The following is a 72,089-nucleotide window of genomic DNA, read 5'->3' as shown; positions in this document are numbered from 1 at the left end:
TACATGAACTGGGATGTAAATTTGAATCTTTAAAGGCTATATTACACTTTCCCATCCACCTCTTCCATGAAGACAGGCAATAGGGAGGTACTTAAATTTTTTCATGTCCTATGGGTGTCACTGAGCAATTTGTTTCTTAAGCATCTCCCATGAATATGGCTGAAATAACAAGTAAAACACACCCGGGTGCCCAACTGGAGGAATGTACTTCTAACGTCCAAAGTCCATGTGACAATGTTATCTGAAAAACATTTGACATGAACCCTATGCAATGATACTGCTGCTAAGTCACTTCAGTAGTGTCCGACTCTGTGCAACCCCATAGACGGCAGCCCACCAGGCTCCCCCGTCCCTGGGATTCTCCAGGCGAGAACACTGGAGTGGGTTGCCATTTCCTACTCCAATGCATGAAAGTGAAAAGTGAAAGTGAAGTCGCTCAGTCATGTCTGACTCTTAGTGACCCCATGGACTGCAGCCCACCAGGCTCCTCCGCCCATGGATTTTCCAGGCAAGAGTACTGGAGTGGCACTAAACTCACTCTAATGAGCGGTCCTGTAAAAGGCATCCATTTTGGAACCCAGGCCAGATATGAGTGAAACTCAGGAATAAGTATGACAATCTGACTTTACCACAAGGTCTTACGACAGAGTCCTGGTATGGTGTTAACCTCTGGATTACACAATCTTGGGAAGGAGCCAACTGGCCTATAGAACTCCTGAAAATGAAACACTACCCATCATAGGTGGGAAAGTACGTCTGCCTAAGTAACTCTGATAAGAGGCCCTCGAAAATGGAAAACCACAAAAATGCTAACAATACTATAGCTCTTGAGAAGTTCCTTGTCTAGTGGGAAAAGGAGATAAAATATAAAAAGCTTGGGACTTCCCTGGAGGCCCATTGATTAAGAATCTGCTTGCCAATGCAGGGGACATGGGTTCAGTCCATATTCTGGGAAGATTCCACATGTCTCAAGAGAACTAAGCTCATCTGTTACAACTACTGAAGCCTGTGTTTCTAGAGCCTGTGCTCCATAACAAGAGAGGCCACCACAAGGAGAAGCCCAGGAATCAGAAATAGAAAAAGCCTGTGTGTAGCAAGGCAGACCCAGTGCAGCCAAATAAATTAAAAAAAAATTTTTAATGTTGTTATTGTTGTTCAGAAGCATCTGACTCTGCAGCCTCATGGACTATAGTATGTAGGGCTTCCCTGTCCTTCACCAACTCCCAGCGCTTGCTCAAACTCATGTGCATTGAGTTGGTAATGCCATCCAACCATCTTGTCCTCTGACATTCCCTTCCCCTCCTGCCTTCAATCTTTCCCAGCATCAGGATCTTTTCCAATTAGTGGGCTTTTCGCATCAGGTGGCCAAAGTACTGGAGCTTCAGCTTCAGCATCAGTCCTTCCAGTGAATATTCAGGATTTCTCTCCTTTAGGTTTGACTGGTTTGATCTCCTTGCTGTCCAAGGGACTCCCAAGAGTTGTCTCCAATGCCACAGTTTGAAAGCATCAGTTCTTCAGTGCTCAGCTTTCTTTATGGTTCAACTCTCACATCCACACTTGGCTGCTGGAAAAACCACAGCTTTCACTATACAGACCTTTGTTGGCAAGGTGATGTCTGTTCTTTAATACACTCTCTAGGTTAGTCATAGCTTTTCTTCCAAGGAGCAAGCATCTTTTAATTTCATGGATGCAGTCACCATCTGTAGTGATTTTGGAGCCCAAGAGTATTAAGTGTGTCACTGTTTCCACTGGTTCTCCATCTATTTGCCATCAAATGATGGAACCAGATGCCATGATCTTTGTTTTTTGAATGTTGAGGTTTAAGCTAGCTTTTTCACTCACCTCATCAAGAGAGGAACTCTTTAGTTCCTCTTTACTTTCTGCCATAAAGTGAAGTGAAGTGGCTCAGTCGTATCTGACTCTTGGTGACCCCACAGACTGTAGCCTACCAGGCTCCTCAGTCCATGGGATTTTCCAGGCAAGAATACTGGACTGGGTTGCCATTTCCTTCTTCAAGGGAACTTCCTGACCCAGGGATCGAACCCTGGTCTCCCACATTGTAGGCAGACGCTTTACTGTCTGAGCTACCAGGGAAGCCCTGCTGCCATAAGGGTGGTGTCATCTACATATCTGAGGTTGTTGATATTTCTCCCTTGCAATCTTGAGTCCAGCTTGTGTTTCATTCAGCCCAGTATTTCACATGATGTACTCTGCATATAAATTAAGTAAGCAGGGTGACAGTATACAGCCTTGACATACTCCTTTTCCAGTCTGGAACCAGTCTATTGTTCCATGTCTGGTTCTAACTGTTGCTTCTTGACCTACATACAGATTTCTCAGGAGGCAGGTAAGGCAGTCTGGTATTCCCATCTCTTGAAGAATTTCTCACCATCTGTTGTGATTCACACAGTTAAAAGCTTTAGCATAGTCAATGAAGCAGAAGTAAATATTTTTCTGGAATTCTCTTGCTTTTTCTATGATCCAATGGATGTTCATAGTTTGATCTCTGGTTCCTTTCCCTTTTCTAAATGCAGCTTGAACATCTGGAAGGTCTCGGTTCACATACTGTTGAAGCCTACCTCGGAGGATTTTGAACATCACTTTGCTAGTGTGTGAGATGAGTGCAATTGTGCCATAGTTGGAACATTCTTTGGCATTCATTTTCTTTGATATTGGAATGAAAGCTGACTTTTCCAGTCCTGTGGCCACTGCTGAATTTTCCAAATTTGCTGGCCTATTGAGGGCAGCACTTTCACAGCATCATCTTTTAGGATTTGAAATAGCTCAACTGGAATTCCATCACCATCCACTAGTGATGCTTCCTAAGGCCCACTTGACCTCATACTCCAAGATGTCTGGCTCTAGGTGAGTGACCACACCATCATGGTTATCTGAGTCATTAAGATATTTTTTGTATAGTTCTCTGTGTATTCTTGCCACCTCTTCTTGGTAACTTCTGCTTCTGTTTGGTCCATACCTTTCTGTCCTTTGTTGTGCCCATCTTTGCATGAAGTGTTCCCTTGGTCTCTCTAATTTTCCTGAAGAGATCTCTAGTTTTTTCCATTCTTTTGTTTTCCTCTATTTCTTTCCATGGCATGGTACTCCAGTACTCCTGCCTAGAGAATCCCATGATAGAGGAGTCTGGCAGGCTACAGTCCATGGGGTGTCAAAGAGTTGGACATGACTAAAAGATAGCATGCATGCACAGAGAAACATTTACATTTCCTGTAAAGTTATCTGAGTTGGATGAGCTGAAAGTTGTAGAATGGGCTCTATCTGGCTGCTTGGAGAGATCAAGGCCGTAAAAGTGTGTGCTGTCATTTTCTTTTTTTTTTTTCCTGATATTTATTTATTCATTTGGCTTTGCTGAGTCTTAGCTGTGGCGAATGGGATCTTTCGGTCTTTAGTTGTCGCATGCGAACTGTTAGTTGTGGCACATGGGATCTGGTTCTCTAACCAGGGATTGAACCCAGGCCCCTGGCATTGGGAGCATGGGGTCTTAACCACTGGACCACCAGGGAAGTTCTTGAATGTCATCTTCTAACTGCCTGGTAAAACTGTTTACCTTTCATGGGTTAGTTAGTTTATATCCAGGACAGGGTCTGACTAGCCTAATCATGAAAAAACTCAGTTGTGTATTAGAAACTTCTTATCCTTCTTTCTTTTCTCACTGGAAATATTCATGGGTTCATTATTGCTCTGGACTCAAGAGGGAAAATAAGCTCAGAAAGACAAACTGCAGGGTGGGGTTATGCCAAGCGTATCCTCTGGATGTCTTATAGGGGGTTTCTTAAGAGAGGCATGATTTGTTGTTCAGTAAGGGCCACACTCTAGGATTTTACCCTGAGTTTGGACACAATGCAGGATCACTTCTATTATCTTGGAAATGAGAGTGGTGGTAGCCAGTGGAGAGACTCTTTTGGAGTAATATTATCTAAAGTCACTTCCAGTTTGTAGATAAATAAATATGCACCAACTGATAGGATCATGCAGATTTTCTCATCAGACCTGCTAATGTAGTAAATTAAACAGTTTTTAACAGCTCTGTTGAGATGTAATTCACATACTATACAATTCATCCAATTAAAGCATATGATTCAATAATTTTTAGCATAATCACATAATTGTGTGGTCATCACAATTTAATTTTAGAATATTTTCATCACACCAGAAAGAAACCCAGTATCTCTTAGCCATCACCATCCAATGTCCAGCCCTAAGAAACCTATTTCACGCCCAGCCCTAAGAAACCACTAATCTACTTTCTGTCTCGATTGACCTGCCTATTACAGACATTTCATATAAATAGAATTATATAATATTATGATATTTTGTGACTGGCTTCTTTAATTTATCACAGTGTTTTCAAGGTTCATCCTGTTGTGGCATATAACAAGGGCTCATTCTTTGTTATTGCCAAAAAAGTTCCCTTGTATAATACTCTTTGTTTTATTGAGTTACCATTGGTTGGACATTTAGATTATTTCCACTGTTTGGCTACTATGAATAATGTGGCTATGCAGCACTATAGCTAAGACATGGGGACAATGTAAGTATCTATCAACAGATAAAGAAGATGTGATATATATATATATACACACACACACACACACACACACACACACACATACAATGGAATATCATTCAACCTTAAAAAAGAGGAAATCCTACCAATAGTAACAACATAAATGGACTTTGAGAACATTATGCTAAGTGAAAGAAGGCAGACCAAGACAAATACCATATGATCTAACTTATATGTAGAAACTAAAAAACAAACAAACTCATAGAAAAAGAGGTCAGATTTGTGGTTTCCAGAGGTGGGGTTGGGGGAGATTGGATGAAGGTGGTCAAAAGGTACAAACTTCCAGTTATAAGATAAATAAATACTAGGGATGTAATTTAAAACATGATGATGATAGTTACATTGCTACATGATATGTATGAAAGCTAAGAGAATGACTCCTAATAGTTCTCATCATAAGGAAAAACTTTTTCTTCCTCTTTTTCTTGTCTTCGGTATCTGTATGAGATGATGCATGTTAACTACTGTGGTAATCACTTCACAATGCATGTAAGTCAAATCATTATGCTGTGTACCTTAAACTTATACAATGCAGTACGTTAATTATGGGCTTCCCAGGTGGTTCAGATGGTAAAGAATCTGCCTGCAATGCAGGAGACCTGGGTTCAATCCCTGGGTCAGGAATATCCCCTGAAGAAGGGAATGGCTACCCACTCCAGTATTCTTGCCTGGAGAATTCCATGGACAGAGGAGTCTTGTGGGCTACAGTCTACGGGGCACAAAGAGTTGGACATGACTGAGTGACTAACACACACACACACACACACACACACACGTTAATTACACCTCAATAAAAATGGAAAAAATTCAGCTCAGTTCAGTTCAGTTGCTCAGTTGGTCTGACTCTTTGCGACCCCGTGGACTGCAGCATGCCAGGCTTCCCTGTCAATCATCAACTCCCAGAGCTTGCTCAAACTCATGTCCATCGAGTTGGTGATGCCATCCAACCATCTCATCTTCTGTTGTCCCCTTCTCCTTCTGCATTCAAACCTTCCAGCATTAGGGTCTTTTCCAATGAGTCAGTTCTTTATATCAGGTGGCCGAAGTATTGGAGTTTCAGCTTCAGCGTCAGTCCTTCCAATGAATATTCAGGACTGATTTCCTTTAGGGTTGATTTGATGGATCTCCTTGCAGTCCAAGGGACTCTCAAGAGTCTTCTCTTGAGCATGAACATTCATACTCAAGTATTTGCATGGACGTATGTTTTCAACTCTCTTGGTTATACATCTACAAGTAGAATTGCTGGGTCTCTATTGTAATTCTATGTTTAACCTGTTAGGAATTGAGAAAACCAGAAAACACTGGGCTTTTTTTCCTAAGAAAATGTGAAGGACTGGCCATAAAAGGAGATCAAGGTTGACTCTGAAGAGGCTATCCTCAAGCCAGACTGCTCTAAGTCTGATATCATCTGGATATCAAGGGCAGTAACAAAAAATACTTCGTGGGCAACACAGAAAGCAAAACTGCAAGTAGAAGATTTTTTTTTTTTTTTTTTAGATTCAAACAGGAAGGTAGATAGATTTTCAATTCCTGTAAATTATTTCTACATGGCAAGTCTTAGAAGTACTTCAGGAGAAGCTGTATAGATCTAGAGTCATATCTGATTCCTATAAAGATATATGAGAAATATAATGGCCACTGGTTCTATGTGGCTTTGGCAATTAAGTTAATCAAAATAAAATAATATTTAACAGTCATGTCCTCAGTTGTAGTAGCCACTCTGCAAGTGCTCAATGCGCATATATGACTTGTGGCTACTATGCTGGGCATTTCCCTCATTGCATAAAGTTTCAGAAAGGGTTGTTGTGAATCAGAGGTCCTAAAATGGTGGTGATTTAATCCCCTCTCAAAGAAATTTGGCAATGTGTGAAGACATTTTGATTTTTTCAACTTGGGGAAGGAAGGGTGCTTCTGTATCTAGTGGGTAGAAGCCAGGGATGCTGCCAAACATTCTATAATGCACAGCGCAGCCTCCAGAACAACTAGTCATCCCCAAATGTCAATAGTTGCAGGACCGAGAAACTCTGTTCTGAAGCAAGGATGTCCAAACCTGGGTAGCTTTTCATCAAAATACCAAAAGAAGCACCTGGTCCTCTTTTTAACAATTCATATACCTGAGTCCCATCCCTAAGATTCTGATTAAGGAAGTCTGAAGATAATCCAGGAATCTGTGTTGTTCAAAAGCTTTCCAAGTGATTCTAATGACTGAGAAGATTCAAGAACTATTATGTGAAAGCAATTGACTCTCAGCTCTTAATTCAGAGGAATATCACCTGGTAAACATGAGCAGTACTCCCAGAATAGATTAATGGCTCCAAGGCCATTACCTCTTCTGTTTAATTTCTCCAATTACTTATTTCACAATTAATGGGGTCATTAAGCACTTAAGAATTGCATTAATGTCTCTCCTCTTTAAAAAAAATTCTTTTATTCTGCATAAATCCAGTTTGTAAATGATTACATCTCATTAATTATTGTACACTTTCTGTTTACAAACAGAACAAATGGCCTAGAAAAAGTCTGGCAGCTGTCTCTGTTCACTGGTGTTTGATGAGATATAGCTGAGCAAACAAGCATACCATTCCTGTAGGTAGTATGGCATGGCATATTAATATCCATTTCTTTGCTACCAACTAACTTAATACATAGAAGCAGAATTCATTTTAAGTGGTTTGAAGTTGCATAGTTTAAGGTCAATACAATTCTTCTAAACTTAGAAAAGTGTATAAATGAATTAATTTTAGCTTTAAGACATTTTTTCCTTTTCCATTTTCTATCACTCTGTAATAAATTACAAAAAGGGAATAGTTTTTGCTCTTAAAGCTCAACATTCAGAAAACGAAGATCATGGCATCCGGTCCCATCACTTCATGGGAAATAGATGGGGAAACAGTGGAAACAGTGTCAGACTTTATTTTTTTGGGGCTCCAAAATCACTGCAGATGGTGATTGCAGCCATGAAATTAAAAGACGCTTACTCCTTGGAAGGAAAGTTATGACCAACCTAGATAGCATATTAAAAAGCAGAGACATTACTTTGCCAACAAAGGTCTGTCTAGTCAAGGCTATGGTTTTTCCTGTGGTCATGTATGGATGTGAGAGTTGGACTGTGAAGAAGGCTGAACGCCGAGGAATTGATGCTTTTGAACTGTGGTGTTGGAGAAGACTCTTGAGAGTCCCTTGGACTGCAAGGAGATCCAACCAGTCCATTCTGAAGGAGATCAGCCCTGGGATTTCTTTGGAAGGAATGATGCTAAAGCTGAAACTCCAGTACTTTGGCCACCTCATGCGAAGAGTTGAGTTATTGGAAAAGACTCCGATGCTGGGAGGGATTGGGGGCAGGAGGAGAAGGGGACGACAGAAGATGAGATGGCTGGATGGCATCACTGACTCGATGGACATGAGTCTCAGTGAATTCGGGGAGTTGGTGATGGACAGGGAGGCCTGGCATGCTGCGATTCATGGGGTCACAAAGAGTCGGACATGACTGAGCGACTGATCTGATCTGATCTTGCTCTTAAAAAACTTAAAAGGTGGTAGTGGAAAATGAGACATAAACACAAGTGTCTGAAAGAAAAAAGATGTTAAATATTTTGAGAGGATATAAATTTGAGAGGAAGAAATCATTCTGACTGGAGAGATCTGGGAATATTTTCAAGCAAGTAGAAGCATTTTCATTCATTCAATAAGTGTTTGCTGGCCCTACTTCATGCTAGGACCACCATATCTGACATATGTAAACAGCAATTCAATATTGAAATAAAACCAAACAACCCAATCAAAAAATGAGCAGAAAAACTGAATAGACATTTTTTCCAAAGAGCGAATGCAGATGGCCAACAACACATGAAAAAATGTTCAACATCACTAACCATCAGGAAATGCAAATCAAAACCACAGGGAGATATCACCTCACACCTATCAGAATGGCTATCATAAAAACAAACAAACAACAAAAAAAGAAAAACATCCAGTAACGAATGTTTGTGATGAAATGGAGAAAAGGGAACCCTCTTACACTATTGGTGGGAATGTAAATTAGTGCAGCCACTGTAAAAAACAGAATGGAGAGGTTTCAAAAAACTAAAAGTAGAACTATCATAATCCCAGCGATTCCACTCCAAGTTATATATTTGGAAAAAACACAAACGCTGATTCAAAAGATACATGCACCCTGTATCACACCTGATGTTCATAGTTCAGTTCAGTTCAGTCACTCAGTTGTGTCTGACTTTTTGTGACCCCATGAATCGCAGCATGCCAGGCCTCCCTGTCCATCACCAACTCCTGGAGTTAACCCAAACTCACGTCCATTGAGTCGGTGACGCCATCAAGCCATCTCATTCTCTGTCATCCCCTTCTCCTCCTGACCCCAATGCCTCACAGCATCAGAGTCTTTTCCAATGAGTCAACTCTTCGCATGAGGTGGCCAAAGTACTGGAGTTTCAGCTTTAGCATCAGTCCTTACAAAGAACACCCAGGACTGATCTCCTTTAGGATGGACTGGTTGGATCTCCTTGCAGTCCAAGGGACTCTCAAGAGTCTTTTCCAACACCACAGTTCAAAACCATCAATTCTTCGGTGCTCAGCTTTCTTCACAGTCCAACTCTCACATCCACACATAACCACAGGAAAAACCATAGCCTTGACTAGACGGACCTTTGTTGACAAAGTAATGTCTCTGCTTTTTAATATGCTATCTAGGTTGGTCAAAACTTTCCTTCCAAGGAGTAAGTGTCTTTTAATTTCATGACTGCAGTCACCATCTGCAGTGATTTTGGAGCCCCAAAAAATAAAGTCTGACACTGTTTCCACTGTTTCCCCATCTATTTCCCATGAAGTGATGGGACCGGATGCCATGATCTTCATTTTCTGAATATTGAGCTTTAAGCCAACTTTTTCAGTCTCCACTTTCACTTTCATCAAGAGGCTTTTTAGTTCCTCTTCACTTTCTGCCATAAGGGTGGTGTCATCTGCATATCTGAGGTTATTGATATTTCTCCTGGCAATCTTGATTCCAGCTTGTACTTCTTCCAGCCCAGCGTTTCTCGTGCTGTACTCTGCATATACATTAAATAAGCAGCATGACAATATGCAGCCTTGATGTACTCCTTTTCCTATTTGGAACCAGTCTGTCGTTCCATGTCCAGTTGTAACTGTTGGTTCCTGACCTGCATATAGGTTTCTCAAGAGGCAGGTCAGGTGGTCTGGTATTCCCATCTCTTTCAGAATTTTCCAGTTTATTGTGATCCACACAGTCAAAGGCTTTGGCATAGTCAAAGCAGAAACAGATGTTTTTTTCTGGAACTCTCTTGCTTTTTTGATGATCCAGTGGATGTTGGCAATTTGATCTCTGGTTCCTCTGCCTTTTCTAAAACCAGCTTGAATATCTGGAAGTTCACGTTTCACGTATTGCTGAAGCCTGGCTTGGAGAATTTTGAGCATTAATTTACTAGCGTGTGAGATGAGTGCAATTGTGCAGTCATTTGAGTATTCTTTGGCATTGCCTTTCTTTGGGATTGGAATGAAAACTGACCTTTTCCAGTCCTATGGCCATGGCTGAGTTTTCTAAATTTGCTGACATATTGAGTGCATCACTTTCACAGCATCATCTTTCAGGATTTGAAATAGCTCAACTGGAATTCCATCACCTCTACTAGCTTTGTTTGTAGTGATGCTTTCTAAGGTCCACTTGACGTCACATTCCAGGATGTCTGCCTCTAGGTGAATGATCACACCATCGTGATTATCTGGGTCATGAAGATCTTTTTTGTATAGTTCTTTTGTGTATTCTTGCCACCTCTTCTTAATATCTTCTGCTTCTGTTAGGTCCATACTATTTCTGTCCTTTATCGAGCCCATCTTTGCATGAAATGTTCCTTTGGTATCTCTAATTTTCTTGAAGAGATCTCTATTCTTTCCCATTCTGTTGTTTTCCTGTATTTCCTTGCATTGATCGCTGAGGAAGGCTTTTTTTATCTCTCCTTGCTATTTTTGGAACTCTGCATTCAGATGCTTATATCTTTCCTTTTCTCCTTTGCTTTTTGCTTCTCCTCTTTTCACAGCTATTTGTAAGGACTCCTCAGACAGCCATTTTGCTTTTGCATTTCTTTTCCATGGGGATGGTCTTGATCCCTGTCTCCTGTACAATGTCATGAACCTCCATCCATAGTTCATCAGGCACTCTGTTTATCAGATCTAGTCCCTTAAATCTATTTCTCACTTCCACTGTATAATCATAAGGAATTTGATTTAGGTCATACCTGATGGTCTCGTGGTTTTCTCTACTTTCTTCAATTTAAGTCTGAATTTGGCAATAAGAAGTTCATGATCTGAGCCACAGTCAGCTCCTGGTCTTGTTTTTGCTGACTGTATAGAGCTTCTCCATCTTTGGCTACAAAGAATATAATCAATCTGATTTCGGTGTTGACCATCTGGTGATGTCCATGTGTAGAGTCTTCTCTTAACTATAGTAGTACTATTTTAAACTGCCAAGGTATGGAAGCAACCCAAGTGTCTACCAACAGATTAATGTATAAAGAAGATACATATTGTAAAATGGAATACAACTTGGTCATAAAAAAGAATAAAATTCTGCCATTTGCAGTAACATGGATGGACTCAGAGGTCATTATGCTAAATGAAATGTCAGACAAAAAGACAAATACTGAATGATATCACTTATATGTGGATTCTAAAAAATGCAACAAACTAGTGAATATTACAAAATAGGAGCAGACTTATAGATATACAGAACAAACTAGTGGTTATCAGTGTGGAGGGGGATTAGTACAGGAGTGAGAGAGTGGGAGGCGGAAACTATTGGGTGTAAGATAGGCTCAGTGATGTACAGCATGGGGAATATGTCTAATATTATGTAATATCAGTAAATGGGAAGTAATATTTAAAAATGGATAAAATATTTTAAAAATGGAAAAAGCAATAATTCTTTTAGTAGATATCAACTTTATTTTTACCTATGCCCCTCTTCTTTTAAGTCATGTTTACATCACTAACAGTTTTAATTCTATATAATCATTAAATTTGTTTTAATGGTTTCCACTTTTATTTTGAGGAATCTTCAATTACGTCACAGATGTAGCATCAGCAATTATTTAAATTTTTGCTAATTGCTTAATTAGAAGAGATTTCCTTTTCATTTTAACTCTTCTGATCACAAACTTTGTTGGCTAAAGCAAATCAAACCACAAGGCCAGCCCATCAAGGGAAGGGAAATAAACTCATCTATTCGTTTGTAAGATCTGGAGAGTCATTCTGCATTTTAACCTTTCTAGTACCTACCCACCCTCAGAAAAGACTACTATGAAATCAATGGTGTGCCTTAAAATTGATGGCTTCTTAGAAGGGGGTTTGCTACATATACAGTAATGCCAGTTTAGCTCACTCACACATTAATCCTTCATTAGAAACTACTGAGTATTTGTGTTCAATACACTGTACTAGGTGTGAGAGATATTAGCAGTGAGTAAGATAGATGTGATTCTGGTCCTTATCTAACTTACCTTAGGTCTAGAGTCCATAGTCACAAGGTCCTGTTAATTTGACATTCTAAGTAATCTTGAACATGATCCATCTTCTCTCTGTTTCCTACCTCTGCTCTGGCTCAAGTCCTTAACATGTCTCACATCTGTAACTGAAAAAACCCCTCTCCCCACAAATTCATTTTTCATAACACTCTGTGATTTGATTTCATCACATCTTAAAACTTCATTGGCTCATCCATCAATTCTAGGATGAGGTTCACTGTCTATAAAATATCATGCTCTGTCCTCTGTAGTCAGGTTTCTGCTACCCTTAGGCTATGTCTCTGAACAAGCTTCTTAATTTATCCCCGTGTATCACCGCCCTGAGTTTAGGCTCTGTGCATTTCATGCTATTTTTCTCCTCTCTGCGTTGGTCTATATTATCCTGACAAGCCACTGTCCTTGGTCTTTGGCTTGCCAAATCCTCCTCTTCCTTAAAGGCTTAATTGAGTGTCACCTCCTGGAATTTAGAAGAAGAAACAGAATTGGAGGTTTCAGGAAACACTATGAAAAGGGATATGAAAGCTATGAGGATGGAGCTGGAGGTCAGAATGAAGGAAAGCTGTGTTGACAAATGACAAAGGGGCTGGGTTGAAAGGAAAGGGTGCTGGAGCTGTGATGACAGGGTGAAGCCTGGGCACTGGAGAAGGAATAGGACAGGGAGCTCCTAAGGATGATGGGGAAAAGGAAGACTTATGTGGGAAGTCTTAGGGTGGTGTTTCTGGGACCTGGGAGCAGATTTAGGGAAATGGAAGCAAATGGTGCTTTTCTATGTAGTAATTAAAATTGTCTAGTGTAACAGAGCTTGTGATACATATACCATTTTGGGAAAACATTTCAACACTATTGTTTTTTAACAGCTGCAAATTCCTGAATCCTTACTTTGCTTCTAGTTCACATTATTATAAGCAAAGTCGTATGCATTGTCTCTGTAGCTGTATTTTTGTTCAGAGTCACAATAATTTCTTTAAGAGAAATGACTAGGGGTGGGAGAGTGGTTGTGGGAAGGAGAAGTGCCAGGGTAAATGGTATACACCCTTTGAAGGCTTTGGATGGATAGTTTTCAAATTGCTTCAATTAACACTTCTCCCACAAGTATATGATGGTACTTGTTACACCACATCCTCATTAACTCTGTAGATTTTGGGGGAAAAAGTGGTCAGTTTTAATTGCATCTTAAGTAGAAAAGACTTCTCAGCTTAAGGAAGTGACAGAATGCCTGCAGATGTATAGGCATCAAGGGTGAGATAGAGTGAGATCACAAACCAAGTTTGTGCTGCCTCCTGGTGGCACCTGAGAAACCAACATGACAGAAAATGCAGTTAACCAGAAAGGCGACTATCCCAAGTCATCAAGGGTAATTTATTTAATGCTAAAGTTCTGGACAAGGCAGTGGCAACCCACTCCAGTACTCTTGCCTGGAGAATCCCATGGACGGAGGAGCCTGGTAGGCTGCAATCCATGGGGTCGCTAGGAGTCGGACACGACTGAGTGACTTCAATTTCACTTTTCACTTTCATGCATTGGAGAAGGAAATGGCAGCCCATTCCAGTGTTCTTGCCTGGGGAATCCCAGGGATGGGGGAGCCTGGTGGGCTGCCATCTATGGGGTCACACAAAGTCGGACACAACTGAAGCGACTTAGCAGCAGCAGCAGCAAAGTTCTAGAAAACGGGCAGTAGAAGTCTAGAAAAAAAAATGGAGCTAACTTTAGGATATTGGAGGATATGGGAACTAGAGGAAAAATATTCTTACCCACAAATATCACACATGGCATGCTATACTCATAAATGATTAAACTGAATGATTAAAAAAAATAAATGGCATGTTCTGAGGACAGATCATGTACAGCTTCCATGAAAAGGGGTGATGGAAATGACTATATTTTATATGTTTTCCTACAAGATGGTAAAGGCCATGAGGCACAAAAATTTAAGAGACTTGCCCAGTTTATAGTCTTCTGGAGTTAAGTGTTTCACTGAAAAGAACACCCTGGCTTCCCAGGTGGCGCTAGTGGTAATGAACCTGCCTGCCAACGCAGGAGATGGAACAGACGTGGGTTTGATCCCTGGGTCAGGAAGATCCCCTGGAGGAGGGCATGGCAACCCATTCGAGTATTCTTGCCCAGAGAATCCCATGGACAAAGGAGTCAGACAGGCTGCAATTCATAGGGTTGGATAGAGTTGGACACAACTTAGCATGCAAGCATAATAGCAGCTGGGTATTTTGGATTTTAGACTGTTTTAGTGTAGCAGGGTTATTTTTACTCTTGTATGTTTCCTGTGTGCAAGACACTGTGCTCCTTACTCAGGACAAAAGAGGAAAGGAAAAGAGGTGCAAAAACAAATGACACAGTTGTGGTCCTAATCGGAATTGTTAATAAACTGTTCTTTTCAAGGGTTCCATCCTCTGCTTTGCTCACATGTTCCAGATAATCTCATCTAACTCCCAGACTGCAGATACCACCTAGACAGTAATGTATTTGTTCATTCAACTTTTCACTTAAAGATTCACTGAGGAAAAATAATATGCTCAGTATTATTTCTATGAGACTTGATGTTGCAGGAGAAACAGACACTAATAATCATATAATTATGCAGATGACACCACCCTTATGGCAGAAAGTGAAGAAGAACTAAACAGCTTCTTGATGAAAGTGAAAGAGGAGAGTGAAAAGGTTGGCTTAAAGCTCAGCATTCAGAAAACTAAGATCATGGCATCTGGTCCCATCACTTCATGGCAAATAGATGGGGAAACAGTGGCTGACTTTATATTTTGGGCTCCAAAATCACTGCAGATGGTGACTGCAGCCATGAAATTAAAAGACACTTGCTCCTTGGAAGGAAAGTTATGACCAACCTAGACAGCATATTAAAAAGCAGAGACATTACTTTGTCAACAAAGGTCCATCTAGTCAAGGCTATGGTTTCTCCAGTAGTCATGTATGGATGTGAGAGTTGGACTATAAGGAAAGCTAAGCACTGAAGAATTGATGCTTTTGAACTGTGGTGTTGGAGAAGACTCTTGCGAGTCCCTTGGACTGCAAGGAGATCCAACCAGTTCATCCTAAAGGAGATCAGGCCTGGGTGTTCCTTGGAAGGACTGATGCTGAAGCTGAAACTCCAATACTTTGGCCACCTGATGCGAAGAGCTGACTCATTGGAAAAGACCTTGATGCTGGGAGGGATTGGGGGCAGGAGGAGAAGGGGAGGACAACAGAGGATGAGATGGCTGGATGGCATCACTGACTCGATGGATATGGGTTTGGGTAGACTCCCGGAATTGGTGATGGACACAGAGGCCTGGTGTGCTGCGGTTCATGGTGTTGAAAAGAGTCGGACACAACTGAGTGACTGAACTGAACTGAACTATGTATTTACACACTGTAATTATTAAGGGGAAAAGTCCAGCTTGCTATGAGAAAATAAAATAGTTCAGTGGTTCCTAAACCTTTTTGCTATCATGCTGTTGATGCACCTGTATCTCTAATGACTGAATAATTGAGGAATTGACTAAATTCTTCAGTTTTCACTTTTTTTCTCTCTTTTTTTTTAGTGCTAAAATTAGAGACCACTTGACTTGAATCATCTTTCTTAGTGTCTGGGAAGTTTCATAAAAAGGCCTTATCAAAAATTGCCAAATTATATGTGTTATTCTTTTTCTTAGATGTGACTCACTTAACAGATAAACTCAAGACAAATATTGTTAATTCCTACATTCCTTTTTCAAAGTTTGTGTTTTTCTTTTTTTCATTGAGGTATAACGTAAAGCATACTCAAGTGTACAGGTCAATGGCTTTTTAACATAAAGACAGTGGTAGCAATGAGATCTTTAATAACATTTTAGAAATGACCACTATCTGTTGCAGGGATCCGATTCAAGTTTCTGCAACACAGAGAAACAGAAGAAAACACAATAACGTATAGAAATACCTGATTCATTGGGGCTCAATAAGTGACTGTTATTTTCACTGGTCTGTTAAGTCTACAGACTGGGGGCACCCGGGTTTGTTTCCTGGGCAGTCATAACGGGGATTGTCTGCGTGCTCTGCAGTCTTCACACAACCAGATACGAGGGGTGATTGCACCCCATGTACCACATCCACCAGGCAAGCAACATCCTTTACAGCATTCTAGCCCTGCCCCCTTCCCCAGAGGCCTCCCACAAGGCTCTAACCCAGGTGTTAGCCAGGCCCTCAAAGACCAGGCTGTGAGGGTGCCCACCTGGAGTAGGTAGCTCAAATTGAGCAGCAAGCTTCGCAGGACCGCGGTGGCTGGCGTTCTCAGGCTGGAGGAACAGCTTGCACCTGCAAGCGAGCCTCCCGTGGCGCCCCCGGCCTCCACGCCCTGAGCCTGCGCCCCGCGGCGCACAAGGGGCGAGAACCGGCTTCAAGTTTAGCGCCATCTTGGGCTGTGGCTAGAGAGTCGGGAGGAAACTGACCTGCGTCAGGAAGAAACGGACCCCCTCTGAGGGTCCGTAAGTCGCTATCTACAAAATGGTCAACTCGCGGTAGGCGGTATTGTTTTTGAAGGTGACGCTTCTGCAGCCCCCTTCCCCCTTTGTTCCTTGACTGTTGTGCTTTTGGCTTCAGACGAGCGGGGCGCCGGCCCACAGCCTTCGATCCGGGTCGGTATCCTCTCAGCTCTGTGACCTCCCGGCCTCCTAAAGGTGTTCGCTGCTCGGCCTCTGCGTGGGTGCCCGTGTCCTCGACCTGAAAAATGCTATTTTCAGAGAAGGTGTACCCTCCAGGCTTGGTTCAGGAATCGCTGATAGTATTGAGGAGGCCTTTTTTTTTCTGCGGAGGTCAAAAGATACCAAGTCGGAGTGTGACGTTGCTCTTTTGAAGAGATTGAGCTTTGCTGAGTCACCTCATTGTTGTAACAGTTTAATACACATTCAAAAATAACGTGTTACCTTTTGGAATTGAGAAAAAGAAGTGCAAGCCTTTTGCAGTAGAGCAGCTAAACAGACCCACCCCCACCCCATTTTGCCAGTTCCATCTTCTAATCTATCCTTCTTCTCTTTATCTGTTTGCAGACAGACACATTCCAGCACATATTTAGGATATTATTTTTGAGCCCCCCACCCCAACTTAACAGTATTCCTAAGACCTGTTCCAGTGAATAAAAATTGACTATAGTCCACGGGTCGCAGAGTCGGACACGACCCTTTCACTTTCACTTTCAATAAAAATAGATTGAACTTATTGCGTGGCTCAGACGGTAAAGCGTCTGTCTGCAGTGTGAGAGACCTGGCTTCGGTCCCTGGGTTGGGAAGATTCCCTGGAGAAGGAAATGGCAACCCACTCCAGTACTTCTTGCCTTGAAAATCCCATGGACGGAGGAGCTTGGTGCAGGGATCCATGGGGTCCCAAAGAGCTGGGCATGACCGAGCGACTTCACTTCACTTTTAAAATAATAGAGACGCCATAATTTTACTCTTTTCAGGTTGTGTGTTTGTAGGGTGTGTGTGTGTGTTTGACAGCTTTGCTGAAGTATAATTCAGGTACAACAAACTTGCATGCAAAGTGTGTAGTTTGACACTTGACAGAATGTGTGTGACCATGAAATGATTATAATCAAGATAATAAATACATCGGACACCCCCAGAAGTTTCTTCTGCCCCCCCTCAACACTGATCAACTTTCTGTCACTATAGTTTACATTTTCTAGAAATTTTATGTAAACAATGGAATACGGTATATATTGTCTCAGCTTTCTTTCACTCAGGGTAATTATCTTTGAGATCTATCTATGTTGTGTGTACCAATACTTCGCTCCTTTATATTGCTGTTTAGTTTTCATTGTGTGGCATACAGTCATTGTATGATTCCATTCTTACTTCAGAAACAAACTGTGATCATTCAGGTTTGGGTATTTTGCAGACATTTTCCTGAGAATGAGTAAAGTGAGCTTGACACTTTAAGGAAAACACCTGATGGTATTTGTCAATGATATAATTTAATCTTTAAAGCCAAAATTGAAAAGTTGGAAAATATGTGGACTGTCAATGCAAGCTTGATGCCTTCCCAGTATTTGGGTTTTCTAATAAAGTTGATGGTGATATTAATTTAACTTGATGTTGGTTAATGTGCTATGTATGAAAGTTTTGTATAACTGAATCAATATTTTCAAATCAGTGTATCTTTGAAATCATTCATGTTTGAAAATCTCATTCGAGGTGCATGATAGACCAAGGAAGTTTAAGGTCACAGAGTACAAAAATTTGTTAATATGATTTAATATTCCATTTTGTAAATAATTTCTAAGAAATGACTTCTCACAGAGCTTTTGTGAATATAAATAAATCCTCAGTTATGTGAAAAAGCTGTTAAAGTGCTCCTCCCTTCTCTAACTACATTATCTGTATGTGGGCAGTTTTTATTTCTAGACTTTACCCAGAACAACCTATTGCATACTGAATGCAGAAGTAGCTGTGAGAATACAGCTATTTTCATTAAGCAGACATTGAGGTTTTCAAAAACTGTAATTTTTTGGTTCTGAAAAATAATCTTCATGAAAGTACCAAAATTGAATGGGTTTATTGTTATTTGAAAGTGAATTACTAAATATTTTAAAATTTACTATTATTTATAATATGGTCTGAGAAGGCAATGGCACCCCACTCCAGTACTCTTGCCTGGAAAATCCCATGGATGGAGGAGCCTGGTAGGCTGATAGTCCATGAGGTCGCTAAGAGTCAAGACATGACTGAGCAACTTCACTTTCACTTTTCACTTTCATGCATTGGAGAAGGAAATGGCAACCCACTCCAGTATTCTTGCCTGGAGAATCCCAGGGACGGCGGAGCCTGGTGGGCTGCTGTCTATGGGGTCGCAGAGTCGGACACGACTGAAGTGACTTAGCAGCAGCATAATATGGTAAATGTTGACAGAGCCATGTATATGTTCTTTGGGGTCTGTCTTAGTTTGGACTGCTATAACAAAATACCTTAAACTGAATGCCCTATAAACAATAGAAATCTATTTCTCATAGTTTTGCAGGCTGAGAAGTCCAAGATCAAGGTTCTTACTGATTTAATATCTGGTGAGAGCCTGCTTCCTGGTTTACATTTTTTCATTGATGTTTGTGTTGTGCCTCTTTTGTCTCATGAAGAAAGCTTTAAGATTAGATTGTTTTCTACTAATTCTTTAGATGGTTTTAAAGAATTCTTTTATCTCCCTGGGATTTGTTTTTGCTCTCAGCAAAGCATTTTCTCAACCAGTATTTTGGTATGGATAATTGCTGTGTTTTCATTGTTTCACTAATCACATTCATGAGAACTCAGTTCTCAGGAGATAGTCTTATCCCATCATTGGGAGATACAGTTTCAATGTATGAATTTAGGGGGAGAGGACACACAGCCTCAGTCCTCATTAACTGGTAGGCGTATAAAAGGGTCCTGAGGCCAGATATTTGAGAACCGGTAACACACATTGTGTATTATATTTTAAAAAAGATCATTTGGTTACAGTGCGGAGAATCATCATGATTGAGAATAAGGTAGGGTTAAAGACAGATCAGGAAGATAAGTTAGGGACTTAGCATTACAGATGATAGGAGTTTGGGCCAACGTTGTAGCAGCAGAGATGGAAGAAATGTCAGTTTTTTTTGTACTCTGGAGATGAATCTAGTAAGATTCCTTGATGGATTGTGTGTGAACGTGAAAGTTGCAGTCGCTCAGTTGTGTCCGTCTCTTTGCAACCCCGTGGACTATACAGTCCATGGAATTCTCCAGGCCAGAATACTGGAGTGGGGAGCTTTTCCTTCTCCAGGGGATCTTCCCAACCCAGAAATTGAACCCAGGTCTTCTGCATTGCAGGCGGATTCTTTACCAGCTGAGCCATCAGGGAAACTGGATAGCTTCCACTTGGAAAAAAGTGGAGTCAAAGGTGACAATATATTTGGACTGAGGAAATCATTTTTTAAAATGTGGTAAATTATATTGACTTTTATATATTTTTAAATTGATTTCAATTTTGTTACAGCTTTATTTTTTGTAATATTTTAAATAAAAAAAAACTTGGTAGCCTCTTTTGTCTCATGAGGAAAACTTTAAGATTAGATTGTTTTTCTACTAATTCTTTAGATGATTTTAAAGAATTCTTTTATCTCCCTGGGGTTTGTTTTTACTTTCAGTAAAGCATTTTCTCAACTAGCATTTTGGTATGGATAATTGCTTTTTTTTGTGGGAGGTTATTCTGTCCATTATGGGATATTTAGCAGCATCTCTAGCATATATTGGGCTTCCCAGGTGCCTCAGGTAAAGAATCTGCCTGCCAATGCAAGAGACGCAGATCTGATGCTGGGAGGGATTGGGGGCAGGAGGAGAAGGGGACGACAGAGGATGAGATGGCTGGATGGCATCGCTGACTTGATGGACATGAGTCTCAGTGAACTCCGGGAGTTGGTGATGGACAGGGAGGCCTGGCGTGCTGTGATTCATGGGGTCGCAAAGAGTCGGACACGACTGAGTGACTGATCTGATCTGATGCTGTTTTATTTTTACTTTATCAGTATCCTTAAAGACCTAAACCTAGAAACCATTTTGAATATATGGAGAATATAGGAGGAGGAAAACCAAGGCACAGATGCCTAATTTGATCCAGTCTTTTGGAACATGGTAACCTTGCCAGAATGCTTGCTAGTCAGAGTTTGACCAGAATTACCTTAAATTTTGAAAAAGGAAGAACAAGCTGATTCTATCCCATAAGGGTGCTTTTCCTATTTTTTTTTTTTTTTTGTTTAGATTTTTGGTTTTTGATTTGTATCTTTCACTTTTTATTTCTTGTCCATGATTACATGGGTTAGTTGAAAGAGCAGTGTGAAACAGTGGGAGTAATGTGGGAGGAGAACTTGGAGAACTGGACTGAATCAGAAAATGTAAATTCAAGCTTGCTTCTGTATTTCCTTTATCTTAAGTTTTTTCATTTGAAAAAATGGAAGTCTTATTGCAAAGATCTGTTAAACTAATGTGCAGAAAACTTTTTTAAAAAATATAAAGTGTTATAAGAAGCTCTTAATATAAGGAAAGAAATTTAAATTTCTGTTAGAAAATTTACAAATCAAAAATTTAAATTACTTACATGACTCATTAAGAATGGCATCATCTCTAATATGTATTCTGTAGAATCAGGGAATTTTAGTGTAGGAAGGGGTTTCCATATCAATTTTAATAGTTTTATAGATTGTATTTTCACAAACCTTAGCAGAACAGTGATACTTGGAATTTTTGACTTAAATTTAATTCATGAGTTTGTGAACTTTGAATTTAATTTTTAAAAATAGTCTACTTTTTAAAGAAATAAAATATTTCAATATGATATGAGCACTGATTGGTGCCATACAATTAATTTATTTAAATTCAGGCTTTACTGCATCTTTTTTTTTAAGATTAAGAAAAAAGATTTATTGAGCTGATAAATTGAAAACAGCAAGAAATGGGGAGGTGACAACTAAATGCTTGGATAACTTCCTAACAGTCAATTTATAAACAAGTCTTAACATACATTAAGAGGCAGATAGCATGACTCAAAAAAACACAATTGGGTTAAGTGATCTTCATATTTAAATAATAACTAGTGTCATCCTTGAATCCAAAATAAGATGGATTTGTGTTTTTTAATTGAAGTATAATTGACTTACTGTGTTTCAGGTATACAGCAAAATGATTAAGTTATTTGTTTATATTCAGATTATTTTCCATTTTAGGTTATTATAAGATATCAAAGTTCCTTGCCCTACACAGCAAACATTTGTTGCTTGATCTATTTTAAGTATAGGAGTGTGTATCTGTTAATCTCATACTCCTAATTTATCCTACCCCTGCCTTCCCCTTTGGTAACTGTCTGCTCTATTTTTGTTTGAACTTACCTGTATCTGATCATGTACTATTGTGAAAGTGTTACAAATGTCTGAGCCTAATTTTTCCCCTAGTACTGTTACCAAATACAATATTAAGGCAAATTATATGATGGAGCTGCTAGAAGACTGTGTTCATCAGAATGATTTTATTATTTGCATTTGCTGGCTTTATAATTGTATAAATTTATGAAATTATTGGGGCTTCCCTGGTGGGTCAGAAGGTAAAGAATCCGCCTGCAATTCAGGAAACCTGGGTTTGATTCCTAGGTTGGGAAAATCCACTGGAGGAGGGCATGGCAACCCACTCCAGTATTTTTGCCTGGAGAATTCCCATGGAAGAGGAGCCTGGTGGGTTACAGTCCATGGGGAGGCAGAGTTGGACATGACTGAGCAACTTAGCACAGCACATGAAATTATTAGCATACCATTTATGAATCTAATTGATAGATATTTGAAGTTTTGTATTTACTTTTTGTACCTTAGATTAAGAAGGATTTCTACTATTGCAAAAAAAAAAAAAAATGTTTGAAAAACCCAAATTTAACTCAGCCCTCTCATTTTACAGATTTGGAATCTGATTCTAAGAAAACAAGTCCCCAAACTTCATACCGTTAATTGAGTCTCAAGTAAAACTCAAGCTTCCTGATATCCTAATCTTGTGTACAAAGTGTAAGTACTTTCTGTCAGTGTAATAATAATCTAAGGAATATAATACTGAATAGAGTTTGGATCTAGAACATCTTTAAGTTATATCCTTAAATAATTGTCCCTTGTATAAAATAATTGGTTTAGTTTTAAATTTCCTGTTGATGTTTTTTCCCTAATTTTCTCTGAATTGTTACAGTTGGATGATCTTCAGATACACAAGGGTAGGAGCTTTATCCATGACCCAGTGAACCTTCTTCATGATCCTATTGAGCAAGCATTGGAGAGACAGGTACAGGAGGCTGATTGATAGTCATTGAATAAGTTCTATCTACCTGATTAAGAATCTTTTCCATAGTGAGCCCTTCAATGCACATCACATGCAACCTACACATTTTCTTCATGTGCCAAGTCTGAGAGGCTCATCCATATGCCTCTTCTTCAGATTTATTTTGTAACAAATCCTCCAGTCTTGTTCCTTCAGAATTGCTAATCATCCTGCAGAAACTATTAGCTGTGGCCTACTAATATGCATAGGTTGTTAACTGAAACAGTTTCTTCTTCAGGCAAAGTAGATGTACTGGTAGTCCTATCAACTTCAATATCTCCTTTTATTTCTTTGGCAAGGACTCTCCTGGGTTGGGATACAGTGCTTTTGCGGTCCATTTCTGGAAGTTACTGGCATTAGGTGAGAGAGCATGTGCAGATCAAGCTCAGATTTTTTCCCCCCCTTTCTCTGTGAAATTCTCCATGAGGCCACTTATTTTGTTTGAAGGAGGGACAGCAGTGTGGAGGAGCAGGCTTCTGATAGTTGGGGTAACCTCATCACATAACTTCCTTTGGGCTTTTCTTTGGTCTATTTTGTATATACCACATTCGCTTCATCAAGGAATCCTGGCTGCATCTGCTTTTTATATCTAAAGTGTATGTGATTCCTGGAAGACTTAACTATTTTTATCCTTTTCCTATCTACTCAGGTGACCCTTTGGGTGAATACCAAGAAGAATGTTCTTGGTATAATCAAACACAGGATGCTTTCTTAATAATACTTGGTCTTCTCTTCATGTAAGGTATTATAGATTTATAAACTATCTAAAGTCTGGTAATTGAGTAGAGGCCTGTGACTTTAATTAAAGGTGGCTTAGTCTGATGAGAGTCTTTAATGTATTGCTCATTGATTTTTATTCTTAAGGACATCAGGGTCAAATGAGCATTGCCTGGAATCTCTGTAGATCAAGCCATGCTGATTATCACACCAAGTTAATTATCTGGGAGGAAATAAGAACCGTACTCAGTACCCAGATGAACCTACATCATTCCTCTTTCTCAGGCTTTCCAGTGGCCTGTTTCACTGTGTGGACTTGGGTCTTAAGTCTAAGAAAGGGCTTCTCTTCTCTTATCTCTGAGATAACAACATTTATACTTTGGTAAGATTTTATATTCCTGTCCTTCATGCTTGTTTTTCATCTTTTTATCCTTCTGAGTATTTTGGGTATTTCACAAAATTTTCTTGTCTTCCATTCATTTTATTTTGCATTGACTTTCATCATTGCAGTAGGGACATTCCCATTGACTCTTACGTGTGGGTAGTTATTCCTGATTTCAATTGTTGCATCTTAATGACTACTTAGTCATATAAAGATGCATCATCCTCTTTTGGGCTTTTTAAAAATAGGAATCGAACTATTGAAAAACAATGTTTTGCTGTTGCCTTCAATACAATGTTTATTCCTGAGGTGAGGGTTTCCTTGGTTTCTTTTAAGTGGTTCCCTCATTTTTTTTAGCTCCAGTGTTTCTCTCTGTCTGTCTGTCTCGCTCTCATTCTCATAGAAAAAAAAATAGCCAACTATTAGAGTCAAGCTGGAGTTATGCTGTATCCTACCACAATAGATGTTGGTTCTTACCTGAATTTGGGGGCTATTTTATACTTCTTGAATATTTGACTTACAGTTTTTAGAATTCTAACAATCCAGAGAAACTTAGCTGGAGCCGTAGTTGTAGTAGAGAGCTTTGCCTCTGTGCTAAAGATTTATTTTCCTCTCCCCCTCCCTCCACACTTTTTGTGGGTGCCACCTGTGCCAGTGACAGAGGCTTCCCAGGTGGCGCTAGTGGTAAAGAACCACCTGCCAATGTAGGAAACATGAGAGATGCAGGTTCAATCCCTGGGTTGTCAAGATCCCCTGATGGAGGGTGTGGTGACCCACTTCAGTATTCAGAGTCAGACATGACTGAGCGATTTGACACTTACACATGCTAGTGACAAGCCTGGATGTACTTAACCTGTCTCAGGGTCTTTCCATGTCTGGCTTTCATTACTGGTGTCCCAACCTATTGTCTCAACTTGTTGCCCTCAGAGGAGGAACCTGGAGTTGTATAATGATGCTGATAGGTCCACATACTGCCAGTTGACACAAGGTGGGGAGTATAAATGGTGTGTCCCCTGTTGGGTAACCATCCACCCTTGCTTCTAGCACTAACCCCTTGGAATTATGGGTACTGGAAGACGTCTGCATGAAGGAGTGTAGTTCTCTAGTAGGCTTTATTTGGCTTTCTTCCATTACACAGTATCAGTCCAATATCTAGTAGAGATTTGTTAGTCTCTTGAAAAATACTGCCTTTTTTTTTTTCTGTTTTCCAGTGATTATATTCATCTCCGTATTTTTAAACATTCTCTTGGTTATCTCAGTAGAATTTTTTGAAAGTGTGAAAGGCAGTGAGTGGTCAGATGCATTTTATTTATTTCGTCATCTTGTCCAATATATATAATTTTTACCAACATGTTCAATTTGATAAATACAGACATGGAACTATTTTGATATTTAATATATGTTTACATACATGTAAGACTAATTTGGTTTATGTTTACATACATATAAGAGTAATTTCATTTACTTTTGACAACTGTCAGTCCAGAAGCTAATAGGTTCTTATTATTTGCTTTTTAGAAAATGGATCCTACATCTTTGTTACCAACCCTTTTAAATGTGGATCTGACAATATCATACATAGAATGTCTTCCCAAGGACATTCTGGTGAAATTTCAAGGCAGAAATAATATTGAATGTGAGTTTGACTACCACATATTGCAGAGGGAAATACAGCATATTCAAAAAGGAAACAATAATGTAGACATTGATGACTTTTGTTTGGTAGAAGAAAGAGTATCAGGAGAATGGCAGAGAGGAAGAGTTGTGGAAAAGAAAAATGAACTCTATACTGTGCTCCTCATAGACCGCGGAGAGGAACTGAGAGTTGACAGTACACAGGTTGCTTCAGCCTGTGGCAACTTATTTGAGCTACCACCACGGGTAACATTTGGCATTTTGGCCAACATACTACCAGCTGGGGAAAAATGGTCTCCCAAGGCTTTGAATTATTTCAAGTCATTAGTAGGACTACAAGTGAAAGGTTGTGTACAAGCTGTTTTGCCTCTTCAGATGATTCTTCTTGAAGTGCCAAGCATAATATCCCAGGTTCTTGAATTACAATTAGGGAGACTCGTTGATGGAGATTCATTTCGTCTTATTGTGGAAATGGTAAAAGAATTCCCCAAACAAATGCCAGATTCATTACACCATAAAAGACCTGAATCATCATTAAGTAATAACAATACTTTACTTGATATTCAGCATGTTCTGGATAATTTGCAACCATCTTTGTCAGTGGGCAGTACTGAAAGTGTAAAAGTATCATCTGCTTTGAGCCCAAGTAAATTTTATTGCCAATTAATTAAATGGATTCCAGAGTTAGAAAACTTTACAACATGTATGACATTGCATTATGACGTTATCAGCCAAGGAAGTAGTCCCACCTGTGATAATTTTGGACTACTTTGTGTTGCCAGAAGGAGAAATGGACAGTGGCATAGAGGAATTCTTCAGCAGCTTTTGCCCAATAATCAAGTGAGAATTTGGTTTATGGATTATGGCAGTACTGAGACTGTACCTTCAGTTCTTGTAAAGAAACTTAAACAAGATTTTATCTTAGTACCATTGTTTTCATTTCCATGTTCTCTAACATGTTTACACAGTCCAGACAGAGACACAAGAAAATTTCAACTGAGTATATTTAAACAAGCCTTGTTAGGACAGGTAGTATATGCACACCTTGATGGGTTCAATAAGGATGAGCATTTGTATTATGTAACCTTAGAAACTCAAGAGTCTACAATTAGTCCTAAGTGTCTGCTGAAGACTGTAGGCACACAAGTACTTTGTCCAGTGTCTGATTCAAAAATTTATAATAGGCTGAGGGTGACTAGTGCTTCTGAGGTAAACAGTTTTGCAGTTGAGAGTTTTATTGCAAACACCGAGCAGTCGATAGACTCTCTAAGTAAAAAAGATACTTTAAAAATAGATTTTCCTGTTAAAACTGTAGAAATGAAGATAGAAGCTGCCTACATAGCTTTTGTAGTGTATGTATTAAACCCATCACATTTCTGGGTACGTACTAATGAACATCAGAATGAATTTCAAGATATAATGAAAAATATAAACAAATATTATGATTTGTGTGAAAATGATGAACTGATTCTAAGAAATCCAGAACCTGGATTATTTTGTTGTGCTAGATATAGCAAGGATAGACATTTTTATAGAGCTGTCATCACTGAAATTAATGGTTATAAAATTAATGTTTATTTTTTAGATTATGGAAATACTGATTCCATACCATTTTTTGATGTAAAAATTTTGCTTCCAGAGTTCTGTGAGTTGCCTGCTTTAGCCATGTGCTGTTCACTTGCACATATATTTCCTGTTGAAGATTTATGGTTGAAGGCTGCTGTTGATTATTTTAAAAAAATTGTCCGGAACAAAGCAGTTTTGCTTCAGGTTATAGCAAAAAAAGATGACAAATATACTGTAAATATTCAGAGTATTGAAGCCTCAGAAAGTAGTGATATTGTCTCTCTTATGTTACAAGCTGGATATGCAGAATATTGGGAAGTAGAACCAGAATGTTGTCCAAAATTTGAATATTCAGGGTTAAATTTAAAATCTAAAAACAAAGTTAACATTAAGAAAGTCATATCTGCCCTCGAAGGACCTCAGTCTAAAAGGTACTATTCAAATAAGCTAAAAGAAAGTAACTTATCTTTGTTAAAGTCCCCACCTGTTAATTTCTCTGATTTTAAAAACCCTTTCACCTTGTCTGTGGGACCTGAGTCACCATGGCGTTATAAAGAATATGTGTTTAAACCAGGAACAGTCCTTGAAGTTAAGTGTTCTTATTCTTGTGGCCCAGGTGACTTCTTATGCCAGCTGCAATGTAAGTTAGAAGACTTAAAATTACTAATGGAACAACTTCAGCATTATTATAGTGTTCATTCTGATCCTTATCAGGTTGGGCAGATGGCTTGTGTTGCTAAATCCTCTAAAGATGGGAAATGGTATAGAGCTGCTATTTTGACTCAAATATCAAAAAAAGAATTTGATGTAGTACTGGTTGATTATGGTTACCAGGAAAGAGTTTTAATTAGAGACCTTTGTGCTATTAAGCCACATTTTCTTTCTTTAGAAGCCCAGGCCTTCAGATGTAGTCTTAACCATTTAGTTGAACCCATTAGTTGTAAAGTATTCGGTTGGTCGAGAGAAGCATGCAGAGACTTTGAGAATTTTATTTCTTCATCTAGAGGGTTATTGACTTGTGTCATCTGTGCCATAGTTCTTATATATCCAAACTGTTTAAGTAATTTAGTGGATTTACAGTCTCCATTTACTAGTGCAAGAGAATTTCTTATTCGTCATGGCTCTGTACAATATTGTACAGTAGCAAAGCCATTTCCATCTTCAGTTAGTCTTTACAGTTACTGTTATTCTTCCTTCAATATAAAAGTTGGAAGTGAGGAAGAAATATATATATCTCACATATATAGTCCTCAAAAGTTTTATTGCCAACTTGGTAGAAATAATAAAGACCTAGAGATGATAGAAACAAAAATCAGGGAAATTAGTTACCTCAGTGATTGCCCCAAATATAATTTTAGTAAAATGAGATTATGTATAGCTAAGTATGTAGAGGATGGTCTCTCTTACAGAGCTTTATCAATGCCGACAGATTCATTATCTGACATCCTGGTGTATTTTGTGGACTTTGGAAATAAGCAGTTAGTATCAGAAAGTATGTTGAGGGCTGTTTCAGATGAATTTCCAGAGTTGCTGTTTACACCTATGCAAGCTATTAAATGTTTTTTGTCAGATCTTAGCGATGTAGATATTCCAGCAGAAATCAATAACTGGTTTGCAGATAAATATTTTGGAAAACCATTAAGGGCAAAAATACTGTCCAGGGAGCCAGATGGCCAGTTTGGTGTGGACTTATATGATGGATATCAACATATAAATCAGAAAATTAAAATGTTGCTTCATGCTTATGGAAAAAAACATTGTGACCAAGCACAGTGTGTGAAAAAGGATCATAAAAGAAATGAGAATAAAAAGGAGGCTGTTTCCTTGAAAGGCAAAATAGAAAACAACTATCACCATAACATAAGTAAAACTAGTCTGATAACATATTCTGAAAGCAAAACAGACCAGCTAATGAACCCCAGAAGTATATATGCTAGGCCTTTGAAGCCATCAGTTTGCTGTAAAGTGGAACCTGTGTCAAAAAACAAGGTGAAGTCTTTGCAAGATGAACTTAAAGATGTTAAAATTGTCCCTGGACTTGCACATATTCTTGATGAACATGATGTGGGCCAACAATCAGTAAAGGTTGTATCACAGTCTTTTATCAGAGAATTAAATCAAGCGGCCTCAAAAAACATACATAGTCATGCCAGACCACAAATTAAAGACCTTCCTCAACCCAAGATTTACTTGAATGCCAACGTTAAAGGATATGTTTCTAATATAAGTAATCCAGCGAGTTTCCATATTCAGCTTGCTGAGAATGAGAATGTAATCATCAGACTAGCGGCTGCTCTAAATGCAAGAAGAGCCAGTATGGTGAGAGAGAGAATATCAGTTAAACCCATGGTGGGAGACCTTGTAGTTGCAGAATACTCGGGTGACAATGCCATTTACAGAGCAGTTATTAAGAACATTTTGTCAAGAAATTCTTATGAAGTGGAATTTATTGACTATGGTAACACGGCAGTAGTAAGCACATCTAAAATTTATGAAATTAAGAAGGAATTCTTAACCATTCCTCAGCTAGGAGTTCATTCTTTTCTTAGTGGAGTCAAGTGGAATGAACCTAATGAAATATGGGACAGAAAAACTGTGGATTATTTTGCTTCAAGAGTAAGTAACAAAACAGTCTCCTGTGAGTTTTTGAAAAGGCATGAACAGAAATGGGAAGTAAATGTAATTTGTGATGAAAAATGTGTCGTCAATGAACTAGTGAAATGGATAGCATGCTCGAAACTACAGAGAACAGTATTACAAATGCCTCAGGTTGTCTCTCAAAAGGTGGGCCCTGTTGATAATGAAATGAAGAAAGGAGGAGCAAATGGATATGAAGGTTCTGTGATCCTTCAGCCATCCTACCAACAACTGGTTAGTATTCCTTTTGAAGAGTTAAAACCTGGACAACTTGAAAAGGCTGAAATACTTCATGTTGCAAAAAGTGGAACGTTTTATGTGAAGTTATCTAAAAATAAAAAGATTTTATCAGATTTAACAGTATTAATTACTAAAGAAGTAAGAAACCCTGCTTTTTTATCGGTGGAAAATATTGAGAAAGGCTTGGAATGCTTGGCAAAATCTAAGAACACTTTTCAGTGGTATCGATCAAAAGTAGATAAGTATGTTGATGAGAAAGTGCTTGTTTTTTTAGTAGATCGTGGTAGGTATGAAATAGTGCCTTTATGTAATACTAAGGTGCTTGGTAATGAAATCAGAAATATTCCAAGACAAGCTGTGCCTTGTAAATGGATTTGGTTTGAAAATTTTAGGAAGATGCCATTTGAGTCCATTGTGGGTTTGTTTGCTCATTTGGAAATAAAGATCCTTTTCCTGAAATATTTAGACTCTGCTTGGAAAGTAGACATTTTGATAGATGGTCTGTTACTTTTGGAATATTTAAATTTAAATACAGTTCATGTTGAAGAAAACAAATTTAGATCTTCAGGAATTATTTGTAGTGTTGAATCTAAGACTCCTGTATCACCGTGTACCATAAGATCATTTACTTGGACACAGCTTCAAAATGGTAGGCAATATTTTGGTATTGCCACTGCTGTTTCAGATCCATCAGACTTCTGTGTTCAGTTGGAAGATTTCTTTGACACAATGAAATCTCTCTTTATGTTGCTTTCTGATCTACCAGAAGACTTACAAACAGTGCCTCAAGAGCATATAATTCCCGGTTCTAGTTGTTTGTTCAAATATGAATCGGAAGATCAGTGGAATAGAGTAGAAATTTCCGAAGTCTCTGATCAGAATTTACTTCTTATATTGATTGACTATGGATTTTCTGTTTACATACATTATTCAGATATAAAAAATCTTAAAGTTGTTCCTGAAGAACTTCTGAATTTGCCGAGGCTAAGTTACCCTTGCATCTTACATGGTATCTTACCTGCTGAAGGGAGACATTGGAATGAAGAAGCCAAAAGATTTTTTCAAGATTTCCTGAGTAAACCAGGCTTAGTGTTTCAGTTTAGGGAATACAGTTTTGAAACAAAACTGAAGGTAGACATCATTCATGAGAAAAACAATTTGGCAGACGTGTTAGTTGCCTCTGGTCTTGCAATTTATTCTAAAGATTCAGCTCATCTCGACACAGTTACTACGACTGGATCTATTGAAGTCCAATATAAGTCAGAGAGTAAGCCTATATGCCAATTGTTAGATCAAAATAATTACAAAATAGAAAATATAAATTGTACACGCACTGAGAAGCAAGTGCTAAAAAATCAGAAAACTATAAAAAGGAAAGACGTCTATAAACACCTCTTAAGGAAAAGCCATATTAGAAGATTACAGTCTGGAAACTCAGTACTGAGGAGGAAGAAGGTTGATACTGGAAAACATAATCCCCGAAATACCATTACATTTGATACATGTGCAACAGCTTCATTTTGGGAGCTACCTAATGGTTTGAAGAATAACACCAATTGCACTGAAACCATTTTTGCAAAGCTAAGTGAAGGATTGCAGGAAAATAATACAGTGGACTTAAGAACAACAGGAAAAGCACTGCATGTTAATGAAGTAATGGTATCAAAACATTTGAAAGGTAAGTGGACATTTTTAAAGAAATAATTCTTTTTTGTAGATTTTGTAGATTCTATTTTTGATTATTTAAAGGTTTGTTATTTACTAAAATTATTCAAGTTGAAAATGCCCTGCAAGATTTTACTAAAAATTTGAATAAATGGATAACTAGAAGAGATCACTTGAACTATAAAATGATGCTTTGCTATTTTTACCTTTTATGAATGCTTTGTGAATGTAATGAAGGTAGAGGATTTGAACCACATATGCATGAACACGTGCATGACATTTTGCAAACTTCAGGGGTTTCTCAAAACTCCTGAAGGTCCACAGATCTCAGATTGATCTTACTACTATTAGAGAGCTTCCTGGGTGCATTTTGAAGAATCAGTTTTCTATTATACTTTGATTCTTATCAGATTAACTATATCTTGAGGTTTTTTGAATGTGATTTTTAGCATATTGACAATGTAATTAAACTTGTAGAATAAACTGACTCTAGCATATTCTTCTGAAAACTTTTAGACATTCAAGCTGTTTATAAACATTAAATTTTTAATAGCTTATGTGCTAGAGTTAAAATTTTAATATTCTTTGTGTGGAATATTATCTTTTTTTGCTTATGAATGTTATATTTCATTTTATATATGAATTAGTGAGGATTTATAGGTTATAAAGAAGATTCCATGCTTAATGAATGCTACAACTTGTATATTATTCCACATTATAACTAGTATAACAGTTACATTGTTTCAATGAATGGAGGTATCTTGTTTTTAATATATTTTAGAAAGAATATTTCATTTGAATTCATATTAGATGTTTTATAGTGAATTGATAAATGCTTTAATATGGGCCCTTTTTTTCTAATTTTTGAATCACTCTTTTATCATAGTAGCAGTAATGGTAGAATGCTTATTATGTTCCCAGGTACTAGGTGGAGTTATACATATTAGCTTATTTAAAGCTTTCCACCACTCTTTTAAACTCCACTAAAATGTAAACTAATAACTAGTATCCTACTTCGTTGCCTGAATTCAAAACCACCTTACAGAGACAAGCAGAAAGACAATTGAGCAACATACTACATTTATTAAAAACAAAACAATATTTGATGAATGTGGCTTATATACATGGGTATATGGGTTTCCCAATACTGAATCTATAATGTAGGCTTAACCCATGTAGGCACAGAGGAGAGTTTCTCCATGGGGGCTTACCCATGTAAAATTTACAGCTTGAGGTAGCCGTATCTATAAAGGGAGAGAGGAAGGAGGAAGAGGCTAATAAAACATAGATCTTTCTCACTGTAAATGAAACAGATTGCCTCGAATTCTCGAGTATGAGTAAGGGCGGAATGAGACCAGAGGGTTGTTAATCTAGGAGTGTGCCTCAATCATGAATACTTCACATGGAAGAAGATCAAGAATGAGAAGTGTCCTTCTCCCCCAAAATTATTATGAATATTTTACACTAAGGCTCAGGGAAATTAAGTAAATTGCCCATGGACATAGAGCTGGTAAGTAAGAAACTGAAATTTTAAATTCAGATTTCTCCAACTACAGAGTCTACTTTTGGCCATTATTTATACTTTAAAAAATTATTTATTTATTTATTTTTTTTCTTACTTTTTTAAAAAATTTTATTTTTAAACTTTACATAACTGTATTAGTTTTGTCAAATATCAAAATGAATCCGCCACAGGTATACAAATTATTTATTTTAGAAAGAGTTTTTCTATAAAACTCCTGACCATCAGTGCATCCATTTTGGCACTTACATATCTTTTATTGTTCCTTTACCTGTGAACGTTTTTGCTTTCTTTGTTTTGCTCATCAAATCCTTTAAGATCCCACTTTTGGTTACCATATCTATCCTACCTCCTGCATCCTTAGCACACAGTGAGTCAAAAACTTAAAGTGTTGAAAGTAACAGTTATAAAAGGAGTTAGAGAATCAAATGTTAAATTATACTTCTAAAAAATTTGAAGTCCCTTTTAAGGAAAGATCATAACTTCAGTGATACAAAAATATATGGTTTTATCGACAAAGAATAGGGCCATAGATTTGCTATCATCATAGTTTTAAAACAAAACAAAATGAGAAAACAACATAAACTGATTTCATTGCCTGGAGTGCAATCTGGGTTCTTCCACCTGTATTACTTATCCAAGGGCGATAGTAACAACTGCTGTTTGCTACTATTATTGGCTGTAGCTTGTCTGAGTCTAGAGCAAAATAGTTTTAGTAGTTCTTATTTGAAGATAATCAATACTTGAGAAACTTTCTTGACTATTAAAAATGTTAGCAGAGGGACTCTAACAGCTATGCTCTTCAAGCTAGGCTTTGCATTGGCATTAAGAAAGGATGTTTTCTTTTTTTAAAATTCTGATGCCTGTGTGTCAGTTTTACAGATTGTAGATTGTTTTAATTGGTCAAACTGTGGCCTTGCCATTAGGATTTTAAAGCTCCCCAAGTGATTCTGATATATAGCTAAGGTACAGAATTGCTATTCTAGAAATTACTATAGATAGCTTCTTGAATTGTGGGAGAAAATAGTAATTTTGTATTTTTATGTGGAGAAAATGTTTAGAATTGTTTCTGTATTTGGAGTCCAGACTATACATAATAAGTCATAGTAATCCTCTGCTAAACCTAATTTAAGGTAATGGACATTGTATTAGAAATGGCCTAGAAGTATATAATACATTTATTTCATCTTGTTCAGGTATTGTTTTAGTTATAGAAGTTTGTTGTTGTTCAGTTGCTAAGTCATGTTTGACTCTTTGTGATCCCATGAACTGCAGCACACCAGGCTTCCCTGTTCTTCACCATCTCCTGGATTTGCTCAAACTCATGTTCATTGAGTTGGTGATACCATCCAACCATCTCATCCTTTGTCAGCCCCTTCTCCTCCTTCCCTCAATCTTTCTCAGCATCAAAGTCTTTTCCAGTGAGTCAGCTCTTTGCATCAGGTGGCCAAAATATTGGAGCATCAGCTTCAGCATTAGTTCTTCCAATGAATATTCGGGGTTGCTTTCCTTTAGGATTGATTGGTGTGATCTTGCAGTCCAGGGGACGCTCAAGAGTCTTCTCCAACACCACAGTTCAAAAGCATCAATTCTTCAGCACTCAGCCTTCTTTATAGTCCAACTCTCACATCCATACATGAGTACTAGAAAAACCATAGCTTTGACAATATGGACCTTTGTTGGCAAAGTGATGTCTCTGCTTTTTAATACACTATTTAGGTTTGTCATAGCTTTTCTTTCAAGGAGCAAACATCTTTTAATTTCATGGCTACAGTCACCATCTTCAGTGATTTTGGAGCCCAAGAAAATGAAATCTTACTTTTTCCACTTTTTCCCCATCTATTTGCTATGAAGTGATGGGACCAGATGCCATGCTCTTAGTTTTTTGAATGTTGAGCTTTTTCACTCTCCTCTTCATCAAGAGGCTCTTTAGTTCCTCTTTGCTTTCCGCCATTAGCTTATAGAAGTTTCTGCCTCTTATATTTAGACAAATGTCTAGATTTAGCCTTATAGTAGGCTAAATGGCACCCCATTCCAGTACTCCTGCCTGGAAAATCCCATGGACGGAGGAGCCTGGTGGGCTGCAGTCCATAGGGTCGCTGAGGGTCGGATGCGACTGAGCAACTTCACTTGCACTTTTTGCTTTCATGCATTGGAGAAGGAAATGGCAACCCACTCCACTGTTCTTACCTGGAGAATCCTAGGGATGGGGGAGCCTGGTGGGCTGCCGTCTATGGGGTCGCACAGAATTGGACACGACTGAAGTGACTTAGCAGCAGCAGCCTGCTATAACACATGAATATTTAAATATTCAAGGCAATTGTTTTTATTTAAAGACTGTTTTCTCCAAAATAAAAATTACTAGTCCTTCTCCAGGATGTTTTTACAGGGTTCTTTTGTTTTTGTTTTATTGGTGTGGTTGGTTGGTTGGTTACTTACTTTTTTTATTTTGCTCTGAAAGTCCTGTAACAATTATTTCAAAAAGAATCTTCATGTGAACTGTGCTTGCGTGCATGCTAAATTGCTTCAGTCTTGTCCAACTCTTTGTGACCCTATAGAATGTAGCCCACCAGGCTCCTCTGTCCATGGGATTCTTCAGGCAGGAATACTGGAGTGGGTTGCCTTGCCCTCCTCCAGGGGAATCTCCTGATCCTGGGATCGAATCCACATCTCCTGTGGCTCCTGCATTGTAGGCAGATTCTTTACTGCTGAGCGAGATTCTTTTCTCATTTGGGTTATTACAGAATATTGAGTAGAGTCCTTTATGCTATACAGTAGATTCTGAAGTGAAAAGTGCTCAATCTTGTCTAACTTATGAGATAGCTCCCTACCCCCACCACCATGGACTGTAACCCACCAGAATCCTCTTGCCTGTTGAATTTTCTAGAAAAGAATACTGTAGTGGGTTGCCATTTCCTTCTCCAGGGGACCTTCCAGACCCAGGGATTGAATCCGCATCTCTGGTGTCTCCTGCTTTGGCAGGAAGATTCTTTACCACTAATGCCACCTGGGGTCCTGCGTGTAAGCTTTATCTCTGACTTACATCACTTATGATAAACTTCAGTTCATTCATGTTGCTATAAATGGCATTTTTTCATTCTTTTTAATGGCTGAGTAATAGCCCATTGTATATATTACTACATCTTTATCCATTCATCTGTAACTGTATCAATTTGCATTCTTACCAACAGTGTAGGAAGGTTCTCTTTTCTCCATACCCTTTCTAGCATTTACTGTTGTAGGTTTTTTTTTTATTTTATTTTTTTATGATGGCCATTATAACAAGTGTGAGGTGATATCTCATGGTAATTTTGGTTTGCATTTCTCTAATAATTAGTGATGTTGAGGATCTTTTCATATGTGTGGTTTCCTTTGTGGTGCAAAAGCTTTTGAGTTTAAATTGGTCCCATTAGTTTGTTTGTTTTTATTTTCATTTCTCTAGCAGATGGCCTGAAGAAGATATTGCTGTGATTTCTGTCAGGGAGCGTTCTGCCTATGTTTTACTCTAAGAAAAACAGTGATATTTGTTACAGTGTTATTTTCAGGTTTGTGCCAGTACCTGTTGTTTTTATGATTGTAGCTTTGTGGTGTAGTCTTAAGTCAGGGCACCTGGTTCCTTCAGCTCAGTTTCTCTCAAAATTGCTTTGGTTATTAGATGTCTTTTGTGTGTCCATACAGATTTTAAGGTTTTCTTGTTATAATTCTGTGAAAAATGCCATTGGTTACTTGATAGGGATTGCATTGAATCTGTAGTTTGCTTTGGTAGTATAGTCATTTTGAAAATACTGATTCTTCCCGTCCAAGAACATAGTGTATATTTCCATCTGTTTATGTGATCTTCAATTTCTTTCATCAGCATCTTGTAGTTTTCAGAGTATATGTCTTTTGTTTTCTTAGGGTAGGTTTATTCCTAGGTAATTTATTATTATTTTTTTAATTTTATTTTATTTTTAAACTTTACATAACTGTATTAGTTTTAACAATAACCCTGTGTACGAGACAGCAAAAGAGACACTGATGTATAGAATTTATTCTTTTTGATGTGATGGTAAATGGGATTGTTTCTTTAATTTTTTTTAATCTTTTGTTGTTAGTATATAGAAATACAACAGATTTCTGTATGTTAATTTTGTATCCTGCAACTTTACTGAATTCATTGATGAACTCTGATAGCTTTCTGGTACCATCTTTCAGTTCAGTTCAGTTGCTCAGTCATGTCCAACTCTTTGCGACCCCATGAACTGCAGCACGCCAGGAGGCCTCCCTGTCCATCACCAACTCCCAGAGTTCACCCAAACTCATGTCTGTCGAGTCGGTGATGCCATCCAGCCATCTCATCCTCTGTCGTCCCCTTCTCCTCCTGCCTCCAGTCCCTCCCAGCATCACATTTTTTTACAATGAGTAAACTCTTTGCATGAGGTGGCCAAAATATTGGAGTTTCAGCTTTAGCATCAGTCCTTCCAAAGAACACCCAGGACTTGACCTCCTTTAGGATGGACTGGTTGGATCTCCTTGCAGTCCAAGGGACTCTCAAGAGTCTTCTCCAACACCACAGTTCAAAAGCATCAATTCTTTGGCACTCAGCTTTCTTCACAGTCCAACTTTCACATCCATACATGACCACTGGAAAAACCATAGCCTTGACTAGACGGACCTTTGTTGGCAAAGTAATGTCTCTGCTTTTGAATACGCTATCTAGGTTGGTCTTAACTTTCCTTCCAAGGAGTGAGCGTCTTTTAATTTCATGGTTGCAATCACCATCTGCAGTGATTTTGGAGCCCAAAAAAATAAAGTCTGACACTGTTTCCATTGTTTCCCCATCTATTTCCCATGAAGTGATGGAACCAGATGCCATGATTTTAGTTTTCTGAATGTTGAGCTTTAAGCCAACCTTTTCACTCTCCTCTTTCACTTTCATCAAGAGGCTTTTTAGTTCCTCTTCACTTTCTGCCATAAGGGTGGTGTCATCTGCACATCTGAGGTTATTGATATTTCTCCTGGTACCATCTTTAGGATTTTCTATATATTGTATCATGTCATCTGCAAGCAGTGACAGTTTTGCTTCTTCTTTTCCAATTTGAATTTCTTTTACTTAACTTTTTCTTCTCTGATTGCCATGGCTAGGATTTCTAAAACTGTGTTGAATAAAAGTTTCAAGAGTGAACATTCATTTCTTGCTTCTGATCTTATAGGAAATGCTGTCAGCTATTTGCCAATGAGTATGTCTTACACAGTTTGTTTATTTACCTGGAAGACATCTTTGAAAGAAATCTGGAATGGCAACCCAGTTTTAGAGAAGAATATTGTCTGACATTTTAAATTTGAGATATCTGGACATCCAAAGGGGAGTGGCTGAGAAGCATGCAAAATGTCAGATAGAATTTTGAAAATACAACACTAAGTGATATATATTCATAAATCACCTGTATTAAATCTAGCATGGTAGTGAAAAGTATGGGCATTGAGGCCAAATTCCCTGAATTTGAATTCCTTTTTTCATCCTTTATTAATTGAGTAGGTAAGCTTTTTAACTGATCTGTTCCTCAGTTTCTTCATTGTAAAGTGGAGATCATCATAATTACTCCATTGTCTGGTGGAGGATTAAATAAAACACAAAGTGTTTTCACTAGTACCTCAGTTCAGTTGCTCAGTCATGTCCAACTCTCTGCGACCCCATGGACTGCAGCATGCCATCCCTCCCTGTCCATCACCAAATCCCAGAGTTGACCCAAACTCATGTCCATTGAGTTGGTGATGCTATCCACCCATCTCATCCTCTGTCGTCCCCTTCTCCTGCCCTCAGTCTTTCCCAGCATTAGGGTCTTTTCAAATGAGTCAGCTCTTCGCATCAGGTAGCTAAAGTACTGGAGTTTCAATTTCAGCATCAGTCCTTCCAATGAATATTCAGGACTGATTTCCTTTAGGATGGACTGGTTGGATCTCCTTGCAGTCCAAGGGACTCTCAAGAGTCTTCTCCAACACCACAGTTCAAAAGCATCAATTCTTTGGTGCTCAGCTTTCTTTATACTCCAACTCTCACATCCATACATGACTACTGGAAAAACCATAGCCTTGACTAGATGGACCTTTGTTGGCAAAGTAATGTCTCTGCTTTTTATTATGCTGTTTAGGTTGGTCATAACTTTCCTTCCAAGGAGTAAGCGTCTTTTAATTTCATGGCTGCAGTCACCATCTGCAGTGATTTTGGAGCCTCCCAAAAATAAAGTCAGCCACTGTTTCCCCATCTATTTCCCATGAAGTGATGGGACCAGATGCCATGATCTTAGTCTTCTGAATGTTGAGCTTTAAGCCAACTTTTTCACTCTCTCACTTTCATCAAGAGGCTCTTTAGTTCTTCTTCACTTTCTGCCATAAGGGTGGTGTCATCTGTGTATTAGGTTATTAATATTTCTCCCAGCAATCTTGATTCCAGCTTGTGCTTCATCCATCCCAGTGTTTTCTCATGATGTACTCTGCATATAAGTTAAATAAGCAGGGTGACAATATACAGCCTTGACGTACTCCTTTTCCTATTTGGAACCAGTCTGTTGATCCATGTCCAGTTCTAATGGTTGCTTCCTGACCTGCATACAGATTTCTCAAGAGGCAGGTTAGGGGGTCTGGTATTCCCATCTCTTGAAGAATTATCCAGTTTATGTGATCCACACAGTCAAAGGCTTTGGCATAGTCAATAAAGCAGAAGTAAATGTTTTTTCTGGAACTGTCTTGCTTTTTTCGATGATCCAGTGGATGTTGGAACTTTGATCTCTGGTTCCTCTGCCTTTTCTAAACCCTGCTTGAACATCTGGAGGTTCACAGTTCATGTATTGTTGAAGCCTGGCTTGGAGAATTTTGAGCATTGCTTTACTAGCATGTGAGATGAGTGCAATTGTGCAGTCGTTTGAGTATTCTTTGGCATTGCCTTTATTTGGGATTGGAATGAAAACTGACTTTTTCCAGTCCTGTGACCACTGCTGAGTTTTCCAAATTTGCTGACATATTGAGTACATCATTTTCACAGCATCATTTTTTAGGATTTTAAATAGCTCAACTGAAATTCCATCGCCTCCACTAGCTTTGTTTGTAGTGATGCTTCCTAAGGCCCACTTGACTTCACATTCTAGCATGTCTGGCTCTAGGTGAGTGGTCACACCATCGTGATTATCTGGGTCATGAAGATCTTTTTTATACAGTTCTTCTGTGTATTCTTGCCACCTCTTCTTAACATCTTCTGTTTCTGTTAGGTCCATACCATTTCTGTCCTTTATCAAGCCCATCTTTGCATGAAACGTTCCCTTGGTATATCTGATTTTCTTGAAGAGATGTCTATTCTTTCCCATTTTATTGTTTTCCTCTATTTCTTTGCACTGATCACTGAGGATATCTCTCCTTGCTATTCTTTGGAACTCTGCATTCAAATAGGTATATCTTTCCTTTTCTCCTTTGCTTTTCACTTCTCTTCTTTTCACAGCTATTTGTAAAGCCTCCTTAGACAGGCATTTTGCTTTTTTGCATTTCCTTTTCTTGGGGATGGTCTTGATCCCTATCTCCTGTACAATGTCACGAACCTCGGTCCATAGTTCATTAGGCACTCTATCTATCAGATCTAGTCCCTTAAATCTATTTCTCACTTCCACTGTATAATCATAAGGGGTTTGATTTAGGTCATACCTGAATGGTCTAGTGGTTTTCCCCACTTTCTTCAATATAGGTCTGAATTTGGCAATAAGGAGTTCATAATCTGATCCACATTCAGCTCCCGGTCTTATTTTTGCTGACTGTGTAGAGCTTCTTCATCTTTGGCTGGAAAGAATATAATCAATCTGATTTCGGTGTTGGCCATCTGGTGATGTCCATGTGTAGAATCTTTTCTTATGTTATTGGAAGAGGGTGTTTGCTATGACCAGTGTGTTCTCTTGGCAAAACTCTATTAGCCTTTGTCCTGCTTCATTCCGTATTCTAAGGCCAAATTTGCCTGTTATTCCAAGTGTTTATTGACTTTCTACTTTTGCTTTCCAGTCCCCTACAATGAAAAGAACGCCTTTTTTGGTGTTAGTTCTAAAAGGTCTTGTAGGTCTTCACAGAACTGTTCAGCTTCAGCTTCTTCAGTGTCACTATTACCTGGTTCATAGTAAATGCTTATTGTTAGCCAGTAATAATTATAATAAAGCAACTGTATTTACTTTGAAAATATTTTGGGAAATGGTAACATGAAAAAATTCTGATGCTACTCTGTAAGAAGTGTTTAGGACAATGTATGCATGTGCACACATCCTACTTAACAGTGTGCAATTAATGGTTAAATTTCTATTTTGAAGTTAGGACTTATGATTAAGATATAATTATTGTTTTAAATAAGCATTGGAATAGGCTTTATGTGTTTCACAGAGGTTATAATTGTCTAAGAAAGCTATTTTTAGTTTCTCTATATATGGTTATTTGTTTACATTTTAGTGTATGCATAATTTGTTTATGCTGTATTTCATATCTTTACTTTTTATATTGGGACTTGTAGGAATTATGCAGAAATTCTATTTATGTCAAATCTTGAGTAACTATTAATTGAACCCTTAATGCTTTGAAAATTGTATTCATCATGTTCATTTTTGTTTGCTTTTTCAGTAGAGGGAGAAGAAAGTTCAGATGGTTTATGCATCAACAGATGGTACATAGGATACACAGTAATTGCTATAATTAGATGTTCCAGATATATTTTAAAAGTTGTAAGTGTAGAGCAACTTCTAATATATTAAAACTGTTAAAATAATCTAGATTGTTCAGATTATTTTCTCAGGAGACAGTAACTAGAATGTTAGAGAAATTTTTGACACCAAGAATTGTTATTTGATGTAAAAAGTGTTACTTAGGAAATGTGGTTCACCTCTAAAGTATCTTGAAAAAATTTTATTCAAGAAATAATTTTTACACATGCTTTTACAGTCACTAGATAATATCATTTCAATATTTTCAGCTGCCTTCACTGACTAATGTCTGTGTTTCAGTTGCTGCTTTGTAGGGTCCTAATTTCAATCCTGAGTTATATGCAGAGTTAACCCTGTGTAACTGTATTCCCTCGGAAGTAGAGGTGCCTATAGGACTGACATTTATCAGAAGGTCACGTTTAATCCTATTTTCCCATTTTTTTAGCTCTTCAGTTCAGTTCAGTTCAGTCGCTCAGTCGTGTCCGACTCTTTGTGACCCCATGAATCGCAGCCCGCCAGGCCTCCCTGTCCATCAGCATCTCCTGGAGTTCACTCAAACTCATGTCCTTCAAGTCGGTGATGCCATCCAGACGTCTCATCCTCTGTCATCCCCTTTTCCTCCTGCCCCCAATCCCTCCCAGCATCAGAGTCTTTTCCAATGAGTCAACTCTTCGCATCAGGTGGCCAAAGTACTGGAGTTTCAGCTTCAGCATCATTCCTTCCAAAGAACACCCAGGGCTGATCTCCTTCAGAATGGACTGGTTGGATCTCCTTGCAGTCCAAGGGACTCTCAAGAGTCTTCTCCAACACCACAGTTCAAAAGCATCAATTCTTAGGCGCTCAGCTTTCTTCACAGTCCAACTCTCACATCCATACATGACCACAGGAAAAACCATAGCCTTGACTAGACGGACCTTTGTTGACAAAGTAATGTCTCTGCTTTTCAATATGCTATCTAGGTTGGTCTTAACTTTTCTTCCAAGGAGTAAGCGTCTTTTAATTTCATGGCTGCAGTCACCATCTGCAATGATTTTGGAGCCCCAGAAGATAAAGTCTGACACTGTTTCCACTGTTTCCCCATCTATTTCCCATGAAGTGATGGGACCAGATGCTTTTTAGCTCTTACTATGGTGTTTTTCTTCCTTTCATTTTATCATTATATCTACTTTTAATTTGGGTTTGGATTTATTGCTTGTGGATATTTGTGATATGTGGGTATTTGTGACATTAAAGAACATCCTTCTCTAGTGGTAGGAGTATAGATATTGTCAGAGCATTTACCTGTGAATTGGAATTTATTTTGCAAGTAAATATTGTCACTCAGTTGGTAAAGAATCTGCCTGCACTGCAGGAGACCTGGGTTCAATCCCTGGGTTGGGAAGATGCCCTGGAGAAGGAAATGGCAACCCACTCCAGTATTCTTGCCTGGAGAATTCCATGGACAGAGGAGTGTGGCGGGCTACATTCCATGGGATTACAGAGTCGGATACAGCTGTGTGACTATGTTTAGTTCAAATATTTATTGGGCAAATCCAGTGTTTTGGTGCAAAGATAGAACCTTAAAATTATACAAGTGTGCTTAAGAGTCAGTGTAAATCAAATAGTTTTGAAAAACTAGAGATCTAGGGATACAAAGAATTTTGTGAAAAACTTAAATTTTCAAAACTGGCTAAGGGCAATAAGCTTTGTCATTTGTACATATATATTGAGTGTTGAATATGTGTTGATATTATTTTTTGAGCCTAGGCAATAATTTCCAAAAATACTATATATGAAAATATTGATATTTAAATTTTGTATCCTGAAAGTTAATTTATTCAAGGCAGGTAGACATTATTTATATATTTTTACATTATGAGCTAATATCTAGTTGTGATTATTTTAGAAAGAGTTTTAACATTTACTCATTCTTACCTAATTTTTTTGAATAATTTTGTGTTACTTGCCCTCAAACCTCACCAGATCTTAAAGTTATTTACTACAGTTTAGAAGAGTGATTCTATTGGAAAATAATTCACTCCACATAACTTCTATGACTATTGTATCTCTGGATGGCTTTTGTTCTTGTGTGGGTGTTTTGTTTTTTTTTTTAAATGATTTGATTAGTTTTAAAGAATTTGAATGCTAAAGTAAGATAAAGTAGTAATAATGAATTTTTGGGCACTAATTTAATCATGAAGGGCTGCATACTTCTTTAGATTTTTAGAATTCTTTTAACTTCATTTATGTCTTACTGTATAATATTTTATGTTTGGAAATGATCAGAAATGAACAGACTTATTCACAGAATTTGAATTAATAAATCCTGTAGAAAATATTTTTCCAAGTCTGCGTTTCAGATTTTAATAAGAATATTGAGCTCTAATATTTTAAATGATAAAACTTTCTTACATTATTATTATTTGTGTACGCCCAAAGAAAATTATTTTTGTTTTGTGTATTGAATGTTTTGAGTTAAGTTTTTTCACTGTAAAATAATTGTGATACTTCCTAAACAGTATATGTGTGTGTATATGTTTTAACAAAATCATGCCATATGCATATTGTGATGAAAAATTTAATTCATTTAATTTTATTTACAAAGATAGTTCTTACTCAAACACATTATAGTTTCATGTGTTTAAAAATAGTTTTGTCTTCTCAGAAAACAGACTTTTAAAAATATTCTTCATCCTTTTCACTTTTAAGGGGAATGCTGGCTTTTTAAAAATTGAAGTTCTCTTTTAAAACATTTTTGTGGTTTCTACTCTGAATTCTTATCCATTTTCAGAAGTCTCCAGCATTGTATTTTTATCTCTATTTGACTTTTAGAATAATTTTTCTTGGTATGGATATCATAATATAACCTAGATATGTTTAAGATTTATTCTAATAGTTATTCCCCTTTGGCTATGATGCATTAACATCTTCGTGTGAACCCTAAGTAATAGTTTTAATATATTTCCTTAGTTTTGTCATAATTTTTTAGTAATCATAAAGTGATCAGTTGCTGACTAAAGCTACTTTTGTTATAATGCTTTTGTGTAGCACAGTGTATTTATTTCTGTCTTTATGTCCTTGAACATAATGATCTTTGAATATCTTCTCATTACTAAATCATCATCCTTTTTAAACTCATTATATTCTTCTTATGGTACCTTCATTCATCAAAAGTTTTGAAAGTCACTGTATTAGATATAGGAGATAGAAAAACAAGTCAAATTCTGCTTCTTAAAGATATGTCATTTACAGTGGTGGAAACGAATTTGTAAACATTTATTACAAAGGTTGATATGTAGAAAGTGGGGAGTGAAAAAGTTGGCTTAAATCTCAACATTCAGAAAACGAAGATCATGGCATCTGGTCCCATCACTTCATGGGAAATAGATGGGGAAACAGTGGAAACAGTGTCAGACTTGATTTTTTTGGGCTCCAAAATCACTGCAGATGGTGACTGCAGCCATGAAATTAAAACGCTTACTCCTTGGAAGGAAAGTTATGACCAACCTAGACAGCATATTCAAAAGCAGAGACATTACTTTGCCAGCAAAGGTTCGTCTAGTCAAGGCTATGGTTTTTCCTATGGTCATGTATGGATGTGAGAGTTGAACTGTGAGGATGGCTGAGCACTGAAGAATTGATGCTTTTGAAGTGTGGTGTTGGAGAAGACTCTTGAGAGTCCCTTGGCCTGCAAGGAGATCCAACCAGTCCATTCTGAAGGAGATCAGCCCTGGGTGTTCTTTGAAAGGAATGATGCTAAAGCTGAAACTCCAGTACTTTGGCCATCTGATGCGAAGAGTTGACTCATTGGAAAAGACTCTGATGCTGGGAGGAATTGGGGGCAGGAGGAGAAGGGGACGACAGAGGATGAGATGGCTGGATGGCATCACTGACTCCATGGACGTGAGTCTGGGTGAACTCCGGGTGTTGGTGATGGACAGGGAGGCCTGGCGTGCTGCGATTCATGGGGTCGCAAAGAGTTGGACACGACTGAGTGACTGATCTAATCTGATGTAGAATGCAATAAAGGTGTATAAGAGGTGTTTTACATCCACAGAGGATGGTGTATCTAACTGCCTAGGAACCAGTTAAAAGACTTACAGAAGTATAATGTGTGCGCCTGATTCTTAAAAGGTGTGGTATAGTTTGGTAGGGAACTTAGGAGTACCGGAAAGAAAATTATAGACAGCATAGTACAGCCAAGTAACACTGACTCACTACAAACATATTACTTTTGTTTTGATTCCCAAGGCCTGAGGGGAGGTATGTGGTGGGTATGGGGTTTCTCTTTGGAGTGATGAAAAATGTTCTGAAGTTTATTGGTGATAGCAGTTGCACAACTCTGAATATACTGAAACTCATTGAGTTACACTTTAAAAAAGATAAATTTTATGACAAGTGAAATCTTAGTTAAACTTCTTAAATTACATGTATGATACATATGTATAGCTTATGAATTAAGTAAGCTATCCTTTGAAACTGTTGAAGAAAGAAATGTAATGAATAGTTCTGATATCTGTTGCAAGGGTTTCAAAATTAAATGAAATATCAAACCTCAAGGTTTTTCTCTTTTTTAAGACCCAGGAAAGGGAGCACAGCATCCTGAACCAAGAACATTCTTTGCATGTCATCATTAGTTATTGGCATATAATGCATTTTAAACTTTTGTTATTTTAAAATGTAGCATAAAGAAAACTGCACCAAACAGAATTATGCAGTTGGAGGGATTACCTCTGATTGAACACTGATGGTAACCACTACACATTTAAGAATAGAACATTGCCAAAACTTCAGAAGTTCTTTCCCTCTCCTTTTTGATATTTATGCCTTTTCCAACTGAACTGCTATCTTGACTATTGCATATTTCCCTTCTTATTTTTACATTTTAAAAAGTTTTACCACCTAATATTGCCAACAGTAAAGAAGTAATTTTGCTTTCTTTTCTTTTAATGGTTGTCAGTGGAAATCATGGTCTGTTTTTGTATCTGTAATTTGCTTTTGCAGTTTTTTAGATGTTAAGATTCATCCATTTCATGTATAGCTATGGTTCATTCATTTTCTTTTTCAAATTTGTTTTCAAAACAATTTTTATTGTTAATTTATAATAGTAAGTTTCAGGTGTGCAACATAGTGATCCAGTATTTTTTATAGATTATATTTAAAGTTATTACAGAATAATGGCTATATTTGAATACTTTCACTTTATACATTGTAATTTGTACCTCTTAATCTCCAACCCCTGTGGTTCCCGGCCCCTCCCCGCATTGGTAATCAATCACTAGTTCTCTGTATCTGTGAGTCTGTTTCTGTTTTGTCATCACATTCATTTGTGTTAATTTTTAGATTCCATATAGAATTAATAGAGTATTTGTCTTTCTGTGACTTACTTCACTAAGCATAATATTCTAGATTCATCCATGTTTTTGCAAATGACAGAATTTAATTCCTTTTAATGAATGAGTAATATTCCATATTGTGTTTTTGTGTGTGTGTGTGTGTGTGTGTGTGTGTGTGTACATACCACTATTTCTTTATTTGTTATTCTGTTGGTGGACACTTGGGTTGCTTCCTTATCTTGGATATTGTAAATAATGCTGTTGTGGACATTGGAGTACATATATCTTTTTGAACTACTATATTTATTTTTTTCAGATATATACCTAGCAGTGGAATTCCTGGATCGTTTGGTAGTTCTATTTTTAGTTTTTTGAGGAACCTCCATAGAAATCGTGCCAGTTTACCTTCCCAGCAGCAGTGCACAAGGGTTCCTTTTTCTCTACGTCCTCACCAGTGTTTGTTGTTTGTATTTGTGATGATAGCCATTTTGACAGTTGTGATGTGATTTCATTGTTTTAGTTTGAATTTCTCTGATTATCAGTGTTGAGCATTTTTTTCATGTACTTGTTGGACATCTGTATATTTTTGGAAAAAGTGGCTATTCAGGTCATCTGCACATTTTTAATCATGTTTGTGTTCTCATGTTGAGTTGAATGGGCTGTTTATTTTGGATATTAACCCTTTATCAGTCATATCATTTGCAAATATTTCTTCTATTCCAAAGGTTGTCTTTTTGCTAATGGCTTCCTTTATGTGAAGAAGCTTTTACATTTAGTCAGGTCCCATTTGTTTATTTTCGCTTTTGTTTTCTTTGTTTTGCTGTGCTGTGCTTTGTTGCTCAGTCATGTCCAACTCTTTGCCACCCCGTGGACTATAAGCTGCCAGGCTCCTCTGTCCATGGGGATTCTCCAGGCAAGAATACTGGAGTGGGTTGCCATGCCCTCCTCCGGGGGATCTTCACAACCCAGGGATCGAACCCAGGTCTCCCACATTGGAGGCGGGTTCTTTGCCAGTTGAGCCATCAGGAAAACTCAAGAATACTGGAGTGGGTAGCCTGTCCCTTCTCCAGGGGATCTTCCTGACCTGGGAATTGAACTGAGGTCTCCTTCTTTACTAGCTGAGCTACCAGGGAAGCCCATGTACCATGGTTTTTGTACCATGCTGTTTTTGATTAATGTTGTTAATAGGGAGTTTTGGTCTGTAGGCTTTTTTTCTTTTCCTTCCTTGTGATGTCTAGTTTGGATATAGCATCAGGATAAAAGAATGACTTGGGAAGTATTTACTTCTCTATTGTGTGAAGAATTTTATGTAGGATTGGTATTATTTCTTCCTTTAAAATTTGACAGAATTTACCAGTAAAGCTCTTTGAGCCTGGGCTTTTCTTTATAAGAAGTGCTAATTCCTACTTCAGTTTCTTTGCTTGTTATAGATATGTTCAAATTTTCTTTTTTTCCTGAGTCAGTTTTGGTTATTTGTGTCATTCTAGGAATTTGTTCGTTTGACCCACATTATCTAGTTTGTTTACATAAATTTGCTCTAGGAATTATTGTAGGGCTGCCTTCCAGGGCCTGTGGAGAATGGGTAGAACTTCTGTGCTAAGAGCTGAAATTGCTGTTAACTGTAGTTTACCCCCTATTCATACTTTTTGCTTGGCAGTTGTAAGCAACTTAAAGAAGTGAAGTCGCTCAGTCATGTCTGACTCTCTGCGACCCCATGGACTGTAGCCTACCAGGCTCCTCCATCCATGGGCTTTTCCAGGCAAGAGTACTGGAGTGGATTGCCATTTCCTTCTCCAGGGGATCTTCCTGACCCAGGGATTGAACCCAGGTCTCCCGCATTGTAGGCAGACGCTTTACCATCTGAGCCACTTCAATTATTTTAAATCTTTGTGTAATAGAAGTATTTAATACTGTAGACTTGTTTCAAGTATTCTTTAGCTGCATCTTGTAAATTTTGAAGTGTTTGTTTTCATTTTTGAAGTTATTTTCTGATATATTTTAATTTATATTAATTTGGCTCTTAATAACAATGAATTTTTTCAGTTTTTGTCTGTGACTTTTAATTTTGCTACTTTAAAAACTAATTAGAGGCATGTTTTCATATCATATACCCTTTTCAAGTGTAGAATTCAATGTCTGGTGGTCTTAGAGAGTCAAACAGGACCGAGAAACTTTCACTTTCTTTTAGTATGGTACTGGCACAAAAAGACACACAGATCAATGGAACAGAAAAGAGTTCAGAAATAAACCAAAGCACTAATGGTCAATTCATCTATGACAAAGAAGGCAAGAACAGACAATGAAGACAGCCTCTCTTGAACAAGCAGGAAAACTGGGCAGCTACATGTAAAGAAGGAAATCTGAACATTTTATCACACCATATACAAAAATAAACCCAAACTGATTAAAGACCCAAATATAATAAGACACCATGACATAAATTGTCAATTTTTTTTGTAATTAAAAAAATTGTGAACTGTCATCAGAAGTAATTTTTATAACATTTTTATCATCCACTATCATTTCTGCTAAACGTTAATCCCTGCATTTCATTGTGTGAATACACTGTTTTAGCTGTTCCTAAGTTTCCACTATTATGATTAGTGCTGCTAAAAAGATATTTTATAAGCATTTATGTGAATACATGTGTTCCTTTCTCTTGGCTATATATCTGAGTAGAATTACCGGATCATAGAGGAAAACAACAGATTGGGAAAGACTAGAGATCTCTTCAAGAAAATTAGAGATACCAAGGGAACATTTCATGCAAAGATGGGCTCAATAAAGGACAGAAATGGTATGGACCTAACAGAAGCAAAAGATATTAAGAAGAGATGGCAAGAATACACAGAAGAACTGTACAAAAAAGATCTTCATGACCCAGATAATCACGATGGTGTGATCACTGACCTAGAGTCAGACATCCTGGAATGTGAAGTCAAGTGGGCCTTAGGAAGCATCACTATGAACAAAGCTAGTGGAGGTGATGGAATTCCAGTTGAGCTATTCCAAATCCTGAAAGATGATGCTGTGAAAGTGTTGCACTCAATATGCCAGCAAATTTGGAAAACTCAGCAGTGGTCACAGGACTGGAAAAGGTCAGTTTTCATTCCAATCCCAAAGAAAGGCAATGCCAAAGAATGCTCAAACTACTGCACAATTGCACTCATCTCACACGCTAGTAAAGTAATGCTCAAAATTCTCCAAGCCTGGCTTCAGCAATTTGTGAACCGTGAACTTCCTGATGTTCAAGCTGGTTTTAGAAAAGGCAGAGGAACCAGAGATCAAATTGCCAACATCCGCTGGATCATGGAAAAAGCAAGAGAGTTCCAGAAAAACATCTATTTCTGCTTTATTGACTATGCCAAAGCCTTTGACTGTGTGGATCACAATAAACTGTGGAAAATTCTGAAAGAGATGGGAGTACCAGACCACCTGACCTGCCTCTTGAGAAATCTGTATGCAGGTCAGGAAGCAACAGTTAGAACTGGATATGGAACAACAGACTGGTTCCAAATAGGAAAAGGAGTTCGTCAAGGCTGTATATTGTCACCCTGCTTATTTAACGTATATGCAGAGTACATCATGAGAAATGCTGGACTGGAAGAAGCACAAGCTGGAATCAAGATTGCCAGGAGAAATATCAATAACCTCAGATATGCAGATGACACCACCATTATGGCAGAAAGTGAAGAGGAACTAAAAGCCTCTTGATGAAAGTGAAAGAGGAGAGTGAAAAAGTTGGCTTAAAGCTCAACATTCAGAAAACGAAGATCATGGCATCCGGTCCCATCACTTCATGGGAAATAGATGGGGAAACAGTGGAAACAGTGTCAGACTTTATTTTTTTGGGCTCCAAAATCACTGCAGATGGTGACTGCAGCCATGAAATTAAAAGATGCTTCCTCCTTGGAAGGAAAGTTATGACCAACCTAGATAGCATATTCAAAAGCAGAGACATTTCTTTGCCAACAAAGGTTCGTGTAGTCAAGGCTATGGTTTTTCCTGTGGTCATGTATGGATGTGAGAGTTGGACTGTGAAGAAGGCTGAGCGCCGAAGAATTGATGCTTTTGAACTGTGGTGTTGGAGAAGACTCTTGAGAGTCCCTTGGACTGCAAGGAGGTCCAATCAGTCCATTCTGAAGGAGATTAGGCCTGCGATTTCTTTGGAAGGAATGATGCTAAAGCTGAAACTCCAGTACTTTGGCCACTTCATGCGAAGAGTTGACTCATTGGAGAAGGCTCTGATGCTGGGAGGGATTGGGGGCAGGAGGAGAAGGGGACGACAGAGGATGAGATGGCTGGATGGCATCACTGACTTGATGGACTTGAGTCTGGGTGAACTCCGGGTGTTGGTGATGGACAGGGAGGCCTGGTGTGCTGCAATTCATGGGGTCGCAAAGAGTCTGACACGACTGAGTGACTGAACTGATGGTAAATTTATGTTTAACATTTAAAGAATCAGTGAACTGTTTTCCTAAGTGGCTGTGCCGTTCTTCCATTTCTACTAGTCATATATATGCACCTGATTCTCTGTATCTTTGTTAATATCTGTTACCTGCCATTTTTATTCTTGCCACATTAGTGTATGTGAAATGCTGTTTTCTGGTTTTAATTTGCGTTTCACTAATGACTAATGATATTGGGCATTTTTTCATATGGTTATTATTCATTTGTATATCTTTTTTGTGTAAATATGTCCAAACTTTTTCACCGCAAAAATGTTTGTCTTTTTATTGTTAAATAATAAAAGTTCTTTATATATTCTGGATACAAGCCCCTTATCCTGTGTATGGTTTACAAATATTTTCCCCCATTCTGTAGGTTATCTTCTTGATTGATGCTCTTTTGAAGCATAAGAGTTTAATTTTGGAGTTCAATGTACCTGTTTTTTTCTGTTGTCACTTTTGCTTTCAGTGTCATATATAACAAATCATTGTATAATCCAGGATCATGAAGATTTACACGTTTTTCCTAAGAGTTAGAATTTTAGCTCTTATGTTTAGATCTTTGATCTATTTTAAGTTAATTTTATTTATGGTATAAAGTTGGGTCTGCATAATGGATTTCCAGTTTTTATAGCACCACTTTTTTTTAAAAAGACTATTCTTTGCTCATTGAGTTGTTGTGGAAACTTTGTCAGAATTAATTGACCAAAAATGTAAGGATTTACTTGGGGACTCTTAATTCTAGTCCATTGATCTATATAACTAGTCTCATGCTGCTACCTAATTACTTTGATTATTACAGCTTTGGAGTATTTTTGATGTTAGAAAGGTAAGTCTCCGTAGTTTTTTTGTTTTTCCAATTTTGGGGCTCCATTGGCTATATTACATTTTTATTTGAATTTGAGAATCATCTTGTAAATTTTCATGAAAAGCCAGCCTGAATTTTTATAAGCATTTTGTTTCTAAATATTTCATTCTTTTGATACTAAATTTTTAAGTTTATTTTTTCAGTTATTCATTGTTGATCTATAGGAATACAGTTGATTTTGAATTTTGATCTTCTGTCTGGTGACCTTTCTGTCTTTTTCTTTGGTTCTATTTTGTACATGTGCGTGTATGTATGTGCGTGTGTGTGCCTTTGGATTTTCTGCATAGAAGATAGTGTCATTTACAACTAGATAATCTTCCCTTTCGAGTTTAGATGCCTTTCTTATCAGATTACATTAGGTAGAACTTTCAATATAATGTTGAAAAGTTGTGAGAGCACGCATCTGGGCTTTGTAGTCTGTCATGGAGGAAAGACTTTCTGTCTTTTCACCATTAGATATGATATTTGTGGTAGGTATCTTAACTTCTAATCATGTTGTGCAGGTCCTTTCTATTCTGAGTTTATTGAGAATTTCATCATGAATAGATGCCTGATTTAACTGATTATTTTCTCTTGGTTATTGATCAGTCTTTCCTGCCTTTTTAAAAAATTATATGATGGATGGTGTGAATTTATATTATAGTAGCTTTGGGGTTCAGAGAAGGCGATGGCACCCCACTCCAGTACTCTTGCCTGGAAAATCCCATGGACGGAGGGGCCCAGTAGGCTGCAGTCCATGGGGTCGCTAGGAGTTGGACGCGACTGAGCGACTTCACTTTCACTTTTCACTTTCATGCATTGAAGAAGGAAATGGCAACCCCCTCCAGTGTTCTTGCCTGGAGAATCCCAGGGACGGTGGAGCCTGGTGGGCTGCTGTCTGTGGGGTCACACAGAGTTGGATAAAACTGAAGTGACTTAGCAGCAGCAGCAGCTTTGGGGTTATGTTTTCTTCTTCTTAAGTCTTTTAAACTTTTGTTCTGATAGATAGATAAACTGCAAATGCATCACCTGAATCATACCAAGATTTAGTTTAAGGAAAGATCTATTTCAGTTTTATTTTAAGGAAAGATCTGTTTGTTTCTCCACTTTGTTCATGGTCCCCACTTCTATGGCATAAGTTTTCTTGGGTCTGAACTGAATGCCAGGGTTGTTTTATGGGGTGCTTATGCTCTAGTTTGGCCCCAAATGCGAAATCTTGCAGGTACTCTTGTTACCTCTAGAATTTCTTTTCAATTTCAACTTCTTAACACAACCAATTAGAGTCTTGCCCTGTAAATTTGCAGTTTTGAATTTGGCTAAGGACTAAGGGCTTACCATGCAAGCCTGAGGGATTCACTCTTTCTGGCCCCCCTCAGTATGGCATCGCAAATTCTACCTACCACAAGGTGTACTGAACTTTGATTTCTGCATCCTTAATTTAGCAAAACTACTGTCCTATGCTTGCATTTTCTGAACTGTGGCCTGTGTAATTTTCTGAGGGAGAGAACTTGGATGACTACGGGGATTCTCTTGTGTCTTCTTTCTTACAGCCCTTCATAGGTGCTTGAAGATTTTATATATTCATTCTTGGTTTTGTCTCCAGTTGTATTTAATAGGAGAAGTCTAATACCAGGTACTCATAGCCAAGACCAGAATTTTCTAGTTTGTCATCAACTTTTACCATTGGACAGCTCAATGTTCTGTTTATATGCTTGGTATTTTGATTACGTTTCTTTTTTTTTTTTTTTTAAATTTTATTTTATTTTTAAACTTTACATAACTGTATTAGATTTGCCAAATATCAAAATGAATCCGCCACAGGTATACATGTGTTCCCCATCCTGAACCCTCCTCCCTCCTCCCTCCCCATTCCATCCCTCTGGGTCGTCCCAGTGCACCAGCCCCAAGCATGCAGTATCGTGCATCGAACCTGGACTGGCAACTCATTTCATACATGATATTTTACATGTTTCAATGCCATTCTCCCAAATCTTGATCTTGAAGTAGTAGTCTTAGGTAACAAATGTCCTGTAGAGCCCAGAGGCATGCTCCCCTCTGGTTAGCAGAGCCATATGCTCTAAGAGTGCCCCCTATATGTGCTGCGTGGTCCCTTCTGTTGTGGCAAGGGCTGCTGTGGGTACAGTGGTAGGTGGTATTGGTCCCTGGCACAGTTGACTACAGTCTGCATCAAGTGGCTGCAGGTTTACTGGAGGGTGGATAGGCTTCTTGTGTGGTTGGCTCTGTGGCACAAGCCCTCTTGGGACTATTGCTGGCTCACAAGAGGGTAATTCATTATTCTGCAGTCTGTGTGGCTTCCGGCAGCTTGGGGCTAGGGCAAGCCTTGGTCCTTGCAGGGCTTCCTGTGTTGCCTGGAGTTTGGGAGCTGCGCTGGGTCCTAGAGTAGCAGACTATGGGGGCTCTGGGAGCTCAGGTTTTGTGCTAGCCTGCTGGTGGACAGGTAAGCCACTAACACTCACAGGCTAGAGGGAGGATCCAAAATGGCACTTGCCAGCACCAGTGTCCTCTTAGAACAAGGTCTCCAGATGGCTGCTGACAGCATCTGTTTCTCTGGGGGGTGGGGTTCCCCATTGCCTCCCATCGCTATGGGTGGGAGGCTCTTTAGGATTAACAACAGGTGAGTCCCTTCAGATCACTGTCTTTGTGCTGGAACTCAGAGCCTTTGAGATTTTGCATGTGACTTTTTAAGCATCAAATCTGTTTCCTATAGGTTTCCAGCTCACCTGAACAAAAATCCTGCTGGTTTTCAAAGCCAGGTTTTCTGATGCCTCGTTTTCCCTGTGCAGGACCCTTAGACTGGGGAGCCCAATTGCTCAGACACCTCACTTCTTAAGGAGGAGACCTCTATGATTGCACTATTCCTCTGTTTGTGTGTTGCTGAAATGGGGATGTGGGTCCTGACTGTACTGTTTCTCCACTCCTCCTGACCTGTATTATTGTTTCTGCCTATATGTCTTTAGTTGTTGAAAATATTTTCTGCTAGTCTTTTAAGTTGATATTCTATCATACGATATCATAAATATCATAGACGGTTGGTCCTGTAAGTAGTTGTAATTGTGGTGTGTCTATGGAAGGAGGGTATTCAGTGTCTTCCTGCCCTACCAACTTAGCTACCTCTCCTCAACAATTGCCCATCATTCTTACTGATTATAGTGAACCCATAATAAAGGTAGCATGAAAATTGAAAGTGAAAGTCACTCAGTCATGTCCAACTCTTTGCAACTCCATGGATTCTAGCCCGCCAGTCTCCTCTGTCCATGGAATTCTCCAAGCCAGAATACTGGCGTCAGTGGCTATTCCCTTTTCCAGGGGATCTTCCCAAACCAGGGATCAAATCAGGTCTCCCACATTGCAGGCTGATCCTTTACCATCTGAGCCACCAAGGAAGCCCCATATTTCACTTTAATAGCTGGCATGCTGATAATAGTCAGAACCTTTGCCCCAGTATATTTCTTTCTTTCTTTTTTTTCCTTTTAATTGGAGGATAATTGCTTTATGATGTTGCATTGGTTTCTGCCATACCTCAGCATAAATCAGTCATGGGTATACATATGTCCCCTCCCTCCCACTCCCTATGTCCCTCCCACCCTTCTGGGTTGTTACAGAGCCCTGGTGTGAGTTCCCTGAGTCATTCCAGTGCATTTATTAAATCAGTTGTGAAGAAAATGTTCTTTGAATGTTCCTTGGGAACTAGGGAATTAGTGAACAAGTCACATAGTAAATACACTTGCATTGTTATATCCCTATGAATTTCTTCTATATCAAAGGTTTTCAAACTGCATATATCCTATCTTTTGGAGGATTTGTTAAAACAGGATTTCTGGGTCCCAGTGCCAAAATTTCTGATTTAGTAGCTCTGAAGGAGGACTGAGAATTTTCATTTTAAACAATCCCTAGGTAATGGTGGTGTTGCTGGTCTGGGGAGGCCATCATTTGAGAATTGTTTTATATTATACAAATAGAACCCTGGAGAACCCTGGGTCAAGAATATCCTCTGGAGAATGAAATGGCAACCCACTCTAGTATTCGTGCCTAGGGAATTCCATAGACAGAGGACCTTGGCAGGCTACAATCAACGGGGTTGCAAAGAGTCAGACAGGACTGAGCGACTAACACTTTCACTTTCAAATAGAATTCTGGACACCTTGATTTTTATGTGTAGCACCATTGAGTCCACATTTTACTCAACCAGTTGAGCAAGCTATTGGAACCACTCTCAACTACTTAACTCATTGTAACGGTTACACAGGGTAAGATAGTTGAAAGTATTCACAAGACTCTTGTATACTCATAAAATACTTTAATAAAGGTTGGACATACAGCGTGATAGAAGAAAGTAAGCAAAGGCAAACATATGAAAGCTTTTCTCTGTCACCCAGGACATGCTTCATACTTAAATTGTGACCCATCAGAAAACATGTGAGATCCCTTTGACTTAGGAGAGCCACATACTCATCTGAGAGAGGATCTTTCATATCCCTGGGGTTATTTTTTTTATAGATCTGTGTTCTGTTTTAGTGATGCAAAAATGTTTTTAAGTTTTATTTTGTTCTTTGCACTGTTGGTTTTGTTCTCCTAGATTTTCCTCAAATTTTTTTTTTTCCAGTCCACTCATGTTGGTTAGTGAAGAGACTTAAAACAATGATTGGAACTTCTCCATTCATATGCTGAGGTATGATCTGACAGGAGCAAAGCATTTTGTTATGTTGGCTTCTCTTTGATCCATTTTCCCTGCTAACAGTCCTCTTATCTACTACTTGGTGGATATATGCCAGGTTATCAGTCTGGAAGCTAAATTAGGAAACAGGTTGGTGAATTCTATGTATAGTATTTCATTTTGTCTCTAAATTTTGAACACAATATGTTACCCATGCCTTCTGCGCTTGACATCACCAAATTAGGAGCCTCTCTCATTTCCGGTATAAATTCTCTAGAGCAGTGGATTGCAAACTTTTATTCTCAAGTTCTCCTTATAATCTTAAAAACTAGTGCAGATCCCAAAGAGCTTTTGTTTATGTGGATTATATCTATCAAAATTCACTATGTCAAAAAATTGAAGATTAAAAATAATTCATTGACAAACAGCAATCTAATTATATTTTAATTTTATAGTGTGATTTTAAGATTATCCTAATTCTTTGAAGATATTTCTGAAATAAAAAAGCAGTGAGAACAATGTCATTGTTTTAAATTTTCATAAATTTAATGCCTGCCTTCATGGAGGATGGCTGGATTTTCATACTTGCTTTTGCATTCAGTCTGTTTCTATATCACATGTCATGTGGTTCTTGGAAAATTCCATTCTGTGCTCATGAGAGAATGAGAATGAAAAAGGCAAAGCACATCTTAATATAATGAAAATAGTTCTTATCTTTATCAACTGGTAAGATAAGAAAGGGTTTCAGGGCCCCAGTAGTAGTACCCAGACCAAAATAAATAAATAAATATATCTCCTCTACTGAGTAGTGGAGAGGTAATTACCTAGGCATTTGGGGTTGGACTGAGGTCATTGGTTTAATTCTTCTGTACAAAATCTCAGTAAATCCTTTTTTTTTTTGAGCTTTACCTGCTTATCTCCTCCTTCATAAAAATAAAGCTCTGCTGTAAGGTATGTCCTTGGAAATGCTGTTTCAGATATTAAGTGATTGGCTCTGATCCTCTACCATGATTCTGCTTTCAGAGAAGTTGGGCCAAAGTTGTTACCTGGGATTGGAGAGGAAGGGAAAGTTGGATCAAGATGTCAGACAAACTCTTAGCTAGAATGAGACGGTGTGTCTTTATCTCCACAGCTGTCTCTTAGCAAAATCTGTCTAGGTCAGACTATTCGACTATTTGAATAGATATCAGCTGATTTTCTCTTTCCATTGCTGTCTTTATTTTTGTCCTTTGGATTTATCTCTTTAATTTTTTCTGTTATTCTGATAGGGCTTTAAGAGGCAGCACAGATATGTTGTAGCCATTAGTTCTTCCTTCTGTCATTATGCATGGTTGACAATAGTACTTTGATCTTCTTTACCATTTATTTCTTGATTAGTTGGTATAGGGGATTTTCCAAAAATGGCCACAGTGCTATTTCCTGTCCTTATTTTCTTCTTCAAACAGTGTAGAAAATGATGCTGTGTGACTTCAAGACTTGGTCATGAAAGCTGTGTTTCTCTAACTTGTTCACTGGAATACTTGTGCTTGATGCTGAGCTGCTGTGTAAGGAGGCCAGTTACCGTGAGCTAGCCACTCTTATGAGAAACCCATGCTACATGAGAAGAAATGTTTTTGATAGCTTTAGCTTATGACTGTTTTAATATCCCTGTATAAGGCCCAGACATTATGAAGCAGTGCTCCATCCTGTCTGAATTTCTGCATCACAGAATCTGTGAGCATAGTAATACCATTATTTTTATCACTAGGCTTTGGGGTAAGTTGAAATAATAACTGGAACAGATTTTGGTTACCAGAAGTGAGAGGCTGATCTAACTTTTGGATTGAGCAATGGACAGAAGCTGGAAGGGTCTTAAAGAGGAAACATGATGCAGGCTTCAAGGAGGCCGTCAGTGAGGGCTTTGAGGAAGTTGAGGAAAATGTTGGAAGCTGAAAAAAAGGAGACTGGAAATCTTTGTTAGATATAGTCAAGAAAATTTAGCAAAATGGTTACTGCCACAATATGGAAAACTGAAAATGTAGCTAACTTGAGGAATCCAGCTAGCAAGGTTAAAGAGATTTCTAAGCAATTACTGTATTCCTGTTGGCTGTCCTCCTTTTGAATGAGAGTGCATACAGAGGTTAACCTGTGCTTGTTCCGTAGTTGTGTGTTAAATGCGTGTGGGGTAACATGCCGCTTTGTTTTGTAGATCTTCAGGGCGAGAGGTGCTGTACTTGAGGAACCACTTCTTGGGAGCTTAATCTACCCTTGGACCTGATTTAGATAATGAAGTTCAAGATTGTCCTGATGCCATAGTGGATTGAGACTTTGCAGGTCTTGGGGGAGGGTACAGTGTAGTCTGCATATGGGAATGATGTGAATCGTGGCCAGAGTGAAGACTGTGTTATATTGTATTATCCAAAGATTGTCACAGTAATATTTCCATTCTCACATGCTTTTATCCAGCGTGCCCCTTGTCATTCTTCACCACCTGGATCTTAACAGGCTTGTGAATGCTTTGATCGAAACATAGGGGAGCAGTGATGCAGCGTGACCTTACAAGACTGGGTCATAAACAGTGATGCAACTTTCACCTTATTTTCTGAAACTTTTGTACCTGGTGCCCTGGACCATCATGAAAGAAATCTACGTTTAGCATTTAGGCTGGGAAGAAACCCAAGCTACGTAAAGATTCCTGTCAGCAGTTCCAGACCCCAGGCATTTGAGTTGTTCTTGCTGAGGCCATGGGCATTGTGCAGAGACAAGTCAATTCCATCATGCCCAGATTCCTAAGCTGCAGGATGCGTGAACTTGATAACACAGTAGTTTTATGTATTAAACTCTGAAGTAGTAACTAGAACAACTGGATAACTTAAATACGTTATAAGAATCATTAAGACCTTTTGGTGTATAGATGTGGTAAAGATGCTTAGTAATGTATACAGTATGAGTTTCAGTGAAAATGTTTATGACACACATATTAGCTGCTTAATGGCTTATTTATTCAGTTATTTGGTTTTGGGATACCATGTCATGTGACTGTGTCAGAGTTCTAGATAATTCTTATGCTATTGTACATTAGTGTGTACTGGTTTATTTGTAAACATTCTATTCAGTTTTCATTTTGTTCTACTTGATTAAAAATTCAATAAATGATTCTTTCAATTTGTCTTCTTATTTTACACATAAAAGATTTGAGATAAATGCATATTGAGTAAATACTAAGTGTGTCATCTTTTCAGACGACATAATTAATAAGTTTTAAAAAATGTGAATGTTTCAGATGAGTTAGGAAATAGAGAGTTATATATGACTATTAACTCCTTTAGGACTTCCCTGTAGCTCAAAATGGTAAAGAATCTGCCTGCGATACCGGAGACCAGGGTTCAATCCCTGGGTTGGGAAGTTCCTCTGGGGAAGTGAATGGCAATCCACTTCAGTATTCTTGCCTGGAGAATTCCATGGACAGAGAAGTCGGGCAGGTTATAGTCTGTGGGGTTGCAGAGTCGGACGTGACTGAGTGACTAACACACACATTAACTCCTTTATTATTAAAGGTTATAGTCTGTCTTTTAAGGAACTTCATTCCTGATAATCATCTAATTTGAATGTTTTTAATGAGGTAAAGAAAGATGTTTAGCAGTTAAGAAAAATGTTTCTATAATTTTTGGAGGGTTTTACTGCCATCTAGTGGCACTTAGTCCTATATGATTTAAATTCCTTTTAGTTTTCTTTATTTCTACTCATTTTCCCATAATTATCTTCTCTTAGTTTTTAAGCTTGTTTTTTTTCTTTTTTAAGGAAAAATATTTCAGGTGCCTAAAGTAATGGTAGAGTTTTTTGAAGATACGTGATATTATACATATACCATATATATGATATATATATATATATACAATTTAACATAAGTGAATAAAGATATCATTCATTTTTAGGTATAATAATTTCCTGCACTTTTTTCCTCCTCTCATTTGCTTATATTCTTCTTCCTCTTTTCTCTGTTCTATTCTTACAATTTATAAACTTTCTGTTTATATAACTCTTCCATCTCTGCCAAGTTAGGTCATAAAAGCCTAGATTTTCTCCATGTGCATATAATCAGTGCTTTAGTGAATTTAATGATGTTAGCATAGAAATACAGTGTACACATCTTTGTTTTAGAAAAATAAGATCATACAAGTTTCTGCATTTTATTTTTCTCACTTAGAATTCCTCTGAGAAATCTAGGATTAGTAATGTGCTGCTGCTGCTGCTAAGTCGCTCCAGTCTTGTCCTACTCTGTGTGACCCCATAGACTGCAGCCCACCAGGCTCCCCTGTCCCTGGGATTCTCCAAGCAAGAACACTGGAGTGGGTTACCATTTCCTCCTCCAATGCATGAAAGTGAAAAGTGAAAATGAAGTCGCTCAGTCGTGTCCGACTTAGTGACCCCATGGACTGCAGCCTACCAGGCTCCTCCGTCCATGGGATTTTCCAGCAAGAGTACTGGAGTGGGGTGCCATTGCCTTCTCTGTAGTAATGTGCTACTTTTACTCTTTAAAATTATTCATAATTTTAAAAATATGGATATATTTTAAATTCTGTTTTCAGCACCTTCATTGATTTATTTTTGCAGTTTTTGCCACCTTGAATGTAGCTGCAGTACACATCTGTGAGTGTACACCCCTTACGTGGTGATAATCTATTAAATACGTTTTTCCAAGATTTTTAGCAATGGAGATTGTTAAAGTATTTTTAATTTCAGTAGCTGTTACAATTATTGCTTTCAAAAACAACTGAAATATCAATGAATGATATATGATAATACTTTTTCCCTATGTTATCTTTAGTAGATTTTATAGCATTTTATACATTTTTGTATGAGGGTGTAAAATTTATTATTTCAATTTGAATTTCCTTATTAATAGAGAATTTTAACAACTTTGTGTTTGAATTTATCCTTCTATGAAGTTTCTAATTTTAACTTGTGCAGTCTGTATATTATGTTAACACTTTATCATCCAATTTAGACATTTTGTATGGAAAAAGATATAACGCAGTTTTAACTCTTCATTTAATTAACCATGTCTATCTTGTTTTTGAGACTGAATTTCCCAGATGTAGTTAAGAAAGTCTCTTTTACATTTGGATTGTATTCCAGGTTCATTCCTGCCTTTTTTATTTTGCAACATTTTTATTTTCCAAGTGTTACCTTTAAGCCTTAATCCCCATGGGATTTAATTGTTTTAATAGACTTTCATAAACTTTTAAGAACTTAAAGATAACATGCATAGTTAAGTACAATATTATCACAAAGTGAACAGAACCGTGTACTCATCAGCCAGTCAGAATAATTCTTATGCGTTCTTTATTACTAAGCATTCAGTATCATAGCACTCTCCTGATATGTGATAATCACCTTCTTGCTGCTTTTTGTATTTTTAACCTTCTAAACTGAGTCCTTTAAAAAAAACAACTTCTCTGGTGGCTCAGAGAATAAAGAATCTGCCTGTAATGCCTGATACCCTGATTTGATTCCTGGTGTGGGAAGATCCTCTGGTGAAGGCAATGGCAACCATCTCCAGTATTCTTGCCTGGAGAATTCCATGGACAGAGGAGCCTGGTGAGCTACAGTCCTTAGGGTCGCAAAGGGTTGGACATGACTGAGTGACTAACACACACACACAAGCTGAGTGCCTAAACATTATAGTTTGATTAGTTGATCCTTGACCTCAATATGTTCATGTGTATTTTTATATCTGTTATCTTTTGCTTATTAACATGTTGAGTTTTGTCCATGTTATGTGTAGCAGTTCATTAATTATTCTTGCTATATAGTACTCCATTGTATGGCTGTGACTTACCTGTTTTCTTGATGGATATTTGGATTGTTTTCAGTTACGGCTATATGGAATAATGCTGCTATGGTCCTTAATACATTATTCTGATGCTTTTGTGCATATAGTTCAGTTGGATATATTGGATATATATTTCAGAGAAAAATTTGATGGCATGTATGTGTGTAGATACATATTTCAGAGAAAAATTGATGGGATATATGTGGGTTTATGTGTGTGTGTGTTAAAAATCTCTTTCCAGCTTAATTTTGTAATGCAGAGAACAGACATTCAATTTAGTCTTTCAAGCCACACTTTTGGCTTTCGTTGCATTAGCACATGGATGATTTTCCATGTTCTCCAAACTTCTTTTACTTTCAAACATACTTTGTCCTTCTATTTAAGGTGTGTCTGTCATACACAATTTTTTTTATAATTAATTTTATTTTATTTTTAAACTTTACAAAATTGTATTAGTTTTGCCAAATATCAAAATGAATCTGCCACAGGTATACATGTGTTCCTCATCCTGAACCCTCCTCCCTCCTCCCTCCCCCTTCAATTTAAAGCTATTTTCTTCATCTGATTGTATTTTTCTTTTAAATGGAGTATTTATTTCATTGACATTTATGTAGCTAAGTATGTATTTGGTTTGTATATACTGTTTTACCATTTGTTTTCTGTTTGGTCCATTTTTTGTTTTCTTTTGAATATAAAATCTTTTTTTATTATATTTTTATACTAGCCTCAGTTATACATCATTTCAGAATTCATTTTAATAGTTATGTAGAAATTAACACATGCATCCTTGATTTAGTAGAGTTTAAATTATTTTTTCTATTTACTAGACAACAATAGGGTCTTAGAACACAGCTTAATGCCATTTACCACTTTATTGCATTTTGTATTATTGCTGTCCCAATTTTTAATCTCATGAAATATTTTGAATAGTATTAAGCAGTTAGATTTATCTACACATCTACCATTTCATTTGGTCTCCGTTTCTTCCTGTTTCCTTCTGGGATCTTTTTGCTTTCTGAAGAACCTGTTAATGTTTCATTTAACACATGCTTTATGATGAATTCTCTTATTTTTGCCTGAAATACATTTTGTCTTCAATTTTAAAGTAATTTTTATTGAATATAGAATTTTGGAATAGTTATTTTCTAACTAGAATTTTAATAAAGTTTTAGAATGCTAGAATAGTTTTTTTTTTTTTTTTTCAGAGTTTTAAAGGTGTCTTTCTATATCTTGAGACTTTCACCTTTTTAAGTCAGCTCAAAATATTATTGGTTTTCCTTGGCTGCTCTAAGTTTTTTTATTTTCCCTAAATTTCAGAAATTCTCCAGTGATGTCTGAAACATTCTTGTTTATGAATTGATGCTTTTAAACTGTGGTGTTGGATAAGACTCTTGAGAGTCCCTTGGACTGCAAGGAGATCTAACCAGTCCATCCTAAAGGAAATCAATCCTGAATGTTCGACACGACTAAGTGCTGAACTGAACTGTGATTTCCCTGTTTGGGATTTGTGCCATTTTAAAAAAAAACTTTAGCTATTAATAGAATTTTGGGGAACAGTTTTAATAAATCCTCAGTCACAATATCTTGAGACATTTTACCCATTGTATCTCGTCTCTTCTCGGATTCCAGGTACACTTATGTTAGAGGCTTATACTTTGTCACTTATTCTGATGTTTTATTTTTCATCCTTTTCACTTTCCAAGCTTTGGTCTACATATTTTCTACTGACATATATTCTGGTTCATGACAGAACCCTTGATATTATCCTGATTCCTCTTTTTCTCTCATACTTCACAAACATTCCTATTGCAGCATTTTTAAAACATATCTGGGACTTCACTCATGGTACAGTGGATAAGAATCTGCTTGCCAATGTAGGGGACATGGGTTTTGTCCCTGGTCTGGGAAGATTCCACATGCCGTGGAGCAACTAAAGCCCATGAGTTGCAACTACTGGAGCCCATGCATTCTTGGGCCTGCAAGTCACAACTACTGAGTCCGTGTGCCTCGAGTCTATGCTCTATAAGAGGAGCCACTGCAATAAGAAGTTCTTGTACTGCAATGAAGAGTAGCATCTGCTCACCGCAACTAGAGAAAGCCAGTGCTCAGCAACAAAGACCCAGCACAACAAAAAATAAACCTGTGTCTCTGGGAACTTCCCTAGTGGCTAAGACTTTGCTCCCAGTGCAGAGGGCCAGGTTCCATCCCTGATCAGGAATCTAGATCTTGCATGTCACAAGAAAGATTGAAGATCTTGCATGTGGCAGTTGAGACCCAGAGCAACCAAATAAATACTAAAAAAAAAACTAGAATGTTTTACCTCTTGTGTTGCTACCATCAGAGTGCAGAGTGGAAGCTACCACCATTTCCTCCCTGGATGGCTGCAGCAGACTAGTAAATTCCCTGCTGCCCCTTTTTCCCTCCCACAAACATACAGCCAGTCTGTTCCTCACATAGCTGTCTGCTGAGTGAACCTATTAAAATCCAAATTTGATTCTCTCCAGAACCTCCAGTGGCTTTCTCCCATGTTTAGAATAAAATTCATACTTCTTGAGTGGCCACAGGGCCCTTTGCTACCTCTCTTAGCCAAACTTTCACTTTTCCTGTCACTCACTATTCTCTAGCCATATTGTTCCACTTACTTGTCTGTGCATGTTTCTACCTCAGACTCTTTACACATATGGTTTCTTAGCCTAAAGCGTTTTTTTCTTAGGAATGCATCAGTTCAGTCACTCAGTTGTGTCTGACTCTTTGCAACCCCATGGACTGCAGCACGCCAGGCCTCCCTGTCCATCACCAACTCTCAGAGTTTACTCAAACTTATATCTATTGAGTCCATGATGCCATCCAACCATCTCATCCTCTGTCGTCTCCTTCTCCTCCCACCCTCAATCTTTCCCTTCATTAAGGTCTTTTCCAATGAGTCAGCTCTTCACATCAGGTGGCCAAAGTATTGGAGTTTCAGCTTCAGCATCAGTCCTTCCAATGAATATTCAGAACTGATTTCCTTTAGGATGGACTGGTTGGATCTCCTTGCAGTCCAAGGGACCTTCAAGAGTCTTCTCCAACACCACAGTTCAAAAGCATGAATTCTTCGGCGCTCAGCTTTCCTCACAGTCCAACTCTCACATCCATACATGACCACTGGAAAAACCATATCCTCGACTAGACAGACCTTTGTTGACAAAGTAGTATCTCTGCTTTTTAATATACTATCTAGGTTAATCACAACTTTCCTTCCAAGGAGCAAGTGTCTTTTAATTTCATGGCTGCAGTCACTATCTGCAGTGATTTTGGAGCCCCCCAAAATAAAGTCAGCCACTGTTTCCCCATCTATTTCCCATGAAGTGATGGAACCAGATGCCATGATCTTGGTTTTCTGAATGTTGAGCTTTAAAGCCAACTTTTTCACTCTTCTCTTTCATCAAGAGGCTCTAGTTCTTTGCTTTCTGCCAAAGGGTGATGTCATCTGCATATCTGAGGTCATTGATATTTCTCCTGGCAATCTTGATTCCAGCTTGTGCTTCCTCCAACCCAGCATTTCTCATGATATACTCTGCATATAAGTTAAATAAGCAGGGTGACAATATACAACCTTGATGTACTCCTTTGCCTATTTGGAACCAGTTTTTTGGTCCATGTCCAATTCTAACTATTGCATCCTGACCTGCATACAGATTTCTCAAGAGGCAGGTCAGGTGGTCTGGTATTCCCATCTCTTTCAGAATTTTCCACAGTTTATTGTGATCCATACAGTCAAAGGCGTTGGCATAGTCAATAAAGTAGAAGTAGATGTTTTTCTGGAACTCTCTTGCTTTTTCAATGATCCAGTGGATGTTGGAACTTTGATCTCTGGTTCCTCTGCCTTTTCTAAAACGATAAATTTCTCAGTTTATTCAGGTCTGTTATTTAAATATTGTCTTAAAGAGGCCAATCTTGACCATTCTTTATAAAGTAAGTATATTTCCACCTATATAACTCCTTATCCTATTATTCTCCTTTATTTTATGTTCTAATGTTGATGACAACTGATGTTATGGTGTGTATTTATTTTGTCTCTCCCTGTTAGAATGTAAGCTGTCTGAAGGAAAGAAATTTGTTTGTATTTTTCCCTATAGCCCCTGCATTGAGGGCTTTGTTCACATATAATATGTACTCAATAAATATTTGTTGACTAATGAATACATAAATGAAATTTCTGACAGTCACAGACTTTCTCCCTGTGCTCAGTTCAAAACATTTTCTTTTTTGTTTTTCTTGTATAAGATTAGCTCTAAACATCGCTGGACTTTTTTTGTAAGTATGCCTTTAATTTATGCATTATGAAAGTCAGAATTTTCTGAATTAAATAAGTTTATGCATTCTTTTTAAAATAACACATTACATCTTTTTTCTTTTGTGATTCACTCTTAGGGTGATGAACCAAAAAATTCTGAGGTCCTTTAGAATTTACAAGTAGAAACTTTGGCCACCAGATGGAGACCCAGTACTGACATTTATGATAGGCTGACTATCCAAGAAGTAATGGTAAAAATATAAAATGCTTGAACAAATGCCTTTTTCCCCTTCTGATTTTTTTATAATTCTCACAAATTTTACTCTTTAGAGTCAGCCTTACCTATATTCAGGAAGGTTTGGTGTGGATAGCAAGTTGTAGTAAAAAGGAAGCATTAAAATCTGATTCATTCAAAGATCAGGAAGTGAAAAGTGATCCACACGAAGATCAGGGTACTTGTCTAATTCTGTTAAGTAAGATTGGAGGAGCGCAGGGCTGTTGAAAAAAAGTTAGAGTAATGTTCATTTGATTGGATTTTAGGAGTGAAGGGATTTGTATTAGTGGGAAAAAGGGCAGTCAGGTAAGAATATAAAAAGGAAAATAACTCATGATGAAAATAGCTGTAACTAAAGTGTGCTTTCTTGATACAGCAGAGTAGAACAGCAATGAAGTCCACAGAGAGGCTTTCAGAGGTTTGTCAGTAGCAGGATATTCTGAGAAATTTTCTAACAGGCCAGGCAAATTGGATTGTGCTTGTTCCTTCTTAAATGAGTGGAGAAGTTGGCCTATTTCTCACTTTACCCCTTTGTTTTTGGTATCTTTCTATAGTGCTGTGCAGATTGGAGACTACATGTACCTCTTATGAGATACCTAAAGCAATAAACGTTTTCTTTGGAGTTCTCGGTGAATATGATTTCCTCATAACTGAAAGACAAAAGACTCCAGAAGGGAAATGTAAAATAACTTTTCCATATTTGCTTGCTAGGTTTCATTTACCTTGCTTCTAGAGATGGGCAACCGCACAAAAAGTGACATTTTGTGACAACGCAAGAAGAAGAATCTTTCATGGCTTATATGCTGTTTGACCCCAACATTAGAGGAAAAGTTTACCTTTTGTTTCACTGTCACCTCATGGAGAGGTTGGTGAACTTGGCTCTAGTTTTCTCTTACTCTCTGTAAATGGCAAGTCACCTTTTAACTCAGCTCTCTGCCTCTGCTCTCTCTTCTGTTGCTTTGGCCTTTGTACTCCTGTCAGGCTAATGTATCTAAAACAATGATGATGAAATCTTCCCATAGTCAATCAAAGACTGCATTCAGTGCAGGGTAAATCCAAACTGTTAGGCATGATGAGGTCTACGCATCTGAACCTGCCTACAGTTTGGACTGATGGCTCATCTCATGTGTAACTTCTGGAGCCTCCCTTAATGCTTCCGAACAAAAGCCACCTAAGTCCCCTCTTCTGTATTTATGTTTTTGTTTGTACTGTTGGTGTATACCTGATGCATTGTACCTAACTATTTTGATTTTTGACCTTCCATAGATTTTTGATGCTTCTCTTCTGGAATCCTCATTTATTTCCTAGGGTCTTCAGCACTGAAATAAAAGCAATTAGTAAAACGTTGTTCAGCCTTTCAGTTTTATTTTTGTAGGAACGTGTAAAAATCATTTATTTCCTGCCATGCCCTGCTAAAGATTTTAGATAACTTTTGTTTTTAAAATTCATACTCAAAACCAAAATAGCCTGTTGGGCAAAATGAAAAACCATAGAGGGTATTATCATTTTAGCCTTTTAAAATGTAAATAGTTTGTCACATTTATATTACATTATGCATAATATTTAATAGAACTTATTTCTCTTTTGAACATTATATGCAAATCAGAAACCAATAAAGTCAATTCATAACCTTGTAGAACTTACCAAAAGGAAGAATTAGTTCCTCCTTGTACTTTTCTGTCAAAAATACCTACACCAGGGGCTTCCCTGGTTAAGAATCTGCCTTGCCATGCAGGGGACCTGGGTTTGATCCCTGGTCGAATAACTAAGATCCCACGTGCCCCAACTGCTGAGCCCACGTGCTCTAGAGCCTACAGGCCACAGCTAAAGAGTCTGTGCACTACAATGAAAGATTCTGCTTGATGCAGTGAAGATCCTGAGTGCTGCAACTAAGACCTGATGCGGCCAAATATTAAAAAAAAATAACACAATACCTGCACTAAACACATGCAAAACAATGTATATAATAGTAAGAAGTATAGTGAAAATCTTATTAGAAATTTTCATATATCGAAAAGTGCTTTGGATTTAATTTATTCCTTAATGAAAAAAATTTTTAACACTTGCTCTTTGTCAGATACCATCCTAGGTCCTGGAAAATATTTATAAATAAAAAGGTCAACTCTTAATACTCATGGAACTTACCATCTTATGAGGATGATAAACAGAAGTAAGCAATGAGCAAACATTCTGGATAATGGTGGTTGCTACTAGGAAAATCAGGGCAATAGTTTATAGAATGTCAAAGTACATTTTTACTTTTTCCCCTCTTTTAAAAAATTACGTGAGCGGTGGTGATAGATTTGATTACAGACTAGGGGTGAATGTCAAGACATGGCAACTTGCCTTTTGTAGGGAATATCCTCATGTGCCTCAGATCACTCGAGTTCCGAATCTTCACTGAGATTTTAGGCTTTGGTATTTTCGTGGAGTTTATCTCAGATCTCTTTTTGCCACGCAAGTGTTTTATCAAGGTATCTGGCTTACCTGATGTTTCCTACTCTATTCCGTCAATGTGGTTCTATTAGTATAATGTACCAGCATCATGCTCTGTGGAATAGGAAAACAATCAAGCTCTCTATAGATTAATTTGCTTTATAGAGCCTGAGAGTTGACCTACTTTGAGGCAAAACAGTGAGGAGTTACTTCTGTTACTCCTAAGTGAGAACAGGCTGCTTTGAGTATTCTCTGTCAGATGGTAGAAAAAGAATTCACCAGAGCAGTAGCTGCCTGCCAGGTGCTAGGCGTTGGGTTGATTTACTTTAGTGGAGTGGCCGCATCTGGAGCAGCAGCTTCAATTGGCATAATTGCTTGATTAGGCTGTCCTTCTTTAAGGTATATCTTGGAGTTAAACAGGGCTGTGTTAGGAATCCTTTCCTCAGCAGCTTTCAAAAATTTGCTGGTATCCTAATCTCTATAATTCTCCAGAGATATCTGGTATTCTTATAAATGTATTCTTTAGGTAGGTAGATGTCACTCCAGAGGCTTCCACTTGGCCCTTCCCACTGTAAAAGACTTTACTTTTTTAAGAGTTCATGTACCAGGGGACAGTCCTGGTGGTCCAGTGGCCGGACAACGCAAGGGGCCTGGGTTCAGTCCTTGGTTGGGGAATTGGATGCCACAGCTGGGAGTTCACACACTGCTGCTGAAGGATTTCAAGTGCCACAGCGAGGACTGAGGATCCTGCAGGTTACAACTGCGGCCTGGTGAAACCAAAGAAATAAATGGATAATTAAATATATAGACATTTTTAAGAGTTAAAGTGAAGATTCCTCTTTTTTTCTACTGTATCTGTTTCAACTGTATATTAAGGATCTGGGGAAATGGCCATAGGTTGAGACTGTTGTCACTCTGAGTGTCTAAAAAACTAAGACTGAACTCCTTTTGTCTTTGAATAGATGACCACAGTGGCTTTCTGGACTCAGAGGGTTTAACATTAACTCAAAGCTATGTTCAACAATCTTCCAAACACCTATCCCCAAAGCCTCACATTTTATCCCCTTGGGAAAAATCAGGATTTATGGAATGTACTTAAATACCTCACCATCCCTTCACTTAAGGGGCTCAGTGTCTCTAACTCAGAATTAAGGATTATATGAAGAACTATGACTCTATTTTGGTGGCTCATGTCGTGATGTTCATCAGATTAAAGAGGTTTTTGAGTTATACAAATCATGTAGAATCTTAGAAAGCTGCCCATTCATCTCAGTCCTCTCCTCAGTTTTCTAGTATCAAAGGTCATTAGTACTCAGAACATCCTGACTATAGCTACGTTCTTTCCTTTGGGTGGTTAGGTGTGACTTCTAGGCTTGTACTGTCCAGAGAACTGATCATTACATAGAAATCCTGGTACCTATGTCACTTACAGGCATCATCACCAGCATCCTTGCCCTACAAAGAATGCACACCATAACACTTTTCAAAGATGCTCACATTTCCCTCAACAGTTATATTTCTGAATTCCTTGATTAAGTTAGTATCTTCTAAGTTTTCTTGAGGGGCATAGGATAATGGGAGAGTAGACCATTCATAACGAACAGCATTCCTGTCGCCCCAAGTTTTTGGATCCTTTCTTTGATATACTAAGAGTTTTCTGACATATCAGCTTCGTTTAAGATAGTCACATTGTGAACAGTTTTTTGTTTGTTTTGGTTTTTGAAGTTTAGAAGGGGGTCTGCCAGTACAATTAGATGTAAATCATCTGTAAATAGAGGGTACCCAGAGTACTTCATTAGTTCACAGATACTAAGATTTTCTTCTATTGTAATTTTTGTGTTTACATTTTTATTTTTGCCCTTCACATTTGGATCTTTGATTACAATACATTGTAGGGACTTTATATGTTTTCTCCTTTAATTTCTTTACTGTTTTGTGGTTATACTAATTTATACTCCCATTAATCCTTACCT

General features: G+C 38.0%; 1 protein-coding gene and 1 long non-coding RNA gene across 3 annotated transcripts; one reads left to right on the top strand and one right to left on the bottom strand.

Moving 5' to 3' along the window:
* The first annotated feature begins 30,701 nt into the window (after window positions 1–30,701).
* TDRD15 (tudor domain containing 15) lies at window positions 30,702–60,459 on the top strand. Of its 2 annotated transcripts, XM_044926206.2 has the most exons (3): window positions 30,702–31,819; window positions 57,265–57,330; window positions 59,504–60,459. In XM_044926206.2, exons 1-2 carry the CDS (start codon window positions 30,871–30,873, stop codon window positions 57,327–57,329), a joined length of 1,014 nt encoding a protein of 337 aa, XP_044782141.1. In that variant the 5' UTR covers window positions 30,702–30,870; the 3' UTR covers window position 57,330; window positions 59,504–60,459. The 2 variants fall into 2 exon arrangements, with proteins under 2 accessions (XP_044782141.1, XP_044782142.1); XM_044926207.2 differs by lacking the exon at window positions 57,265–57,330.
* A 6,517-nt stretch (window positions 60,460–66,976) lies between these two features.
* LOC123328716 lies at window positions 66,977–70,239 on the bottom strand. The gene is made up of 3 exons (XR_006543742.1): window positions 70,168–70,239; window positions 68,517–68,999; window positions 66,977–67,901 (listed from the first exon to the last, which is right to left on the bottom strand). It is a non-coding gene; the product is annotated as an uncharacterized LOC123328716 (long non-coding RNA).
* Between the last annotated feature and the right edge of the window lie 1,850 nt (window positions 70,240–72,089).

The sequence above is a fragment of the Bubalus bubalis genome, chromosome 12 (assembly GCF_019923935.1).
Source record: "Bubalus bubalis isolate 160015118507 breed Murrah chromosome 12, NDDB_SH_1, whole genome shotgun sequence".
NCBI classification, from domain to species: domain Eukaryota; kingdom Metazoa; phylum Chordata; class Mammalia; order Artiodactyla; family Bovidae; genus Bubalus; species Bubalus bubalis.
The sequence above is the reverse complement of the archived record's forward strand: the minus strand, read 5'-3'. Positions and strand labels throughout refer to the sequence as shown.

Excerpts from the sequence above, each read along its gene's own strand:
- TDRD15 (XM_044926206.2), top strand. The coding sequence starts at position 30,871 with ATGAAATCTCTCTTTATGTTGCTTTCTGATCTACCAGAAGACTTACAA. Across the intron at positions 31,820-57,264 it reads GGTATCAAAACATTTGAAAG|TCCACTCATGTTGGTTAGTG; the intron begins GTAAGTGGACAT and ends TTTTTTTTCCAG.